Below are 72089 nucleotides of genomic sequence, written 5' to 3' on the forward strand. Positions count from 1 at the left end.
GGTGTGTGTGGGGGGAAATGCGCCTCAACCGCGGTGGCCGAATGCCCCACGCCGCGACCACACCATATTAAGGCCGGCCGCAGCACCGCGGTGCCACGTAGCACGGGGGAGGTCATCCAATTCCCTGATCGCCGGAAACCGTGAGAATTAATCCCGATAAGGGTCTCTCGGATAAAAACCGGTCGGCCAGGCGACCTCCCCTCGGAGCTCTATGGGGGGGGGGGGGAAATGAGTGCGGGTGTGTTCATGTGAGGTGAGGTGAGGGGGACGCGGGGTCGGCTCCGTTGCTTGGTGGTGGCGAGGTCGGGGATTTGGTGCCTGCCGAACGGCTTTGCGGCGGCGGCATCACATAGCCCCCCGAGGTGCCAGTCCCCGTCCCGGGTTGACTGGAGCACCTTGCTTGGGCCGCGCCCACGAGGAAACGTTGCGGGGTCCGGGGGATCCGTCCGGACCTGGTGGCTGGCCTCGGGGCGGGTGGTTCCGTCCTCTGTAGCTCCTGCGGCGGTCTCCTCCTCCACTCCAGCAGCTCTCCCCGTCCTCCGGCACCTGTGGGCTGGGGCACAAACTCAGCCGCGGAAGGGTTTAGCGGCCGTCGTCCGCGCCGTCTCCAGACTGGATCGGGGCGTCTCGGGGGCCCGGTGGGGCCCATGTAGTGTGCGAGGCCCCCCAACACGAGGGGTGCGGGTACTCCGGGATTTCGGGGCCTTCGGGTGACGGGGTTCTCTCTCGCCGGGGCCGCTTTCCACGGTTTTAAGCGGCGGACATTGACCACCGTCTCTCGACCCCTCTCCCCGCCATCAATTAGTACCGTCCAGGGGGAGATCTGTCGCACCACGGTCCAGGGTCCCGCCAGTAGGTCGTCAGTTTCCCCACCTGCCCGGCCCCGACGCGAGGGGTGTGTAGCCACACCTTAGCGCCTGTCAGGAATAAGGGGGGTTCCATGCGGGGTCGGGTGCCCTGTTCCTGCCGCCGATGCGCGGCTTCCCCTTGCGGGTATGCTCAGCCTCGGGCTTCTCGTAGGGTCTCCAACAGGTGTTCCACGGGGCGGCTTCCCTCCTCCGGCTGGGGGGAAGGGACGCCGAATAGCAGATCTGCGGGTAAACGAGACTCACGGCCGAACATCATTAAAAACGGGGTTTGTCCCGTCGACGTGTGTACGGTGGTGGCGTAGGTGAAAAGGGCGTAGGGGAGGTGTTCATCCCAATCCCGTTGATTTGCGGCCACCATACGTTTGAGTTTTCCCGCTAAGGTCTGATTCATGCGCTCCACCATACCGTTCGCCTGGGGGTGGTACGCTGTGGTTCGGTCCTTCTGGATTCCGAACTCTCAGCACAGTGCCTGGAACAACTCGGCCTCGAACTCGCTACCCTGGTCGGTGAGGACTCGTTCTGGGATCCCGTGCTTAAGTACGTAGTGTTCCACAAATGCCCGGGCCACCACCAAGGCTGTTTTATCAGGGATGGCCACTGCCACGGGGTAGCGGGTGAAATACTCTACTGCGACTAGGATATATCGGTTGCCTCGATGGGATCGCGGGAATGGCCCCTGTAGGTCGATCCCGACCAGCTGATTCGTGCGGCTGACGCGGAACGGCCTTAGGGGTACCTGGTATCGTGCCGGTTTCGGCCCGCACTGCTGACAGGCGCGGCAGCCCTGTACCCAGGCCGCCACGTCTTGTGCCAATTTGGGCCAGAGATACTGGCGATGCAGGTTCTCTCGAGTACGTCGTTCCCCATCGTGGCCCCCGAGTGGGTGGTCATGCACCAGCCGTAGCAGCTGGGGTCGCACCTGGGCAGGAACACAGATGCACCCCGGCTGGCCGGCCTCGGTTAACTCCCGTACCACTCCGTTCTGCACACACAACCGGGCATACAAACCGCTCCAGGGTCCTGGTAGGGCGCTCTTTTCCTCCCGCAGTGCCGCCTCCACTGCCGCCAGATCCGGATCTCGCTGCTGGGTCTGTCTCAGCTGCTCGTCGTTTAGGCCCGGGAAGGCGCAGCCGACGTCCTCCTGGATCCGTCCGATCGGGTCCCGAGCCGCGGGTCCCGCGCTTGCCGGGCGGTCGACGGGATCCTCAGTGCCACCTGTGAGGGTCTCTGTGGCGCACACTGCACTCTCTCTCGCTGGGGGGGGGTCAGTGGCCGCGGCCTCTCGGGGGTCCGTTGCCTGCCGGCAGCGTCCCCCCGTGAAACACGGGCAGGCCTCCTCCGCCCGCGTCTTGGCGTACACCGTGGGTCGCCTCGACAAGGCGTCCGCGTTTGCATGCGTCCGGCCAGCCCGATACTCGATTTGCAGGTTGTACTCCTGCAACTGCGCCAACCACCGGGCCATCTGCCCCCGCGGCTCCTTGAATGTAAGAAGAAACTGCAGAGCATAATGGTCAGTGCGGACGCGACATCTCCTGTCGTACAAATACGGCCGGAACTGTTTGCATGCGAAAATCACGGCGTACAACTCTTGGCGGGTCACGCAATAGTTCAGCTCGGCCCCACTCAAGGTCCGGCTGGCGTACGCGATGACTCGTTCCGTCCCATCCTGTACCTGTGACAACACCGCGCCCAGCTGCAGGCGTCGGTGTCCAAAATAAAATCGGTGGTAAAATCGGGGAAAGCGAGGGTCGGGGCGTGGGTGAGGTGATCTTTGAGAGTGGTGAAGGCCGTCTGGCAGGCCCCCGTCCACTGGTAGGGGTGCTTGGGGGAGGTGAGTTGGGTGAGAGGGCGTGCAATCTCGCTGAATCCCTTTACAAATCGACGATAATAGGTGGCAAGCCCCAAAAATGATCTGATCTCCGTCAGATTCCTTGGCCGTGGCCACTCCACTACGGCGCGTACCTTCTCCGGATCGGTGTGCACGCCTGCCTCGCTGACGCGATGCCCGAGGTACCCCACCTCGCGTTGTGCGATGTAACACTTACGTGGCTTGAGCTTGAGATGAGCCGCTCGCAGTCGCTGGAACACCTCTCGAAGCCTGGACCAATGCTCAGACAAAGATCTACTGAACACTATCACATCGTCCAAGTAAATCAGGCACTGTTCCCACTGCAAGCCCCGCATCACCAACTCCATCAACCGCTGGAACGTCGCGGGCGCGTTAGTGAGTCCGAACGGCAACACTCGAAACTCAAACAGGCCCATCGGGGTGGTGAATGCTATTTTTGGCCGATCCTCCTCCGTCATCTCCACCTGCCAGTAACCGGACGCCAGATCGAGGGTGGAAAAATACCGCGCTCCTGCGAGACTGTCGAAGGTGTCGTCGATGCGGGGTATGGGGAAGGCATCGCCGAGCGTGACTGCATTTAGTTTACGGTAATCGACGCAGAACCGTGTTGACCCATCCTTTTTCGTTACTAGTACCACCGGGGCTGACCAGGGGCTCGCCGAGGGCTGAATTATGTTATCGCGAAGCATGTCCCCAACTGCCTCTTTGATTTGGGCGCGTTCGGGTGCGCCCACTCGGTATGCAGGGAGTTTGATGGGTCGGGCTGCACCGGTGTCAATTTGGTGCTTAACAAGATCGGTCCGACCCACGTCCGAGTCGTGTTCACTGAATACGTCGGCATACTCCCGCAGTAACTCGCGCAGCCGATCGGCCTCTCCCTTAGATAAATCCGCCCATGGTACATGTAACGCGTCGAGCAGGGGAACGACCTCGGCTCGGGGAGTCGGGCCGACTCGCCAGGCCAGGTCCTGGTCACCCTCCGAACGACCGGGGTCCTCAGCCCAGAGTGCGAACACCGATTCTAATTCACCTTCTTACTCACTGTTAAGTGTCCACGGCGGTCCGCTGATCCTTGTGCTAACCGCGTGCCTCGGTGCGTCGCACGGACGTCCGGGTCGCTGGCTCGAGCTGCGTCTGGTCGCCTGGCGCTGGAGTAAGAGAGCGATTTCCCCTCTGCGCCCCTCTATTTATCCTCCCTACCTCAAAGGGGATGCTGCGCTGAACAATGGGCTCGCGCACCCCGAGCCCGCGCACGGCGGTTCCGGGCGCTGTTGATATGCTAATCAGTGAGCGACGTTGGCGGCGTACATCCTAATTAACCCCTTACCCTCCCTAACAATGGGGCCTGTGCGCTCAAGCGCAATTATCCCAACCCTCCATGACTATGCGCAACAGCCCCTGTGATCCCGCTATTCATGCTGTCCCGTGCCTCCCCTGCTTGCCCCGTCGACTCGTGGGGGTGTGTGTGGGGGGAAATGCGCCTCAACCGCGGTGGCCGAATGCCCCACGCCGCGACCACACCATATTAAGGCCGGCCGCAGCGCCGCGGTGCCACGTAGCACGGGGGAGGTCATCCAATTCCCTGATCGCCGGAAACCGTGAGAATTAATCCCGATAAGGGTCTCTCGGATAAAAACCGGTCGGCCAGGCGACCTCCCCTCGGAGCTCTATGGGGGGGGGGGGGGGAAATGAGTGCGGGTGTGTTCATGTGAGGTGAGGTGAGGGGGACGCGGGGTCGGCTCCGTTGCTTGGTGGTGGCGAGGTCGGGGATTTGGTGCCTGCCGAACGGCTTCGCGGCGGCGGCATCACACATCACCTCCGTCCTACTCACAGATGTGATGTTGCCGTGTGGTTTTACCCAATAAAGTAAATGACGAGTCATTTGCAAATTTGGAAATTCGGACCGTGGCACCGGAACACTTGGCTTACTCTTGTTTGGTTAATGTCACAGGATTGCTTGGTTAATGTCACCAGGCGAGGTAGTTAACATCTGGCCACCATGATGCCCTGTTAATACAGTCCGTAATAACTGATTACAAAACGTATCTTCAGTTGATGCTGATGTCAAAAAACCACGTGCCACTCAGAGTACAGTATTGGATCACCGACACAACTATCTGGCTCTTGGGACACAATAGCACAAATTATGTTTAATGACAACTAAATTATATGTAATTCAAGTATGTCATTGCATTACATAATTTGAAATTGGTATCTAAGTTACACCTCACAGTAATTGTTAATGTCATTTGAATGCATTTTTCTTGAACCTGTATTGGTGGGAAGATATATAAGTGGGATGTATGGTTGCGGTGATATAATTTTCCGCGATATCAAATTTCATGACATAACAGTTCTCCGTAACTTTGCAATTGTATTTTTGTCTGCTTTGCTGTGCAGTCTCTTCCTCCTATAATGCGGTAGCAGTTGTTGCGTTCCTGAAGAACACCGGGTTGGGGGGAAAAAATCGCGTGATCATGAATAATGCAGGGTAAAGCATAGTCCGCGATAACGCGTGAGATGCCTACGCAGGCTTAACAAACACTCGGTTGCATCTGGAAGCATCCCGCCTTGCGCGATGCTACGCCAAGGCAGCCGTTACAACCGCTTATTCCTACTCGATCGCGTTATATTCAATTCGCATTTGCGTTGTAAAGAACAAAATGTGTTCCCTAATACATTCATCGCGTTATGAATACAACGCACGTTCCAGAACAGACTATTCTTCCAGTTTGCATGTTACGTAAAAGATGTTCAACTGCTTTTCATGCTGCACAAGGCTGTCATAAGTCGTCTCATGATTGCAACGTTACAATGTCGTCTTATTGCTGATGTTAATATTATTGGTAAGTAAAATTGTTGTTGGTGTTCATGTTCATACGCTATGTTATTTTGCTCATGTTGGTTTGGTGTTGTTCTTGTGTCATATTGTTGTTGATTGAAAGTGAGCCAGCGAGTGTCTTTGACAAATGAATATGCAGGGTGCTTAAAGAATTTTGTTACACTTATACGGAACTATCGTTTTCGATGGAATAAGAACGGATAATACACTGTAACATGATAACAAATGTATGTTAATGGCTTCATAAAGTCAAAGAGTCTTCACTTGTTCGCCATCATTGTCCACTCATGCCTGGAATCTTCTCTCCAGGTGGTCTCCAGAGCCCGGAGGCACATTTCTTGTGATATTGTTGTAAATTCTCAGAAGTGTAAAAAAAAAATTCTAGGCACCCTGGATATCCATATCGCGCGCGATTCACTTAAGTTACACCCTGCGCAAATACACGGGCAGTGTTCGTTAAAATACAAGCTGTGGAGTTATATTTCTCCTTTATCCGAGTGTTCCTCAACAATGCAGGTGCAGTAGCACTTCTCGATTGGTGTGGCAGGGTCCAAGGTCCAGTGGCTGCACATTTATTAAACACATTCCTCCTGCGGAGGGAGCTGGTAGGAACGTTGGGTTGCTCGGTCAATGGCCAGGGTCACCGGCGGCGTGGTGTATTCCGCAAATATGGCACAAGCCGGCGTGAGTAGGTTAAACGTTGAGTTTTATAAGGGCACCACGGGGTGACCAGCCCCTCCCCACCCAGTCCCACCCCTCCCACCCCCCACCCTCCCCACCCAGCCCCTCCCCACCCTCCCCACCCAGCCCCACCCCTCCCATTTTTTGATGCACGACGGACGGACATAATAATCCCCTGTGGGCTGGTGGAACCAGATGGTTCCTACCAGTAATCTATTTTAGAATGTTCCCGGATGGCGCTGGAGAAAGCACTGTGACGGCACGTGATGACGTCCACAGGAGTGGGGAATCTGTATTCGTGACCTTCAGCACGAGCCCTACGAAGTATGTTGAACTTTTTTCGCACCGTACGTAGCCAACCATGCTAATCGGAGGTGCATTGGTGGAAATGGGCTGGAATACCCTGGAACATCCTGGAACGCCGTGGTAGGAGTGGGAATGTGAACCCAACTGTGTTCCGGAAGGAATTAAGGTTTCATCTTTGTTTTTATTTGACTCACAGATAGACCCCGAGGCGAACAGAGAGACTCACAGACACACACAATTACCCACATACACACACAGTTACCCACAGACACGCTCAGAGATCCACAGACACACAGATACCCACATATGAGCACAGAGCCCCACGCACGGAGTGATGCTCCTGTTCCCTCCTCCGATCGAGTGGGGGGGGGGGGTCATTTAGGAGTTCCCCGGTATTGTCTTCCCATTGCCAGGCCAGTGGTGCGCACAGCCAATGAACACGGACAGACGAGCCTCCCAGTGTGCACCACGCCGCCACACACGTGATATCTCCATCACACGCCAATCAGCTCCAATGCACCACACCCAGTGTCACGCGGGCTGCCACTATTTAACATGAACGTCATCGACGTTTGAGTTTTCCCACCAAAACACGGCTACGGGCGATTACTTCGAAACGCACACACGTGCACACCGCAGCTATTGCTAACACGGGGCGCGCACGCGCTTGCACCTGCGGGCGATTACCTCTTTACGTGCGCACACACTGCGGCTCCCCGCGTTCACTCTCGCCGCACATTCCCCCACGCAGTCGCTCCACACAGAAATCACAGACACCACACCGATTCTCTGTGCTAAAAATGCTTAGCCTATCACTGCCGTGTGGCGGCACTCGCTGGCGTCACACGGATGCTGCGAGCGGCTCGAGAAGGCAGGACGGCAGGGAGTGGGTCTTGGTGGGTCTTGTGGGTCTTGGCGGCCAAGCGGTTAAAGAAAACCAACCACCATCGTGTTGGCTGCCCACCACTTACATTATCTCTTTCACACGATGGCTGCCTGCTTTGAGTTTTACCTACCCAGCAACACAGCAAGGGGCTGCTTTGTCCTGACTTGCTTTTCTGCTTCTGCCATCTACATAACAAAGGCTCAGTCCCAGCAGCAGCCGTACTAACCTTATCATAACAACTCCTAATTTTAGAACTTTCGTGACTGCAGTAAATGATTATTTGGTTCTTTCGGTTAAGTCACGTCTAAAGATAAAATAATAAATTAAATTAAATAATAGCATACGACGTTTCGATTGCAACACAAGCAATCATCATCAGGTATAATGAAATATCTTGGTGATATTTGTCTGCTAATATGTCTGTCTATAGTTTTCTGGTTAGATTTTATGTCGCAATTTCATTATACCTGATGATGATTGCTTGTGTTGCAATCGAAACGTCGTATGCTATTATTTAATTTAATTTATTATTTTATCTTTAGACGTGACTTAACCGAAAGAACCAAATAATCATAACAACTCCTCTCCCGCGGCCCATCCTGGCTCCTCCCCCCTCAACCAGTATATATACGGGGTAGTATATCTTGGAATTTCTCATTTACTTGATACAGCAATCGTGCTGTGACGGTTCCACCTGAAGACGGAAGCTTGTGTTGCCCCCGAAACGTGATTTATTATTTTATTTCTATTATTTCTTCTATTATTTTTATTATTTATTTTTATTATTTACTTTTTACCTACGTGACTTTACCGAACAAACCTAAGAATATACTTAGATTATCATTGGCTGCTGACATTTGGGCTACGCACATTTAAAACCCTTAGAAACAGTTTGCCTTGGAAGCTAACCCCCCTTTTTCTGAAGACGACCGCTTGTGTTGCGATCGAAACGTCGTAGTTTTTTCTTATTTTTTGTTATTTTCTTTGAACCTGTCTACGTGACTTTACAGAAAGACCCAATAATATAACCGTTTTAATATTTATACATGATTAATAATGTTTATATTTCATCCCATTAAATCAATCTTTTTTAAAATTTTACCAGGTAAAGGCCCACTGAGCAATGGTATATAGCTATTTTTCAGAAGCGACCTGGCCACAGGTGATAGCTCAACCAACACAGAAAGTCAAGAACAAAGAACACGTTTAAACAATTTATTGAAAACAGTGCAACATCAATCAAACACCAATATTTTGACCACATCAATTTGCAGTGGCGATTAATCAAATATTAAAGAGAAGTACACCTGGAAATGAGGCACTTCTCATAAATGTACTACTGATTTTGGTCCATGGAAGTTACATTAAAAAGCAAAGCGAATCACGTGACTTGGTGGCCTGTGGTCGAACCTGGTGCCAACGTCTTTTCGATGCCGAGACGCGTACAAGAGAAGCATTTTGAAACAATGTCCCCTGTAAACCGGAGTACATTCGCAGTCGGATATTGTCAAGAAATTCTCCGCATTTAATTCAAGCTAAATTCCCAACTCTGAAAGTTTGACGCTCATGCAATGAACATTAAGTCTCACGTGGCAGAGCGGGTGGGAAAATTCCTCCCTCTGACGTGTGGAGCCAGAGGTCACTTCCAGCTGTCTCAGAGGTAGCGCTGCCATATCCTCTTCAGTGAGCCATACCATAACACAAGGGGGGGTTGGCTGCACTGCTGAATGAGACATCCCAATGGATACTTCGTCTCAGACATGATGCAAACAGGGCGATTGGGATAAAATTGTGTAAAGTTTAAAAGCCATATAAAACTATTCTTCACATTAATCTAAATCATTATTGCCACGGCCAATTAGAGTGATGCACACTCGTTACATGTTTTTCTAATTTAAACTTTTCTTATCCAATGAAAAACTGGGTGCCAGAGTTAAGTTGATCCTAGGGGCTCTAGTTATCCTTCGATCTCAAAGGACTCGCAAGTAAATTGGGGGATGAATAGGCCTGCATAGGCATGAACATCATACCAGCCACAGTTTTCTTAAATGCCTTTCCCTACACAATGTTTGCAATGATTAGGCAAAAGTCTGCAGCAAGAGTTACTTGGCTTAGATAACACCCTTAGACAAGCCTACTATTTATTTTAAGTCATTAAGAGCTGGCACGAGTTACCTGCCTGAAATAATCAAATCACCATACATGATTACAGCCTGGATGAATACTCACAAGACAGTTGCCTGAATTGAGCCCAAAATCTCATGCTTCTTTCCACTGCAACCAGCTGAGCAAGCTATGCCGGGGGTTGTGCCAAGCCAGCCCTGGTGGGACTCGGGAGGTGCTGGGTTGCTTTTCCACTGCACACACAACAGCCAGTAGGAAAACCAACCACCTGTACCATGCGGGCCTCGCACTGGCTTGGCTCGGACGAGCCAGCGGAGGACGGGCCATCGGCACGACGTGGGCTGTCGTCTTCACGCCCAGGGGCTTGACGGGTCTCACAGGGGGCCCACGTCCCACCAGCGGACGCCGGCGAAGGGTGAGCGGCGAGTGTTGGAGCCGCAGTGCACCTCGCCCAGATTGAGGTGGTAGGTCTTCAGGTCGTCGACGAAGTGGCAGGCGAGGCCCAGGGGCTCGAGCAGGGAGCGCACGTGGCTCTCCAGTGGGCACTGCCCGTCCACGTGCGGCCAGAACGGCTTTGGGATGCCCAGCTGCTTGTTGAGCACCACCATGTTCACCTGGGCCACGGGATGGCACGGGGGACGCGAGGAACACGGCGGGGAGAAATTAATAAGCCTGCGTTTTAACGATGATATAAGGAATAATATACTATTTTGCAGAGGTATTCGGCAGTCAGTTGTAGAGCATTCCAAGTTGATCGTAGAGAAGGAGTGGGGCAGTTTAGGGTACAGTATACAAAGTATGTATGTACGGTCAACTTCTTTCGCACCGTACGTAGCCAACAGTGCTAATGGGAGGTGCGGGGTAAGGACGACAAACTAAACACAACAACGAGCAGTTCTAAGGACATGAGTTTCCAGTGGCTAAAGTTATCATAACAACTCCTCTCCCGCAGCCCATCCTGGCTCCTCCCCCCTCAACCAGTATATATACAAGGTCGGGTCTCTTGGGATTTCTCTTTACTTGATACAGCTGTCGTGGCTGTGACGGTTCCACCTGAAGACGGAAGCTTGTGATACAGCGCAAGCACAATGCGATCACAGTGGTGGATGGTGAATGTTTACAACTGAGACTGCCACTAGTGTGACCACTTGGCAGCGTCCTGAAACAAACAGATCTAAGAGAAGGACACGGCAAGATACTGGATGGCTATCGTAAACACACTTCGGATATGCAAAGGAAGATTTATATCGCCATTTATAACAGATGCCGGTTTAATAGAGCATTCCGGATGGTAAAGTGCCAGATAAATAATAATAAAAAATGAAGCTTCAAATTTCAATGGTCCTCAAACTATCTGTGATGGACAGGTCGCTCCTGAAAAAGAGCTATATAGATCAGTGGGCCTTACCTGGTAAAATAAAAAAAATAGTTAAACAATTAAAGAGTGGAGCTTTTGTAACAGAGCGGCCACACGCACCACGTCGGGGAAGTAGGCCTCGGCCTTGCTCTTGTTGAGGAGGAAGAGCACGGGGAGGTCGATGATGTCCGCCTCCTCCAGGCCCAGCTCCCTCTTGAGCACGTCGCGGTTCCAGTCGATGCAGCGCTGCCACCACAGTCGTTGCCATTAATACGCGCGTGTATGTGTGTGTGCGCGCGCGTGTGTGTGCATTTCTTCACAGGTGCTCGCTAACAGCACTTGTCCCAAAAGTCTGTCAAGGCTATACAGGGGATCTGTGTCTTTGTACCTTACAAAATTGGCCCGTGATTTTTGGCGATTTAAGTGGCGATTTACGTAAAAACAAAATTATATGCATGTAGTATTAAGAATAACGAACGATTAAAAAAAAGTAACATTCAAAGCCATCAATTGGGGCTGCCTTTGGCCTTAAGGAAACAATAGGCTTTTGCTCATGAAACGGATATACGGTGAAGTCCTCGCTTAACGCGTGTTCACACAGCACGCGTTCCTCGCTACGAGACTTTCTTCTGCGAGTGAACAATCTCACACACAAGCGGAACGTGCCATGCAACAATGCTGGACGCACCCCAATATAAGGTGGTTCCTGAGCGGTCGACGACGAACTACTTTCTTGAGCCACGCGACTAAGCGGTATGATACAGTAACGCGGAATGATACAGTAACGCGACGGCGTGCCCTCATATCAGTTGTATGTCCTACCATCGGATGAATTCATTCAGCAAACGTGATTCAGTCTGTTAATTCCTCGCTTAATGCATTTACACTGAACGCAGCACTTTTCAGGAACGCATCTACCGTGTAATTCCTGAACACGAATGAATCCCACCCCCTGCATGAAGGAGGTGTTTGGAGGACACCCTCAAATCGTGTGTGTGTGGTTATCTATGGGTATCAGTGTGTGTGTGTGTGTGGTTATCTATGGTTATCATTGTGTGTGTGTGGTTATCTATGGGTATCAGTGTGTGTGTGTGTGGTTATCTCTGGTTATCATTGTGTGTGTGTGGTTATCTCTGGGTATCAGTGTGTGTGTGTGTGTGTGGTTATCTCTGGGTACCAGTGTGTGTGTGTGTGGTTATATCTGGGTCTCAGTGTGTGTGTGGTTATCTCTGGGTATCAGTGTGTGTGTGGTTATCTCTGGGTAGCAGTGTGTGTGTGGTTATCTCTGGGTACCAGTGTGTGTGTGTGTGGTTATCTCTGGTTATCATTGTGTGTGTGTGGTTATCTCTGGGTATCAGTGTGTGTGTGTGTGTGTGTGGTTATCTCTGGGTACCAGTGTGTGTGTGTGTGGTTATATCTGGGTCTCAGTGTGTGTGTGGTTATGTCTGGTTATCATTGTGTGTGTGTGTGGTTATCTCTGGGTACCAGTGTGTGTGTGTGTGGTTATCTCTGGGTATCAGTGTGTGTGTGGTTATCTCTGGGTATCAGTGTGTGTGTGGTTATCTCTGGGTAGCAGTGTGTGTGTGGTTATCTCTGGGTGCCAGTGTGTGTGTGTGTGGTTATCTCTGGGTACCAGTGTGTGTGTGTGTGGTTATCTCTGGATATCAGTGTGTGTGTGTGGTTATCTCTGGGTACAAGTGTGTGTGGTTATCTCTGGGTATAAGTGTGTGTGTGTGTGGTTATCTCTGGGTATCAGTGTGTGTGTGTGTGGTTATATCTGGGTTTCAGTATGTGTGTGGTTATCTCTGGGTATCAGTGTGTGTGTGGTTATCTCTGAGTATCAGTGTGTGGTTATCTCTGGGTATCGGTGAGAACAGGTCCACCTCTGGGTGAGTACTGTACCTGTACATATGCATTTTCAGTCGTGATGTTTTTGTCATCGACGATGTCCTGAATCTTCAGCTTGCGCTTCAAGGATGAGACAACTGTGGGGGGATCATGGATGGGAAGAGGGCGATCGCGATAGAGGAGATGTGGGAGGACAGAGGATAGGTTTTATTGCTTACAGCATTGACTGCAACTAGAATTACTGCCTGTTGTAATTACAACAGGTAGTAACTACAACTAGCAGTACTTACTCTCCGCCTGATGAAGCTAGTTGTAATTACAAGTGAAACGTCATACTCAGATTGTAAATGTTGTGGATTGGCTCTCCAACACACCGGTGTGCTGCGCTAGTAACAAATTGGCATGTTCTGTTTACGTGACAAACCTCACTAATTGGCTATCGAACCCAAAAACCCCGTATTATGGATTCTGTGATAATGTTCAATGCAAAACCGGTACCAGTTCTTGGCACAAATCAATCCCTGCCACCCGAAGAGAGATGCCAATTTCCTGGCTGTCCAACTGAAACCCAAGACAGGTGGCAGCCCTGACTTTATAATGCCATCCAATGTTTGGTGCTTTACAGTTATATTTCTTGGAAAGGCAAGGATATTTTCCCAAAACGTATTTTTTCTTTCTTTGCAACTCACCAAATGGAAGTCTTTACAAAAGGGTCCGTGCCTCATTTTTCTCTTCTAGTCAATCATGACCCAGAGCTTTTATCAGTATTAGAATACAGCCTAGAAAAAGCCTAAGGCCCAATCCACCACGTTTCCATTTTGTCTGCTTTCAGATGCCCTCAACCAGCAGAAGACGAATATGTAGCTGCACATTAAAGCTGAACACTAAAACGTAGTCGTCCAATGTGCGGGACACCGCTTCATTTAATACCTAGGATCTTGCGCTGTCAACTGCAGCTTCAGCGTCGATGTTTATAAATCTGCAACCTGCACATTTAGTGACGAGCTCACCGTCTGGGCAGCTCTCAAAGAGGCGCTTCTGGCCGTGTCCCTGCTGGAGCAGCTCCTTGAGGAGACGGAGACACGCGTCGGGACTCGCGAGCAGCAGCCGGAACCCCTGTGTGTCGCACGCCACCACAAGCACATCGCACACAACAATACAAACACGTAGAACACAACGACAATAAAAACACCACGCAAAGCACAACAAAATTCACGGTAACACAAACACGTCGCACACAAGGAAAACAACATAAACACGTCGCACACAACGGCAACACCACACAATGCACAGCAACACAAACACATCGCACACAACGACAACAACAACAACAACAACACAAACACGATGAACAACGGCAATAACAACACCACACAAAGCACAACACAATGCACGGCAACACAAACGCATCACACACAACGACAATAACAACACCGCACAATGCACAGCAACACAAATACATCGCACACAACGACAACACCGACAACGCACAACACCGTACAACAACACAAACATCGCACACAATGACAACGACATCAACACAAACACATCGCGTACAACAACAACACAAAGAGACAAAGATTGATAGCAGCCCCGCCGTTGGGCAGGGGCCTCCCGCCCACGTCTTCCACTCTTCACGATCTCTTTGCAAACCGCATCTCATCCCACAATATAATTTTCCCATCTTGGCAAATTACATGGGCATTTATTGCAGCCGAATGCTCTCAAAGCATATTGATTTTAAACGTGAAGGGAAAAAACCGGAGGACCCAGAGACAAATCCTCGCGACCACAGGAAGAACATGCAAACTCCAAATATACAGCAGGCGTCAGGGTCAATATCAAATCCACGACCTTCTGTGCACCAGGCAAGGTAGTTAACATCTCGCCATCGTGGCGCCTCCCTGCCCCCCACCCCCCAGCTACTACCAGACCTACCCCAACCCCCCCCCCCCCTTAACCTCTGCCGCCTGTTCTCCTAACCGTCACCAAAACTACACCACCACTTTCTAAATCACAACAACCGCCATCATCTCCCGTGCAATCGGAGGTCAGTTCGCTGTCACGCCAAACCTTGCGGTCGGGCGCCGGCACGAAGCTCATGAACTCGTCGACGTGGCCCACGGAGAGCCAGTCGCTGTAGAGCTCCACGGGCGCCTGCACCTGCTGCGCGAACAGGAACTCGCGCACGGCGGTGGCCATGTTGCGCCCCGCGCGCTCCCTGCAGGCACGGGACCACACACGAGGCAAGCAGGGCGGGGCGGGTCAGGGCGGGTCGGGATGTTGCGCCGGGGCGACAACGGCGGGCGACGGGGTCGGGGGGATAAGGGGACAGGAGGTGGAGGGGGAGTGCGATCAATGGGACGTTCCTGCGAACGAGGGACCCATTTGAGCTCGAAGTGGAGCGTGGCACGTGCCTGTAGTCCCGCCACTCTTTGAGCGATTGGTGCAGCAGCGGCGTAGTTGGCTTGGGTCCTGGTGCAAATAATTAATTGGGCCCCCCCCATCCCTCCATCTTTAATTTCCCCCCACTTCGTTTCATAAATTGTTACATCTCAATTATCAAGCTGTTTCATGACCGTTCCCCTCTCGTCTGTGTGTGCGTGCGAGCTGCTTAATGAGCTAATTCTTTACGTTTTCTGACTTTCTGCCGAGTACGGTTATGATGCTGAAGCATACTGTACAGTGTTGTTGTGTTAAGGTTTGGTATTGAGCGGTATGCCACGTTCATTTAAAAATATCGCACGATATGTTGCTAGGTGTGTACAAGTTGTTTGTATGCTGGTGGTCACATGGATATATATATATATTTATTACTATCAGGAAGCCACTAGAGCTATGCCCTTTTAAATCTAAATTGAAAACTCATTCTTTAAAACTGATGTTTGTACTTAGTTGAGCCTGCAATCTGAAATGTAAATGATCCATAAACCTGAAATGTTTACATCTGAACTTCAATCTCCGATTAGCACGGCTGGCTAACGTACGGTGTGAAAGAAATTCAACGTACACACATACATACAACACCTGGACTCCTCTGGCTTATTGGCAGTGCCATCCCTTTTTTTATATGTTATGTTTCGGTTTGGGTCTAATTGTCCACGGTCAACTGACGTTGGCTGTAATTGGCCACGGTCCCTTACGTTATGGCAAGCTTCGGTGCCACTTCCTGGAGTCGTGGAGTTCTGCCATTACTAGAACATTTTATAAAAGCGTGTTTTTAAACAAGTTTTTTTTTAATATTACTTATTTTATTTGTGTAGATGGTACCTCTTTTGTATTCTTTCTTGTTTATTTCTCTGTCTCATTTGTTACACTTTTTTTCTTGACGACGGGTGTTCGAGGAATCGCCGATTCCAATACAATTATTACATTCAACGGCGAGCGCATGTCCAAATGTGCTTTCGTGTGAATTCCAGTCGTGCGCAAGGGCAAATGCGTTCGGGAGCTAAACGCCAATTTTCGACGTCCGCTCGCCACGACGAGAGTGCTTCAGGAGAGCGCAGCAGCTTTGCCATTTTCTCCCATTGAAGGGGGCGAGGGCTACAGTGGTCCACTGTATACTGGAACTGATTAAGGCTTGTGCAAATGAGAAAGCTATTTTTACAAGTGGGTTAACGGGATGGGGGGGGGTGAAGATAACCGTACAAATGAGACAGAATAAACGTGAAAAAAATTAAACCCAAAAGAAGTGGAAGTGGAGGGGGGTGGAGCTGGGGTCAGGAGGTGCATTGCGCGATGAACCCGCCGACCCGAGTTCGAATCCCGGCCACGTTAAACATCGGTAAGAGAGCGCTAACCTAAACCGGGCCTGGCCCATTCCCTCTCACCAAACGTGAAGAATGGTGGAAACAACCCCCTGTGATTGACATTGGTGTGGAGTGGCCTTAATGCGGAAGATTTTGTAAAAAAATGCAGCAAGGCAGTCGATTTTTTTCTTACTTTCTGAAAACATAACGAAAAATAATGACTTGAGAAGAATCGGCTCTTGAATCAAATCGCGACCGCCGACTCTGAATTTTCATCGAGTTATTAAAGAGGTTCGGGGGGTGAATCGTTCCACGCGGCGACCCCCAGAAGGAGAGAGGGAGTGAGAGACCCAGCAGACTCACCCGGGGAAGGCGCTGCCAATGATGATGCGCCCGAGCGGATATTTCTTGCCCTTCACGATGACGGGGGGCGACACCTCAAGGTTTCCGAACGAGTCCAGGCTGTTCACCTCCTCGCCTCTCCGTGGCTTCCGCGTCACATAGCCAAAGTCCTTGCCCTGAGACACCGGCCAGGGCAGAGAAACACCATGGTGGCGAGATATTAACTACCTCGCCTGGTATGCAGGAGGTCGTGGGTTCGATCCCGATCCTGACGCTTGCTGTATATTTGGAATTTGCATGTACTCTGTCTCCGTGGTCTTGTGGATTGTTCTGCGGGTCCTCCGGTTTTCCCCTGCACATTAGGAAACATGCGGTTCAGAGTATTTGGCTGCTACAAATCTCCACGTGATAAGCCACTTCGTTGAACTATAATTTGTGGCCAGGTCGCTTCCGAGAAAGAGTTATATAGCTCAGTGGGCCTTACCTCGTCAAATAAAATAAAAATTAGGTTCTATATTCTTGGTTCTTTCGGTAAAGTCACGTAGAAGGAAAATAATAAAATAATAAAATATTAAACAATAAAATTCTCACGACGTTTCAACTGCAACGTCGTGAGAATTTTATTGTTTTTATATTTTTCTTATTTTATTATTTCCCTTCTATGTGACTTTACCGAAAGAACCAAGAATATGAATCCCTGCAGTCACGAAAGCTTTAAATCAAAATGTTGGTTTTAGTTTTAAAACATAAAAGGCTCACAGACGGAAGGGCTATAATGTGTTGGAACTTTACGCATTGAACCAAACCATGGCTTCTTTACTTTATTACCCACAACCAGTGACGTAGGTGCATACTAAATCGAGTCCAGCCTCTGAAAAGTTCACGATTTGAAAAAGAGCTATCATAGCTCAGCGAGTCTTACCCCAGTACAATAAAAAAGGTTTCATTTTTAGGAACGCAGTGAACATGGCTCTCGCCATGTCCAATTTCCTCTACGGCAGGGGTCAGGAACCTTTTTGACTGGGAGAGCCATAAAAGCCAAATATTTCTAAATATATTTCATTGACAGCCATATAGTATTTTTAACGTATAATAAATTAAATATGTCTTACTTTTAATGCGACTTTTGGTCACGGGACCCGTGACCCGAGAAAATTTTATCTTCAAAACTAATTTCTGTTTACTTTAAAATGACACAGTATTATTAAGCAATATCACAAGTATTTTAAAATCAGTTCCAAACTGATTTTATTTTTATTTTTTTATTATATTTTTTCAACTCAAAATTGTCTGGGAGCCATATGCCGTCACCGGAAGAGCCATATATGGCTCGCGAGCCATAGGTTCCCGACCGCTGCTCTACGGCCTCAACCCGCATGCCCCGTCTCACTGCATCCTCTCTCATCATCCCCTCGGCTCCCCTCCACGCCCCCTCCTGCTGCTCCCCTCTCATCTCACTCTACTCTCCTCCGCACGACCTTCCCATGCTCCCTTTCCTTCTCTTCTCAGCATACTCCCCCCTGTTTTATTTGAATAGGAGGAGACGATGCGTTTCGCGGGTGCCAAGCAATTCCTGTGAATGGGTCACTGGATGATGTATACAGTAGTCCATCGTTAACACTGACATCGTTTAGTTATACCTATCAACCCGTTATCAGTGCCTACCTTATTTCAGACCAATTCAGACCTTATTGGTCACCGCGTGCCCTTATAAAGGGCGAAACACAAACAAATAGAAAAAAACTATTTTGCCCGCATGGAAACGGCTGTACGCCATATGAACCTGAAAACGTAATTTCTCTGTACAAGAATACGGGTAAACCGTATGTGTTGACAGCTATGTTTCATGTTTTTTTATCAGTTCATATTTCACCTCCTGTAGGACCCCCATGGTTCTGACTGACGTTAACATGACTGGTACCTTCTTCCTGTCTCAGGAGAAACCCAATTTTCTGATATACGATGACAAGTCCACCCCCGTTCGCCCGACTTAACGCCATTCGATTTCTTTTTATCTTTGCGATTTTTAAAGTAAAGTCTACAACTAGCAAACCAAGGGACTTTGAAGAGCTTAAACATCTTACTGTTGTTGATGTCGCTGTGTCATCATCCATCCCCTACAGCTGTGTTGGAAAATGTTTTCTCAGGGTTTAAACACTGATTTAGATTGATAATAGTGAATGATTGATTATAGTGAATTATTGATCATAGTAAATGATGGACGACGTGGAAGTTTATTAATAATCCCAGAATATCTAATCAATACCATAACAATTTAAACAAACAAAAAACTCCTAAGCCACATTACATTTACGTCAGTACCTCGAATAACAATAAAACTACTCAACATTCTTTTAGTTCTATTATTTTCCGGACACCCTGTATGCTTTTTAAACGGCGGATGCGTTGAGTTTTTCGCGATTCGCGAGGCATTGTGCATAGCTTTCTGCCATGGAAGCGTAGCCAGCCAGGGCTGGGTGGGGTCAACGCGGTTACCGTTAGCAGGAGCGGCACGGCCATTAGTCCGCGGTCCCGCGGGGAGTCGAACACGACCGGTATGACCTTGGTAGGACACTCGCAGTAGCCAAACTCCATCTCGTCCTGCGCGTGAACAAAAAGAGACACGTCAATTACCCCACGCCCACGAAACCTCGCTGAGTGAATGGAGCAGCGTTGGTAGCGAGTGAATCCATCGGCGGATTAAGGCCTCCCAACGTGGAGTGCAGGCTGAAGGGTAGGCCCTAGGACCAGTTCGGATATCACTCGCCACTGATGTTAGCTGTCAACAGGAATCGAACTTGGGTCGACGGGTTCATAACCCAGTGCTCTAACCACTGTTTACATCCGAACTGCAGCAGTATGAGATGCTAATCGTCTTCGACAGATGAGCTCACCCTGTGTGCTTTCCACTGTGAGCGGGAATTGAACTCAGGTCACTGGGTTAGTAGCGCAGCACGCTAACCGCTACTCCACGGCTCCCCACACACCTCAGCACTCTCTCTTACACACGGACACTCACCTGCATCCACACATCGACTGTGTTCTGTATTTCAAATGGCGTGCACCCGGCCAGGCGAGCGATGGTGGTCATCTGCTTTACGAACACCGCATTCGTGTCGACCCTGGGGTGACAAAGACAAAGATCCCCCGTGTAGCCTTAACAGACTGTAGGGGCAAGTGCTGTTAGCGAGCACCGATGAAGGCCGGCACTGCACACGGGGGTGGCGAGCACTACACCAACACACACTCTTCCTAGTGGTGACGTTTACACATCGCACCAGGTACTCCTTTGAGGCTAAGTCGACCTAGGGGAGGTCCAGGACCAGTTAAAATATTCACTATCACTGGTGTTGGCTGTGAGTGGGAATCGAACCTGGGTTGCTGGGTTCATAGCACAGCGCGCTAAACTGTTACTCTTCCACTCCCTGCTAACCCTGGGGTGAGCACGCAACCACGCAACCACGCAACCACGCAAACACACAACCACACAACCGCTCACCATGCAGTGATACACCACGCATCTCACGTCACCGTATCTAGGCCAAGTTTAATTAATTTTTGGGATTAACATAAAAATCGGGAACGTATCCCTAACTCCCCAAATACCTTGTCATGAAGATCTCCAGCGCCAGCTGGGTATTTGGAGTCATGATCCAAGGAGCCACACGGAAAACCACGCTGTCGCTGAAAATCGGCGTGCTCTGTGTGCCCTGGTAAAAGCGAGAGAGAAAAATAATAATATGCATCACATAACAATCCATAACATTCATAATTAAGGTTTTGGGTTAGATCGCGTTACAATAAATGTGTCGTAACCCTCCACCACCTGACAACCAATTGGTAAGGGATTCTTCACGTAAACAAACGCCAATTAGTTACTACTTCAGCCCACCGGTGTGTTGGAGAGTAAATCCACAACATTTTACAATTTGAGTACGACGTTTCACTGGTAATTACATCCAGCATCATGCGCCATTTGCCAGAATAGCCTATCCCACTTCACTTCCCGTAGATGGATCACTGACGTCAAGATGTGTCCAGACAGCTGGATAAAAAATTCATCGCAACGTTTTCCACGGAGTCAATCTCCAGTACTCCCACAGCCTGATCACCAAATGACCTGCACAAAATAAAATCCATGACAAGGAGTCTCTCGTTATTCACCACGAGGGCTAATGATATTGGCCGACAAAAACCTTTATATATATTTTTTTATGAATTACCTGATATAAATACATAAATAAGCTATTAAATGCATGAAAATAATAATACGAAAAAATTGATTGGTTATTTATGTAATCACTTCATCTCTCATCACTTTATCTCTCGTCGCTTTATCTCTCGTCACTTTATCTCTCGTCACTTTATCTCTCATCACTTTCTTTCTTTCCCTCTCTGTCTCGATTCAGTAGTCGTGTAGAGTTCCAGATGCGATTTGCGGACAGCCAAAATCGCGGACAGCAAGTTCGTGAATAACGAGGGAATGCTGTACATTAACTTTGGTTATTCACTTAATTTGGCTAAAGTTCAGCTCTGAGACTTGAAAATTGCAGTTTGACTGTCGTGCGACGAACTTTACTCAGCTTAGCAGGGCGAGTAGAAAAACATCGCCCCCTTCCTGTGTGTGTGGACCAAATGACATTTGGGATGTCAACAATAGCTCTGAGATATTCGTCCTTGAACACGAAGGGGTGCACTGTTCTATTAAAGACCCGCGTGGATTCCCCATCTCATGACGTCGTGATGATAACGCAGTCGGGATGAATTTGGGGAGAAACATTTAAAGATGGGGTAATACGTTTATAAATAATGATGCGAGCAAGCGCAGGGCTCTATTTGCGGTTAGAGCATTGGGCTCCATGTGTGATGCTACAGCTATATGCATGTTGAACTTCTTTCGCACCGTACGTAGCAAACAGCGCTAATCAGAGGTGCGGGGGAGGGGGGGGGAGGACAACAAACAAAACACAAAAAGCAGTTATAAAGAAATTAGTTTTCAATCGAGATGATGATTTAAAAGTGCGTAGCCCCTGGTGGTGGGCTCCTAATTTTGGAAGGGAAGAGCGTTCCAGACGACCGCCAAAGCGCATCTGAAAGCGCCACTCGATTGCCGTGACGACCACCGTCTTCGTACGATGGCCAGCCAAAAAGCCGGTGCTGCTGCGAGGATGACCGGAGTCTGCGTGATGGTTTTTGCTCCTCGACGAGAAAGATGGATGCACGGGGATAGACGCTGTCCGGCTGCTGCTGCTGCTGGTCCTGCTTCCCACTCACCGGCAGGATGACCTGCAGGAGGCTGAGGTGGAAGTGAACGAATCCGTTGAAGTCGGCGTCCGGGAAGCTGAGCCCCTCCACGAAGAAGTTCACCTCTCCGCCACGACCCGGGTACTCGAACGAGTAGCTCGACTTGCCCGGCCCCAGCGACTGCCTCTCCGTGCCTATCACCTTGCTCAGGTCTCAACACCACCGAGGCACCGACAACGCGTCAACCAGCGAGTGTCCTTCACTTGACATGTCCCCCGTCACGTTTACAAGCTTGGTCGTCCGATCTCAGAATCAAGAGCAGGATTCAGACCAGAGAGTGCAGTAAAACCCTTTATATCTGCGAGGATTACGTTCTTGAAAATGCTCACGAATGCAGAAAAACTTTTGCTCCAGTGGGGGGAAAGTGGGGTTATGTTCCTGGTACGAGTGACCATAGGGAGGAAATGGTAAATGTTTAATAACGACGCCTACAATAAATAAATAACATTCAGAAGCACGACGTGTTTTTTAAAATCCTTTATATTAAGTGCACTTGCTTGCTTGCTTGCGCGCTTACGACCGTGAAAATCTTTTGGTCGTTTTTAAACCCACTTCCCATGATCCAATCGAGCTGACATTTTGCACACAGACTTTTTAGGAAAATTTTTTAAAATTTAATTACCAATTGCTTAATGGTGGCAGGCAATCATCTGACCCATAGGTGGCAGCCATCTCAAGCCAGAAGACGAGAGGACTCTAGCCGCCCATTTCAAAGACCAATGTGGGCTGGGTTGTGGCCCATTGAACACGTACTGTAATTTATTGTCTTGCTCTTTGTAAGAAACTGAAAACACAGCAAGGTCCTCCTGTCATGGAATGTAATGTAAACCAATCGAAAGCAAACAACAATAAACGTGTGCCTATTTTATGTATTGCTGTTTTACAGTTCGTTCTCATTTGATGGATTTTGCTTCACAAAACTGTCACCATCGTAATGATGACGCAAATGTTGACTAACCACATGGCATGAAATCCCTGCCCCCACGCTGTACAATGGAGGCTATTTATAGAGCAGTTACATTGAAGCCGCCAGGTTCTTGAAAGTGGTAAAACGGGTCAACGCTAGTGCCCTCGGGAATATACGGGGCATGTCAAGAGGTGATCTAACATTTTTAAATCATTTATATTAAGTTCACTTGCTTGCTTGCTTACTCAAGAAAAACAGAAATGAATAATAAAATGAAACCGATGCCACGCATATAAAGGATTTATAGCGAAAAACTTTGTGTTTACGGGTTAATTTTTATTTACTTTGATGATGATGATGATGATTTGACGACGATAGACGTGGTGGTGGTGATCCACTCGGGAGATGCAGGAGTTTGATAACAATGTCCGCAGAGCTGTTATCCGTTCAGCACCCTGGGGAGCGCAAGCCGCAACACTCTCCCTGATTGCATTCGCATTATTTTTAATGGACCTGACAGTCGACTCGTTTATACATTTTGGTATGAGTACATATACGATGTCAAAAAATCCACAACAGTGAGTTCAGAGCGGGATTACTGCAAGACGTGAGAACTACGTGGGCAGCTGAGGGGGCATGCCAAATCTTTGCAGACAGTTTCAAATGTAGTAACATTCTGTCTTTACCTCCCTGGTGTCGATGGTCTGTAGGCACTACGCACACTCGCGAATACTGGAGTCCGGCGGGTCGCGAAGAGGGAAAAATTGATACATTTAGCAACTCGCGAATATGCGAAAATTGCAAATCCAGAACCCGTGCTTAGCGAGGATTTCCTGCATTTGGATTGAGGGCTGCCTCGTGATACCAGCTACCATAGGCTTGAGATGCCAGGTAACCAGGAGATAGCAACGCAGCTACAGAATGTATGAAGTGAAGTCGTGAGTCATAAGGAATGACCTGGCGGACCGTATCTCTCTTTAAACACACCTCGATGCTAAATGCGGAGGAAAAAAAACTGGAGGACCCGGAGAAAAATCCACGCAGCCATCGGAAGAGAGACACGCAAACTCCAAATATAGAGACGTCAGGGTCGGGATCGAACCCACGACCTCCTGTATACCAGGCAAGGTTGTTAACATCTCGCCACCGTGCAAAGTGATTATAGACAGGCGTCAGGGTTGGGTTTAAGCCCACGAACTCCTGTATACCAGGTGAAGTAGTTAACATCTCGATTTAAAGCTTTCGTGAATGCAGGGATTCATCTTCTCGGTTCTTTCGGTAAAGTCGCGTAGAAGGGAAATAATAAAATAATAAAAATTGAACATAATAAAATACAGTTCTCACAATGTTTCGGCCACAACGCAAGCAGCCGTCCTCAGGTGAAGAACAGGTCTGTCGGAAAGACAGCATCTGAAATGTCTTTCGACAGCCCTGTTCTTCACCTGAGGACGGCTGCTTGCGTTGTGGCCGAAACGTCATAAAAATTGTATTTTATTATGTTTTATTTTTATTATTTTATTATTTCCCTTCTACGTAATTTTACCGAAAGAACCAAGAAGATAGTTAACATTTCTTAGCCACCGTGGCGCAGTGCTCCGTTGGGTCGATGGGCCTCTCACCGGGTACGTGGAAGACGCCAGCGTGCTGCGACTGAAGGCTGTGCAGCTGGAGGCTGTAGCCAGGTGGCAACTTGGCGGGACCTCGGGTACGAACCAGCATCGGCGACATGTCCTGCAGGTCTGTCGGGGGACGGTCACACGTCAGTCAGCTCATTAGTGACACGGCGATCATCACCCGTCAGCTCATTAGTGACACGGCGATCATCACACGTCAGTCAGCTCATTAGTGACACGGTGATCATCACCCGTCAGTCAGCTCATTAGTGACACGGCGATCATCACACGTCAGTCAGCTCATTAGTGACACGGCGATCATCACACGTCAGTCAGCTCATTAGTGACACGGTGATCATCACCCGTCAGCTCATTAGTGACACAGCGATCATCACCCGTCAGCTCATTAGTGACACAGCGATCATCACCCGTCAGCTCATTAGTGACACAGCGATCATCACCCGTCAGCTCATTAGTGACACGGCGATCATAACCCATCGATCTCAATCCCTCTTCTCGTACCTCTCTTTCTCCACTGCATCTACCCAACCAAGTTCCTGGTCTTCCCTCCTCCCAGTTTCCCTCCACTTTTGTGGGCACCACAACGTGGCTCCCGCGTCGCTTCGTCGACACCCAAGGCCTCTCGCCCCTCTAGGGGAAGCCCTTCTAAAGCAGTGGTTCTCATACCGGGGGGTACTCGGGGGTACAAGCAGTGCCAGATTAAGCTAGTGCGGGGCCTGTAGCATACTTTATAAAGGGGCCCTAAATATGAAAATACACATTTTTTTACTTGCATAGTAAAATAATTGTATTTTTTCATTTGCTATACAGATAGATAATATGACAAATCGCTAACCTTAAACACCCAGTCGTTCATAAAAGTCGAAGGTGGTATAGTACTATAGTGATAGAGCAAGTGCAGAATCACTGAACCGGAATTGATAGCATGAAAGCATTTAGGGCGGGGCCCTTGAAAGTGCGGGGCCCGTAGCTACTACATATGTAGCTTCTTGTGCTCCTCGGATAATCCGGCACTGGGTACAGGTGGAGAAATAGTCCCTGGGGGTGCATGAGGTGATTTATAAATGAGAGTCATTGAGTAAATAATCTTAGATGAATCTGCCAATAGAAAATAACCAAGATAAAATTTAAATCCATCTGGTAACCTAAAACGATATAAAAGACCTTTCTAAACTCACCGACCGTAAACAATGTGGGTTTCCAAGATTAACCAGCGAGCGCGAACAAATGACCCCGCGCGTTGCACAGCGTCCGTTTAATTTTCTTTTTTTTATTCACTTGTAGCTACTACCTCGTGAGGATACCTCGCGAAATGGATAACTGGTTCAAATATTGATGTCCATTATTCGTACATTTATTTCTCAGAACCATGTTGAGTCAGACGAAGGGGGTTGTGCTCGTATGAACCAAACTTCAACAAGGGGGTCACAGAAGTAGCCAATCGAAGGTTGAGAACCACTGATCTAGAGGGTGTTTACACATGCCACACGTAGCACATCTTTTTTGTGCATTTCTATTATTAAAGCGTAAAAACGCTCAGCAGGTCGACAATGAGGAGCACGGAGAGAGCTGAGGCGGCGTGAGGTGGAGGTTGGAGTTTGCATGTCTCTCTCCCTCAAACATTTAGAATCAACGTCACGCGTTTAGAATGTTTGGCTGCTGTAAATGTCCACGTGATGACAGGCCACCTTTGTCGAACCGTAATTCGTGAAAGCCAGGTCGCTTCTGAAAAATAAGCTATATACAGCTCAGTGGGGTCTTGCTTGTTCAAATAAAAAATTCGTTTAGCTTATCATTTTAGTTCATGGAGTGGTGGCCGCGCACCTGCTGCCCCCTGCAGGGAGCGGTCCTCGTTGTCGGGTGACGAGGTGGAGTCCCTCTCCTTGTCGCAGTTCACCAGAAGAACGGCGCCGTGCCCGTTGGGTCCCCACTTCCACGTCGCCTTCACGCGCCACAGAGAAAAATACAAAGATCCCCCCATGTAGCCTTAACAAAACTGTCAGGGCAAGCGCTGTTGTTGTTGCGTGCAGCACCCGTGAAGGGCCGGCACGACACATGAGGTGGTGGGTGGCCAGCATCACGCCCCGGATGCCTTTGTCTCGCCCAGTGGCGATGTTTACGCGCTGCACCGGGTACTTGTTTGAGGCCGAGTCGACCTTGGGGAGGTCCAGGACCGGTTCAGATAATCGTCACTGGTGTTGGTGGCCGTCAGTGGGAATATAAACGCGGATCGCCGGGTTCAAAGCACAGCACTCTCACCATTACACTACCACTCAGCACCACAGAGATAGAGACCCCCCATATAGCCTTTAACAAATTGTTGGGGCAAGTGCTTTTCACGAGTAGCACCTATTGAGGCTGTAACGCCACACAAGGGGGTGGGTGGCCAGCACCACACCCCGGCTGCCTTTGTTGCCCCCAGTGGCAATGTTTACTACACGCCACACCAGGTACCCATTTGAGGCTTAGTCGATCTAGGGGAGGCCCAGGATCGGTTCAGATAATCGTCACCGTGAGCAACAATAAAATCCGGGTCACCGGGTTCGTCGCGAGGCACAGTGCAAAACCGCTACTGCACGCACCACTGCCCAGCGCCACGGGCACACAGCGACACCCGTCGAAGCTTCTACAACCGCCCCCCTCCGGTGAGCGAAGACCGCGGCCACGCTCTGGGGATGACGACGCGGGCCGAGCGCTCGCGCGTTTTCCGCTTGTTTCAGACGCGCGCGGTTCGAGCCCAGCGGCCGCCCTGGATGACGCCGCGAGGTGTATCAACCGGAGACACAATGGGCCGTCTGCTTCACAGTGGTGGAGATCCCGTGACGGGATTCGAAACGGAGTGGGCCACGCGTGCCAGCGTCACGGTACAAACTTACCAATTTAAATTACTCGTAAATGACCTATGAACTATAAAACTGTACAAAAAAGATCTATTTATACTGGAGGAATCCGATGAGCTAACAAACAATCCTAAAACACGATAGGAGTGTAAAGTAAAAAATATACCAATAAGTATTTTTTTTTATATTTTACCAGGTAAAACTTACCGAGGTATTTACTTCTTTTTCAGATGCGACCTGGCCACAAATGATAGCTCAACGCAGTGGCTTATCGTGTGGAAATTTACAGCAGCGAAATACTCTAAACACAAATCGATTATAAATGTGGAGGGAGAAAGCAGAGTACCCAGAGAAAAATCCAGACGACCACTGGGAGAGAGAGAGAGACACAAACTCCAAATGTACAGCAGCAGGCGTCAGGGTCGGGATCGAACCCACGACCTCCTGTATACCAGGAAAAGGAGTTAACATCTCGCCACCGATGACTGGGGCAGAAGAGGATAACGAGCGGCCGTCCACCTCGCTGGGCTTTGACAGAAAGCCACGACTACTGGGGTAGGAGCATGTGAGAGAGAGTGGACAGAGTCAGATGAAACGAGAAGGGAGTAGGCAGGAGTGAGCCCTTGCAGAGAAACTGAGGGTGACCTCTATTTTTTTATTGGTAACAACCCTGCCAAGCCACTCCCTTGCCCCTCCCCCCCAAGTTGCCAGAGCATGCTCCCTGGACAGACGCTCCCTTCTTCCTCACTCTGCTGTCCGGATATGGAACTGCCTCCCTGATGAACACATTGTCGACAAAGTCACCAATTCCGGTCTTCAGGCCTTCAAATGCCGAGCACAGACACATGGGAAATTTCCTAACGTCACCACACGCCTTGTAGGGACTGAATCTTTGAGCTGCAGCGAACCAATGATTATGGCGATTAGATGTACTAATGTTTAACATATAGGCTTTCACGACCAAAATCATCCATAATACAGGTTTTGGGGGTTAGTGGTGGTGGCGGGTTTAACGACACATTCATATCTTTACACGATCTAACTGGAAAACACCTGCATTATAGATGTACTAATGTCTGATATGGCTACCTTTCACAATTGCACCCAATGCAACAAAAAAAAACAAATCAACGCGAGCCCCATACAAAGCGCCGATCACCAAAACGCAGTCGGGGGGGGGGGGGAGTGGAACAGAAATTCTGCGAGCAGCAGCCCCGAGTTTTCGGCGCGACAGGTGCCTAGCAAAAAACTGGGCACACTACCCCACACAGGTGGGGAACGCTAGCGGGGAAGGGAGGGGGGACATGAATGTTTATACGGAAAGGGGAAGAGGGTAAGGGGGTAAAGATAACTAGCATAGTGGGGGGAAAGATAGGGACGAGGGGGGGGGATAGGAGGGGGAAGGGGGGTGGGAGGGGGGTGATCTATTTAAGTTTATTCAGGACAGAGGGTGTGCCAGTGAAGGGATCAGAGTATGAAGGGTAACGTGGGTCTATCTACGGGTGCGGAGTCCTGGCGGCGGAGGCATTTTGGATCGTCGTCATTCTCCCCATCTGGGAAAGACGAGAGGTGGTTGAGGAGGCTACAGAGGACAATGGATGAGTGTGCTCTGCAGCAGCCGGGCAGAGGGAGCGGCGATGCAGGAGATGTGCAGACAAGAGGGAGGAGGTGTGACAGAGGGGTACGTGGGGAGAAGAAAAATACAGGGGGCTCACGATCAACGAAGATGACTCAGAGGTTACGCTACGCGCACACACTCCTTGCCAGGCGCTTTACCTTGTTAGGGTGGTTTTGCTCTACGATGCCATCTCGATCAGAGTCCACATCCAGGGAGAGGCCTGTAATGGAACAACAAAAACAGTATCGTCACCATCGCACGGCCAGAGCTTAAATATCTCACTTTCGAATCCAAGTCAATGAACTTCCTCTGTTCCTCTTTTCCTCTCTATTAAAATTAAGTGAATAATTCTGTCCATGTCCGTCCCAAACTATATTGAATTGTTACGCCTTGACAACACCTTTTTGATGTAAACAATACACTTCAGTCAAATGTCCTTAAAGTAATGATATGTTTTTTTGATGTAAAAAAAAAATTTGTAAACGACATTATTCTTATGTTAATTATACTATGATTATCAAACGGTGCATCTGAATTACAAAACCACTACTTACTAACCACTGTAACGTTGCAGGAACAATTATTCTCTTTAAGTGGCACTAAAAGTTGAAACCTGTTTAGTTCTTACTGGCTTAACCAGCTCGCCTGGTATACAGGAGGTCGTGGGATTCGACTCTGACCCTGACGCCTGCTGTATATTTTGAGTTTGCGTGTTCTCCCTGTAGGTTCCGTGGAATTTTCTCGGGGTCCTCCGGTTTTTCCCTCCACATTTCGAATCAATGTCACACGTCTAGAGTATTTTGGCTGCTTTACATTTCCACGTGATGGTAAGCCACTTCGTTGAGCTACCATTTGTGGCCAGGTCATTTCTGAAAAAAAGCGATAGAGCGCAATGTGCCTTTCCTGGTAAAATAACATAAAAAGTTTCGTTTTAGTTTAAAATATAAAAGGCTCTCAGACTGACAGAGCATATTGTGTTGGTATTATACGTGGTGAAACAGACCATGGTTTATTTACTTTACATTCCACAACTAGTGACGTAGGTGCATTAATAAATTGAGTACAATCTCTGAAGTTAACGATTCGTTTAAACCACCTTCAACCACGATCAGACGCCCAATTAACTCCTGTGGACAGACACCGGAGTGCTTTGTGAACATTGCAGTTTATGGCTGTGGGGTTTCACCATGATGTCAATCACACCTAATCTAATTTTATATTTATAGAGAGCACCTTCACTCAAGGCGCTTGACAGAGCTTACAACTCAGAGACAGAATATCATGATTGAGATGGCAGGGGCGTGCAAGAGTTGAGGAATGAGTGACCACCAAAGAGGGGTACGTCGGGATCACGGACGGGTGGGGGTAGGGATGGGAAGAAGTGGAGGGGCGAGGGGAGGGATGAAGAAGATGGGCAACAGAGGAGAGGTGAGCTTGAAAAGATTCGTGCTTAAAAACCTTCGTGTGCATCTCCTCGTCAAGAAAACAAATAATTCAAAAGAAATATGTTTGCGTTACACAGCTGTTGTTCACATTCTTCCTCTTAACCACAAGTTAATTAAAATACAGGAATAGGGGATCCTTGGACAACCAGGTGAATTGCAAATTGGCTCCAAAGCAGAGATAACAGGAATAATGGCAAATAAAGTAGCGTATATGAGGCAGTTCATTATATGCTATTGTTTGAGCTGGAACGGGCAGCCAATTTAGTCAATTGATGAAAAATTGTAACCAACGATTATTTTTTTGGTACTTGATTACTCAGGCCCATTTAAAATGGTGACTGTCCCCACATCCTTAAGGGGGGAAACCCCCCCACAAGCCATGGCCACGCCCCACCCATTACCTTCTGTTCAGTGTCAACGTGTGGAAAACAGAAGTGAGAATTATTATTTTAACATCAACTATTTTTGTCTTATCCAATTGGCCGAAAAATTGCTAGAATAATCGATTGTTTAGGTAATCAGATAACGCCGCTCTAGATACTACACGTTCAATGCCTCCCCCCCCCCTCCGTCGCCATTTCATCACGGTGTGACATCACAGGAGGTGATGTCACAATTCTGTCATTACCCGATATCGCCAACAAGCTCTAGGTGACTATCAGAGTGAATCTGGGATTGAATGGGAAGAAACGCCACTGTATGACTCTACTTTATTAGTTATTAAGACGAGGAGCTCATGTTAGTTGACTTGCTTGTCAAGAATGATGTTTTGGGCTTAGGGTTTAGAATTACACAAATACATTGTGGCTCATGTCATGGATGGTGTTGGGTGTTATTGTTATTGAATCATATTTTCGTGTTCCGTAGGTCCTGAATTTTGATAATACAAAAAAAAGTATCATGCTCGTCATCACTCGCACAAGGACACAACGCAGGAGTGAAGACACTCAGCGACCGCATCTCACCAATGGCCGTCAAGTAAACTCGAGCTTTGGCCAGGGCAACGTCAGCCTTTACTCCGTAAAAGGTCACGGACATCTGCAATCAAAACCCAAAGATGATGAGTACCACGCACGGTGGGGGGGGGGGGGGGGGTGGAGACCTGAATTAACGTGATACAAAACCCTCATCTCTGGTGGAGGCCACTCAAAGACAATGTATATATTATCAGAGCATGTTTGTTTGCAAGTATGTGTGGTTAATGCAGACTTGATTTTTTGACATAGGTATCTATTGGTGTTGGAACATCTTAACACCTGTTCTATTGCCATCACATCTAATTTTTAAATCCTTTATATTAAGTTCGCTTGCTTGCGTGCTTGCTTGCTTGCTTAGGACCGTGCAAATCTTTCGGTCGTTTTTTAACCCACTTCCCGTGATCCAATCGAGCTGACATTTTCCACACAGACTCGTTGTGCCAGACAATTATTGTTCGTGAAAAAAAATTCCCAAAATTTTACACTTTTTAGGCAAAAAAAAATTATTTTACATATATTCAAATAGAACGCATTCATGGCTTTGGCTGAACGTCAGAGTGTAAGAGCCCAGAGCGTAACCCCTCCACAGGCCGTGGTGGAGTAGCGCAGTTGGTAGCGCCCTCGCTTCCCATGCCAAAGGTCGCGGGATCGATCCCCGCGTCCTCCACAGGCGAATATATTTTTAAATCCTTTATATTAAGTTCGCGTGCTTGCTTGCTTGCTTGCGTGCTTGCTTGCTTGCGTGCTTGCTTGCTTGCTTACGACCGTGCAAATCTTTCGGTCGTTTTTTAACCCACTTCCCGTGATCCAATCGAGCTGACATTTTCCACACAGACTCGTTGTGCGAGACAATTAATGTTCGTGAAAAAAAATTCCCAAAATGTTACACTGTTTAGGGAAAACAATCATCTGACCCATAGGTGGCAGCCATCTCAAGCCAGAGGACGAGAGGACTCTAGCCGCCACGCATATAAAGGATTTATAGTGAAAAACTTTGTTTTTAAATCCTTTATTAAATCCTTTATATTAAGTTCGCTTGCTTGCTTGCATGCTTGCGTGCTTGCTTGCTTGCTTACGACCGTGCAAATCGTTCGGTCGTTTTTTAACCCACTTCCCGTGATCCAATCGAGCTGACATTTTGCACACAGACTCGTTGTGCGTGACAATTAATTTTCGTGAAAAATTTTCCCAAAATTTTACACTGTTTAGGGTAAAAAAAATATTTAATTACCAATTGCTTAATGGTGGCAGACAATCATCTGACCCATAGGTGGCAGCCATCTCAAGCCAGAGGACGAGAGGACTCTAGCCGCCACGCATATAAAGGATTTATAGTGAAAAACTTTGTTTTTACGGGTTAATTTTTTCCATTGTATTTCTGATATGTTGAATAAATAGCATCCATCCCTCTTTTGAATACTCATTTTGCCTGGGAATATCCCATGAATGCAATCGTGATGATTGCGGCAGTGGCCTGTGATAGGAGTGTTGGTGGTAATGGTCATGTGCACTTCGCCGGATAAGAGTGGTGTGGCAGTGATATCAATGTCGGTCACGGTGGAGAGTAAATGGATTCAGTGGCAGATACGGTGGTGGTGTTGTTGCTCGTGGTAGCGATTAAGTGCCCTCACTGTAGTGGCAGATGAATCAGTTCTGGTGGAGGTGGTGGTAGTAATGGTTATAAAGGGTGGTGGTGGACGAATTCAGACAAAGAATCCCCATATAGGCTTTAACAGACTATTGGGGCAAGTGTTATTGACGAGCACCTATGAAGGTTAGCAAGGCGCAAGACGGGGTGGGTGGCAACACCACGCTTGGCCGCCTTTGTCTCCCCAGTGGCAATGTTTGTATATACTGCATCAGGTAATCATTTGAGGCTGAGTCGGCCTAGGGGAGGTCCATGACCAGTTCAGATCATGAATCGTCACTGGTGTTGGCCGTGAGTGAGAATCGAACTTAGGTCGCCGGGTTCGTAGCGTGGTGCATTAACTACTGCGAATTGAGAACGCACACCCACACACAACAACAACTGCCATTCACCACTAAGTGATGGTGGTGTTATCACAGCGCCAGTGCCAGGCCAGGTGCACTTTGAGGCCACGTGAAGTGTCGAAGGCTCGCTGGACAGACCCAGGTACCATGGGTTGACCGACTGAGATGACTGGCAAATGCACCAGCCGTGCCCCCATAATGTGCACGCATACAAACGCGCACGCGCACATATGCACACGTGGCGTAACGCTCTCACCTTCTTGTCACCAACCTCCTGGCTGGGCGTGAGCACCTGAGCGTGCACCTGGGTGCCCACGGCCACGCGGCCGCGCATGTCGGTGGCCGCCGACTTGAACGGCGTGCTCACCCAGCACGTGACGTCCACGCTGGCGCTCACAGAGAAACTCTTTGCCCCCGGCGGTGCCACACTAGGAATGGGCAAAGGGGGGGGGGGGATAGGGCAATTTTAATGTACAGCATCCCATTAGTTTGAACGGTAAATCCTAAACAAAATCTGCTGCATTGCCAAAATATAATACTGAACTAAACAATTTTGTTTATTTTACCAGCTAAGGCCCCACACTGAACTATATATATATATATCTTTTTCCAGAAGCGACCTGGCCATAAATGATAGCTCAACGAAGTGGATTATCGTCACGTGGATATTTATAGCAGCCAGATACCGGAGGGCCCTGAAAAAAAAAAACACACGACCACGGGGAGAGAGACACCACAAACTCTAAATATGCAGCAGGCGTCAGGGTCTAGATTTAACCCACGACCTCCCGTATACTAGGCGAGGAAGTTAACATCTCGCCACCATGGCACCCGTAAAAGAATGAGTTCTCACAAAAACAAAACAAACATCCCCTGTACTGTTTTGAATACACGTAGTCTGTCAGAATTTTCAGAAATTAAATGTCCTACACACGGGTTGTCGTTTACACTCAAAATAGCCCCTACTATATCAGTTACAACAACATGCCAAGTTGATCGTTAGACATTATCTATCCACTGCTGGATGATGGCCTCACCATCCCATTGTGGCACTGCATTGCCACATGCCCTCTTGCGCCAACATGATCTGCCACCACTGCCATCTCCACGGGAGTTGTGAAACTCATTTTTGGCAGTATGTACACTCTATTTAAGATATCTTAGCACATTTAATTCAGCCGTTTGGGTGGCCACTTTATCTCAATTATAATTTATCATCAGCTCAGACACATGCAAAGTAGTTTTGTGTGACAGCCACCAACCACTGCTAAGTCAACATAACTCTGAGCTGCATTTAGAAACATGCGTTTAGAGTATTTGACTATGATACATTTCCACGTGATTGACACTTTGTTGATCTATAATTTGTGGTCAGGTCGCTTCTGTAAAAAGAGCTATGCAGCTCAGTGGGCCTGATCTGGTAAAATAAAATAAAAACTAATAGTTAACTCTAGTGTGCCATGATGGTCTTCATGAGGTGCTTACTAACAGCACTTGCCTCCAACAATTTGGTAAAGGCTACAGAGGGCATATTTGTCTTTGTATATATGTGTATGCATGCATGTGTAGGTTGTGTGCATCTGAGGTTAGTACTTGTGGTTGACTGCCTAGTTGGTTATGGTTTAAGGCTAGGACTCGCATTCGATCGGTTAATTTGTTCTGCTTGCAAACTGATTGCCCCCCATCTCCCCATTGCAACGTGACCTCTTTTTTTGGCAACGCTTCTGTGACAGCAGCGTGAATCAGACACCAAAGTACACCCCCACCCCAAGTCCCAGTCTATATTAATCAATGCTGCATGTGCCATGGGTCGTCCTTCCCCCGCACCTCCGATTAGCACGGAAGGCTACGTACAGCGCGAAAGATGTTCAACATACAGTACACAAACATAGAACATAGCAATGAATGGGCCTCGGGAAACAGCACCACTCTGCGTAGCTGTGGGGCAAATCAATCGCATCTGGAGAGGGAGCCCTGGGCACCGAACCATAGGCACGGGTAAACTTGCACAGTTATTGGGTTGTGTCTCTCATGTGGCGACCACTGCGTTCTGAATCCTTTAGCAAAGGGCACTTCGTCGCCGTTCCCTTCCTCACTGTTGCACACGCGCACGAGAGAGACAAGATAATGAAACGAGCCACAGATTGTTCGGTTGTAACCACGCCGGTTGTTGGTGGGCACTTCTGAACCAGAATATTCTCTGTGAGTCGCTACATCTACAGCGTGTACAAATCGCTGGGGATATGCGAATGATTGGAATAAGAGCAGATGGCCAAACGCCATGGGTTATACGAAATGCATTTATGCAAAGTTGGTGCTGCCCTGCATTTTTATTTCCTCACACAAGCATTTACTTTATACTGAACATCTGTGAAAAAGAGCTTTATTGCTCATCGGATTCCTCCAGTATGATAAAGATTCCAATTCTGACCGATGCTGGCGACAAAGAAAATTCCGGTTCAGAAGTGCCCACCGACAACCCAAACAAATCTGCGGCGCGGCCGATGGCGGGCACCTCTGAACCAGAATGTTCTCTGTGAGTTGCTACATCTACAGCGTGTACAAATCACTGGGGATGTGCGAACGGTTGGAATCATTGCAGATTGCCAAGCGCCATGGGTTATACCAGGGGGGTCAGCAACCTGCGGCTCCAGAGTCGCATGCGGTGGCTCTTTGGCTCCCCCCTTGCGGGCAGCCGTAAAATAAAAAGTAGGCCTTAAACGTAATTAAACGTAAAGATAATTGATTAAATATGGCAGGGAATGGGTCACTTTGTAATATCTTGGCGATGGCAAAATGTACAGCAGTCAAACTGTATTGTTAAAGTGTCACTAAGGGGGACAAAAACTAAATAGACGCAGTTTATTCCATCACCTATTTTAGTTAAGTCACAATGTGGTTGTCATCTGCTTTATACCTGCTGCTGTGTTTGTGTGTAACAAGGAGCTCAGAGTGCGAACGGCTCTCAAACTATATTGGTCAAAGACAAAACAAAAATGTCTCTTCTTTTTTTAACAGTTGCCGAGCCCTGGGTACACACGAATTGCGTTCGTGCAAAGTTGATGCTGCCCTGCATTTGCTTTACTCGCACCGCATTTTCTTTCTCCTGGATATCTGTGAAAAAAAATGGGTTGTAGCTCATCGGATTCCTCCAGGGTAATAAAGTTTCTGATTCTGACCGCTGCTGACGATAGGACCCCCCCCCCCCCCCACTCGAGGGCACGTGGGCTTCTCTTCCACAATGGGCAGCCATCTTGGAAACGCACGGGAGTACCCACACTTTAGAGGCCGTCCGTAAATGACGTCACGCGATTTTGGACGATTTTGACCCCCCCCCCCCCTCACATGGCGTCACAAAAAGTCAGACCCCCCCCCCCCTCAAATATGACGTCACAAAGCTCTGCCCCCCCCCCCCCAAAAAATAAAACATGCTTCAAATCGCTTTAAACTATTGCCATTGTAGTGCGTATTTAATGTGGCGCTGCACTCTGATGTTGTAGGAGTGTTGTTATAACAATTAGTGTTGTTATAACAATTCTATATTTATTCAAAGTTGTGCATTTTGATGTGACGTCACATTTCTCAACCCCCTCCCCCCCCTGTCACATATCGTCACAAATGTCTGATCCCCCCCCCCCCCCTAGGTGCGTGACGGCATATTTATGGACGGCCCCTTGCCCCACCCATTTATGGCTGTTGAGTGGACAGAAGTGGGGGGGTTTGGTAGGTGGGGCGGGGGGGAGATTTCAACTGCCGTGACCTCACTAGTCCAGTGTGTTGGCAATAATCACAAGGCGGCATCCGTGGGCGTGCAAGAGGATGTACAATGTTTACCCACATTGGTGTATTTGTTATAATGGTTACGGGGTGGTGGTGGGGGAGATTTATTATGGGAGAGCTTTGGTGGTTCTCAGAGTGTGGTCTCCGGTCCCACCGGTGGTCCATGGCGGTCCTCCAGGTGGTCTGTGGTGGTTGTTGATGCAAATGCACAGATAGATCCGGACAATAATGACGATGTATTATACCTTTTCTTTCGTACATTAATTGAATTACCCCAAACCCTGAGATCTAAATGCCACCCTTAACAAATACACTTTAAGCTGCGTTAAAGAAAGAAGTTTTTTTTTCCCCCAGTAATATTAGTAATTTGGTATTAGTGATATTTAGAGAGAGGAGTGAATGCGTTTCGTCACCAGCGGTGGTTCGTGGAAATGTTTGCATCCGCTGAGTGGTCCGTGGGCATAAGACGATTGAGAAATACTGCGCTATGAACGATTCAGTGCTTTGGGCGCCTTGTATAGTCACCGGGAAATGATTAAGATGTTCAGCAGGGAAACCCCTGCCAGGGCCATCGAGGGGAACTGGGGAGTGGTGGTGGTGGTTAGGGCGGTGGCACAGTGATTAGCGCGCTGCACTATGAACCCGCGGGATCCGAGTTCGATTCCCGCTCACGGCCAACAACCAGCGATGATTATCTGAAACGGGTCCTGGGTCTCCCCTAGGTCGACTCAACCTCAAGTGAGTATGAGGTGCAGTGTGTAAAAATCAGCACTCATCTGGCATTTTACTCTGGGCATCCAAGAACGCAATCGGTGACCCTACTTAAAATCGGTTACTCCCGATAAACAGTGCAACAAAATTCCACTTGGATTAACAAAGCGTATCAATGTGACCATGGCTCAAGGTGTTGTATAAGTGTGGGGACGACAAGCACGTCCACAGAGCTTTTGCGGGGGGGGGGGGGGGGTTATAAAGAAAAACATGTTGGCAGGCAGAGGGGTTAAATTCTACAGGTCACAAATGATCTTATGGTAGATGGTCAAATTAACACTTTTTTTGGGAGAGAGAGATATTCGTTTCGGCAAATGACGAAGGCCTCTAGCCCTGACTTAAATCCGGGCAACGGTGACGGCGGTTTGGATGGGCAAAATAAAATAATTCCAAATCACGGGCGCTCATGTTGTTGCTCTGGAGACCTGGAGATCGATGATCATCGATGTTCGGTCGCCTTGTTGATGCCACTCGTCGTGAATTCTCACTCAACAGGGTGGGCCACGTGAAGGCTGCCACGGGGAGGCGGGGGGCAGCAGCAGAGTAAACGAGTGCCCTCCCATTCGATGAAAGTTTATTTAGGGGTTCGGACAGAAGGCCCTCGTTTCTGGAGCAGAGAGCACTCGAGGGGGAGTAAAGTGGGCTGAGAGAGGGGCGAGGTAGGCGAGTCCGCGGAGTATCTTAGAGGTGTCGAGTACGATGCCGGGAATCGATCCGAATTGGGGGTGAGATGTGGCATTGTTTACAGGGTGCTGTGGATGAAGTCCGGTGGAGTTTGTAGATTTAGCGACGTCATATGCCTCCGATTAGCATGGTTTGGCTTTTGTGCGTTGTGAAAGAAGCTCGACATACATGTGTACGTACTACGAGAAGAGAGTTTCAGTAGTTACGTTGAGAGGTGATGATGGTCTCAAGCAGCAGCAGCAGCTATGGCGAGGAGATGGCAGGTGCCAGTGCAGGTACAAAGGTAAGACCTACTTTACATGCGATACCTCACCGAATGTTACCCGTGTCTTCCATAAATCATTGTTAGAATCACGTTCACATTCCTTGGTTATCAGTGACTGATTTGGCTGTGATTGTAAAAATCTTTACAGCAAATCCCATAGTACAAGCCCTTACTGGCTACATAAGCAAACAATAGTTATCTTAAGATAATAGTACAGTAGTCCCTTGACTAACTTTTCATCCGTTCCATGAAAACTACTGACAATCGAAATAACTGTGCATTGAATTCACTTATAAGTTGAAAAATAAGTCTGCAAGAGAGACGTTTCCACTGCCAAAACAGAAAACGTCATGTAAACAAAGCCAGTCGAGGTCTCAAAGCTCATAAATGGGCGTCGCTGATAGGCTGAGGCACGCTCTGCCCACTTACGAGCGCTCCGATTAGCTGAAATTGGCGCCCCGCGTGCATAACGTAAACGTTACCGTTAATCAAAATGTTAACATCAGTGGAAACCACGGGGGTCCTATGGGAGAGAAAACGTCAATCAATAAAAAACGTTAACCGAGGGACTACTGTATTAGTTCAGGGACACCAAAACAAAGCCCCCGACAGAAATCTAGACGCCCCCCCACCACCGCCCTATCATAGACTGGCTGGAAGAGCCAAGGCCCACATATAGACTCTCCGGAGGCTTACCGTTTGCTGGGCAAGGAAGGTGCTGGAACCAGATCAGCAATTCGGAAACTATGTAACAGAAGAAACCTTCTCTCCCCAGACATCACACTGCTGAAGTTGTCCCAAACCTGGAAAGCCCCGAGAATCCGGCCCAAGATCAATACCGCCCAAAACTCTTACAGTTTAATTTCATGCATGGCACATACATGACAAAAGAAAGGGCAAAATTCACGGCAAACCCCTCCCGACTATCCAGCATGTACCCCAGGCACAATACAAAACCACTTACGCGCGGTTTTGGTCATGCCCGGGCATCCCAAATTTCTACCAGAAGATGACATTTGACAAATGAGGCAACAACCTCTCTCCATCGATTGAAACTACCCTGTGGGGGGGGGGGGGGGGCTTGAAAGCGAGTAACCCTTTCAAAACACCAGCACGCCCTACTCCAAGCGTTCACCATCGTAGCCCAGGAAAACCATCCTTGGCAAACTGGAAAGACCATAACCCCGCCCCCCATGGGGGCAATGGCGTTACATCCTGCTCGCTCACGCGGGCAATGAACACCTTGTCCCACAAGGCAATGAAAGGGTATTTTAGGTCAGGGCATCCCCCCTCCTACCTCCGAAGTTTAAAATTAGAGTAAAGTGTCCCCATGCCCCCCTCGTTGACCGGGACGCGTTGGGCACATGGGGCCTGGCGAATATTCGTGAGCGGTTGTTGTTTTTGTCGCCCCCAACTTTCTGCAGCGGGCCTTTGTTCTTGCGTACAGCAAGACTCTCGTGAAACATATTTTTAAATGAGAGGAAATGTGGAGAGGCCCCGGGAGGGTGGGAGACGGGAACGGGCAAGGGAGAGGGGGAACCCCCCACCGCCACCAGTTGAGATAAGAAGGTCCCAGAATAGAGGAGAGGTTGTCATCCCAAAACGCAAAGCCACGTGGATGTTAGTATGATTTATCGGGCGCATTCCTTCCTCATCCACCTTCACCGATACACCTGATCTCCCCCCTAGAATGCTGATTACTTCCTCCCCGCCCCCTCTTGCCCCCACCCCCCCTCCATATATACAATCTCCCACTCTCCCCCGTTGGAAGACCCCCTCAGGGTGGTCACCGAACATTCCTTCCACACACCTCTACATGTTCAAGCGCCAAAAGTCCCCACACCCACCCAAACCCACCCATCCATTCACCCAAACCCACCCAAATCCACCCATCCAAACCCACCCACCCACGTTTTCTATTGTGTTGTGCACATCTATAACCTCTGCTTTCCCGCGAGAGAGACTTCTGCTACAACTCGTTAAATTAATCCACTACCAAATGAGGGCCTGCCCCAGGCCCTGTCAGTCATGGTGATTGTTTGACCACATCTCGCCACACTTGTGAATGGAGGTAAAAAAAAAATAAATGCGGGAACCAGGATCGGTAGAGTTATGATCACTCACCACTGACGTTAACTATCGCTGGGAATCAAACTCAGGTAAGCGGTTTAATTTATGCGGTAAAACAAACCACTGCGTCACTAGTCCCCACAATGAGCTCCTACCCAAGTCAAGAGCGCTGTGAAGGTGAACTCCACCACCATAATTCTCAACAACACATCTGTAAATTAGCGCTCAGCAGGAAGGAAGCATCCAACGCACATCCGATTAACGCGGCTGGCTACGTACGGTGCGAAAGAAGTCCAACGCACGTATGTCCAGGGCACCTACCCATGACCACACACTCGCAACTCGCGTCTCTCGAGCTCTAGGATCGGACTTTGAGTCCGATTCGTGAAATATGTTTTGCGTATTAAATAAGTGTTTATTTTAGATGTTATTATTTAGTGATGTAGCGTGGTTGGTACGGCAGCTGGTGAACGGAATGTCTGATCTTAACGTATCTAGATTTATATAGCGCCGCTTATTATAGCAATCATTTAACACGCAGGAGGCTTTCGCGACCAATATCCATAATCTTTTTTTCTGGGTTAAATCGCGTAAATATATAAATGTGTCGTTAAAACCCGCCACCACCCGACACAGCCAACTAGTAAGGGTTGTCACATAAACAGAACGTGGCCAATTCGTCACTAGTACAGCACACCGGTGTGTTGGAGAGCCAAGCCACAACATTTACAATCGGAGTACGACGTTTCGCCAGTAATTACAACCAGCTTCATCAGGCGACAGCCAGAAACTAGCTACTACTCACGAAGACTAATTACGAACCCCCGACTTACAAACACCCCGCACTTACATGAAATATATTTTTGAAAATAGCTTTGACTTAAAAAAAACGCGAACTCGCAATTGCAAACTGAACCGCGGAACGATGCTGTTCAGAGTTGCGATAGACCGCGAGGTGCAACGAGTTGGCCCCACGCTGGCATTCAGCGTTTGCGTTATGTGTGTGTGTGCGCGTGGCCGTGTGTGTGTGCATGTGGACGTGTGTGTGTGTGCGTGTGGACGTGTGTGTGTGCGCGTGTGTGCGCGTGTGTGTGAAAGTGAGTGGGGAGCGGTAGTGTAGCGGTTAGCGCGCTTCGCTATGAACCCGGCGACCCGAGTTCGATTCCCGCTCACGGCCAACACCACCAGTGACGATTATCTGAGCCGGTCCTGGGCCTCCCCTAGGTCGACTCAGCCTCAAATGAGTACCCGGTGCGATGTGTAAACATCGCCACTTGGGAGACAAAGGCGGTCGAGCGTGGTGCTGGCCACCCACCCCCTCGTGTACCGTTCCGGCCTTCGTAGGTGCTCGCTAACAGCACTTGCCCCTACAGTCTGTTACAGGCTATACGGGGGAACTTTGTTTGGAGTGGTGGTGTAGCGGTTAGCGCTACGCTGCGCTGGGGGCCATCCATTGAGTAAGTTCGCATGGAGGGGGGAGGGGGGGTTAACCTAAATGCGTACGCTTGCGTATGGAGGGGTCTACTGACAATGTACGTACGCATAGGAAACGGAGAAAATCCACACGACCACGGAAACAGAGGACATGCAAACTCCAAATATACAGCAGGCGTCAGGGTCGGGATTGAACCCACGACCTCCAGCATATTTAACGAGATCGGTGGCCACTAGGGGGAGGCAGTCTTTATGAAAATACCTGATCAGCTACACTCCCCTTGAAGGCCGGGTGGTGTGGCGTGCCCACTCATGTCTTTACGATAACAATCAGAGGTCAACATGTAAACGTAAAAAGTTCCAGCATGAGACCACTTTGTCACACAAGAGCCCTCACACCGTTAACTGTCAGTTTCCCCTCTGCGGAAATCATCGTAGCATCGGAGTGGGAACAGTTCTATGTATGTTGAACTTCTTTTCACCGTACGTAGCCAACCGCGCTAATCAGAGGTGCGCTTGAACGACACCAACACAGTGTTATCGGTGTACACCGGCTCTGTTCGACCACTTTACGACTGCTCAACACATAGCTCAAATATATCACTAGGTAACACACATACAGATCCATGCGTCACTCACTGGTACACACACACACAGCTCTATGTATCACTCACTGGTACACACACAAAGCTCCATGTATCACTCACTGGTACACACACACAGCTCCATGTGTCACTCACTGGTACACACACACACAGCTCCATGTGTCACTCACTGGTACACACACACACAGCTCCATGTGTCACTCACTGGTACACACACAAAGCTCCATGTGTCACTCACTGGTACACACACACACAGCTCCATGTGTCACTCACTGGTACACACAAACACAGCTCCATGTGTCACTCACTGGTACACACACACACAGCTCCATGTGTCACTCACTGGTACACACACACACAGCTCCATGTGTCACTCACTGGTACACACACACAGCTCCATGTGTCACTCACTGGTACACACACACACAGCTCCATGTGTCACTCACTGGTACACACACACACAGCTCCATGTGTCACTCACTGTTACACACACAGCTCCATGTGTCACTCACTGTTATACACACACAGCTCCATGTGTCACTCACTGGTACACACACACAGCTCCATGCGTCACTCACTGGTACACACACACACAGCTCCATGTGTCACTCACTGGTACACACACACAGCTCCATGTGTCACTCACTGTTACACACACACAGCTCCATGTGTCACTCACTGGTACACACACACAGCTCCATGCGTCACTCACTGGTACACACACACACAGCTCCATGTGTCACTCACTGGTACACACACACACAGCTCCATGTGTCACTCACTGGTACACACACACAGCTCCATGTGTCACTCACTGGTACACACACAGCTCCATGTGTCACTCACTGGTACACACACACAGCTCCATGTGTCACTCACTGGTAAATGTCCATGACCAGCTCAGTGCCCAAGACGAAGACCTCCTCCAGGACCTTGTCCAGCTGCAGGTGGATTGTCCGAGTCGTGGCCATGTTGTCCTCCGCGCGCCTCCCTTCCTACTGCACCTGCGAAACACCACGGGGCACCTCGAGGTAACAAGAGCAGCTGCTTGATAAAGCTCCTTAAATAGCCAGGCGTCTTGTGGGGGCAGTGAGTCACGACTGTTTGTCGGCGCGAGAGATAAGGAAGGGCGCCCTGGTGCTGATTGGGTCATGGCGATGTAATTGTACCTGGGAGGGGTGGGAGGGGTGGTGGGTGGAAGAGTGGGGGAGGGGGTAGGGATGGAGGGGAGGGGGTAGGGATGGAGGGGAGGGGAGGGGGCAGGGATGGAGGGGAGGGGTAGGAATGGAGGGGAGGGGGTAGAGGTCGCAACCGGGTACCCGATACCCGTACCCTACCCGGTACCCGGCTACCCGTACCCGGCCGGGTACGGGTACCCGTTTACGACCCTGGTGCGGCCGGGTACGGGTAGGCCGTGAGTCACTGGTGAGTAACTGTTTGTCACTCATTTCCAAACGTCTTGTCTCTTCTCACAATTCAAGTTCCTAGAATCAACCCACCCGCGCCTGCAACATTGCTTCATCCCATACGGGTACGGCCGGGTACCTGGTACCCGTTTGCGACCCTGGTGCGGCCAGGTACGGGTAAGGAATCAAACCCCGTTTGCGACCTCTGGGAGGGGGTAGGGATGGAGGGGAGGGGGGTAGGGATGGAGGGGAGGGGAGGGGGTAGGGATGGAGGGAGGGTAGGGATGAGGGGAGGGTAGGGATGGAGGGGGAGGGTAGGGATGGAGGGGAGGGGTAGGGATGGAGGGAGGGGTAGGGATGGAGGGGAGGGGGAGGGATGGAGGGGAGGGGTAGGGATGGGGGGAGGGGTAGGGATGGAGGGGAGGGGAGGGATGGAGGGGAGGGGGGAGGGATGGAGGGGAGGGGGGAGGGATGGAGGGGAGGGGTAGGATGAGGGGAGGGGTAGGATGGAGGGGAGGGGTGAGGGATGGAGGGGAGGGGTAGGGATGGAGGGGAGGGGGTAGGGATGGAGGGGAGGGGTAGGGATGGAGGGAGGGGGTAGGGATGGAGGGGAGGGGTAGGGATGGAGGGGAGGGGGTAGGGATGGAGGGGAGGGGGTAGGGAGGGAGGGGTAGGGATGGAGGGGATGGAGGGGAGGGATGGAGGGGAGGGGGTAGGGATGGAGGGGAGGGGTAGGGATGGAGGGGAGGGGTAGGGATGGAGGGGAGGGGTAGGGATGGAGGGGAGGGGGTAGGGATGGAGGGGAGGGGGTAGGGATGGAGGGGAGGGGGTAGGGATGGAGGGGAGGGGGTAGGGATGGAGGGGAGGGGGGAGGGATGGAGGGGAGGGGGAGGGATGGAGGGGAGGGGTAGGGATGGAGGGGAGGGGGAGGGATGGAGGGGAGGGGGAGGGATGGAGGGGAGGGGGAGGGATGGAGGGGAGGGGGGAGGGATGGAGGGGAGGGGTAGGGATGGAGGGAGGGGTAGGGATGGAGGGGAGGGGTAGGGATGGAGGGGAGGGGGGAGGGATGGAGGGGAGGGGGGAGGGATGGAGGGGAGGGGGGAGGGATGGAGGGGAGGGGGGAGGGATGGAGGGGAGGGGGGAGGGATGCAGAGCTTCCTCACCCACGACTGTTTGTAAACATCTCGATCCCCTCACAACAACAACACATCGCCACCGCCTTTGTTCCACTCACCTCGCACGGGTACAATTCGTTACATTATGTCCGAGTCGTCGGGTGAGGCACGGCATGGGCCAGATGCCGTTAGCAGCCAGACGGTGACAGGATTCGAACCCGCCGCATCCTCCTCAGCTTATCACCATCACCACACGCCTTTAAACACGACCACAAAATATCCGCCCGTGTAGCCTGTAACAGCCTGTAACAGACTGCTGCGGCAAGGACTGTAATGTGAGCGAGCAGCAGCACCTATGAAGGCCGGAACGGTACACGACGGGGTGGGCGGCCAGCACCACGCCCGGCCGCCTTTGTCTCCCCTAGTGACGATGTTTACTACACACCGCTACACCACAGGTACTTATTGGAGGCTGAGTCTCCCTAGGGCAGGCATAGGACCAGTTCGGATAATCGTCACTGGGTGTTGGTGGCCGTGAGCGGGAATCGAACTCGGGTGGCCCGGTTTGTAGCGCAGTGCGCTCTAACCGCTGCACCACCGCTCTCCACACAACCCGCAATGCCAACAACCGTCATTCACGAAGTGACAGTAACGTTACCACGGCGCCCGTGCCAGGCTAGGTGCACTGAGGCCACGTGAAGTGTCGAAGGCCACCTGACAGTAGGTCACGGGACAGACCCAGGTGGCATGGGTTGAATGAGGTGACTGGTAAATGCACTAACTGTGTCCCCTACTGTGCCAACTTTGCTACATTTTAGCCGCTCGTTGTTGTGAGCGTCGCTCCTCTGCCTTCCGTTGTTGTTGGAGGGGCGACTGCCTCCGACTGCCCAGCAGCAGCGTCCTTCACGAGCCTCCTCCATAGAGGCCGATCTTGACACCGCTGGTACCAGCCATTGGCAAGTCCACTCAGCTCCACGTCCTCCCGTACCGCATCAGTCCATCTCTTCTCCAGACCGTGTCGTGCCTGTTTAGCCCAGTCTATGCGGCCAAACAGAAGCTGATTGGGCATGCGGTGGCTGGCCATGCGGGCTACATGACTCATCCAACGTACCCTTGCCTGTCGGAAGAGCTCACTGATGGGAATGTCTCCAAATCTTTCAAGGATTTGTGAGCTTCTCACACAATCCAGCCTGATTAAACCCAGAATGGATCGTAGGTATGCCAGCCTGAATGTTTCTAACCGGCACAGATGTTCCATTAGAGGGGTCCACGTTTAACAATCATAGTGAAGGGAGGGCATGGCTGTGGCCGAGAAGACCTGATGCTTCGTGCGGAGCGACAAGCCAGGTAGCTTCCACACAGCGTTACGCGGCCGATGAAAAGATAATGCCGCCCGACTGATTCAAAGTGAGACCTCTGCTGTCAAACCGGAGCTGTTCATTAAGCACACTGCCCAGGCATGGGAAACGCTCCCCTGAAACTCACCACCAAGCGCATTCTCTTCCACAATCGATCGATCAATCTTTATTCGTCGTGCCAACATCTCGCCCTCAATACAGGGTGCTTAAAAATGAACACTTATATGGGACTATCGTTTTTAATGGAAAAATAACAGATAATACACTGTGACATGATAACAAATGTAATGTTAATAACTTCAAAAAGTCAAAGAGTCTCCACTTGTTCGCCATCATTGTCCACATGTGCCTGCAATCTTCTCCATGTGGTTTCCTGAGCCCGGAGGCACATGTCTCGTGGTATCGTTGCAAATTCTCAGAAGTGGTCAGAATTTTTTTAAGCTCCCTGTAAAGTGAGGGCATCGGTGCCCATTATAACGGGACGGGGGCGGTGAACAGGGGGCACGCAGCAACAAGGAATTGAAAATAGAAAACCAATCACGACCTCAGCGGGCTCACACCGACTGAACAGATACATTTGCAACGAATAGCGTAAATAATGTATAAAAATATAAGAATAGCTTTTACCCTTTCTGGCAATAAAACAGGAGGCGTTAAGCTGTTCAAACGCCATATAGAAACCTTCTGCAAGGAATATATGGGACAATGCATATAATGTCAGAGCATATTTCCATGTTCACCACTAGTACGTGTGGTTAATGCGAATTTGATTCCTTGCAAAAATGTTTCTATTTGGCGTTTGAACATCTTAACACCTATATTCTTGGTTCTTTCGGTAAAGTCACGTAGGTATGAAATAAAGTGAAAAATAAAAAATATATCACGACGTTTCGATTGCAACACAAGCAATCATCATCCGCTGGGAAATTATGTTCTTGCTGTGGTTTTCCCACCTGATGATTGCTTGTGTTGCAATCGAAACGTCGTGATTTATTTGTATTTTATACCTACGTGACGTTACCGAACGAACCAGAGAGTATTAATGGTAAGTAGTGCAATAAAAAAAAGTTGAGAGTTATTTAAAATGTTTCGCAAGTCATAACAACCAACGTGTACCGCTTATCGCGCTGCACAAATACTACAACCGCCACCATTGACCAACAACCCTCGCTCTCCTTGGTGCTTTCGGTAAAGTCACGTAGAAAGAAAATCAATTACCTAATAGCATACGACGTTTCGATTGCAACACAAGCAATCATCATTAGGTACAAATAAAAGAGAAAACAAACTGAGTAAACTTAGAAATATAATGCAATACAACACAGAGAGTCGGCTAACATAACAGTCAACGCCCTACCTGGTTGATTACGTTCTTGCAAAGATTGTAAATTTTAGAGACAAAACACAGACACGGAGAGACACACAGAGAGAGACACACACATATACACGGAGAAACAACGCCTCTGTGTCTCGGCCTTAAATAGAGAGAGAGGGGGCAGAGAGATTAGCATGTCAATGAGGGATTTGGAGCTTTCTTGACTGCAGAAAATACGACAACACGAGGACACACACAGACAGAGAAAACACACCTAATCAAACAAACTTGGCAAAATTGAATGCAGTTTTTTTTCAAGTTAACGTTGTGGCATATTTATTAAATGATTGATATTTAGGGATCCACACCTTCCCTTCCGTGGGAGGTGTCAAGTTCTGCGTGCAAATAACAGATGTATTTTTTTACGGTATTTTAAATAAACTTTTACTTGGACAAGTTCCTATTTCATCATGGGACCTCTTTTGCCAGTACCAAAATATACTAATAGGGGTTTTCCCCTTTTTTCTGGCAACAAAACGGACACCTTTTGCAAGGAATCATGTTTACATTAACCACAATACTTGCAGTCAAATGCAAACAAAAAACAATACTCTGGTAATTTTTTTAAACTGATTGGTCCACACCAGAGACAGCTTTCTTTGGAGCCTCTTTTACCAGGTAAGGCCCACTGAGCTATGTAGCTCTTATTCTTTGGGTCTTTCGGTAAAGTCACGTAGATCATCCTCCTGATGATGATTGCTTGTGTTGTGATAGAAACGTCGTAGTTTTTTGTTATTTTCTTTGAACCATCTACATACCTTTACCGAAAGACCCAAAGAATATTAATTCCTGCACTCACGAACGCTTGGAGTCAAGATCTATGTAGCTCTATTTCAGACGCGACTTGGCCACCAATGATAGCTCAACGAAGTGGCTTATCGTGTGTACGTTTATAGCAGCCAAATACTCTAAACGCGTGGTGATGTTGATTCCAAAAGTGGAGGGAAAACCCTGAGGACCCGGATAAAATCCACGCGACCACGGAGAGAAAGAGAGAGAGACGCACATTCCAAATATACAGCAGCAGGCGGTCAGGGTCGGGATCGAGATCGAACCCACGACTTCCTGCATACCAGGCGAGTGAGTTAACATCTCCTAGCCACCGTGGCGCCCCAAAAGAACCCGGGGCCTAAGCAAAAACCACTGTCCTGCACCTTTTTGCATGGGAAAACATTTGCCTTTTCAAAACGTCAGTGCAAGGCACTGATGTCACGCCTTTGTTGACACATCGAGCCCTAATGTCATCGCCACACACACCGCACTGTTAATACCACTGATGCCGTGTGTGTTACTTTGTAGCCGAAATCTCCAGAACCAATATTCAAAGGAGCAAAGCAAAAGTCTGAAAAACACACGCTTTCCACAACACAAGTACTGTTTTATTTTAGATGACGTGATCTGGAGAGCAGTTCTAAAAACGTTTCATGGGGTCATTATTTGTGTATGCACTGTATGTATGTATATGCACCTCCGATTCGTACGATTGGAAACGTACCGTGGGAAAGAAATGCAACATATGTATGTATTTTTGTTATCATTGCTCGTTATAGACACCTACTGAGGGTGATTGAATTAAAAGATACTTTTTTATTACTCACCAAACTTCTCTTGTGCATTGATGTGAATCAGTTTTCATAATCTTCACAAATATTTTGTAGCCATCAGCCTGTGGACTATCCAAAATAAATCTGGCTGGGAATTGAGCAGCATTGATTCTAGCAAGTCTGGCACTGCCGATGAGACACACTACGTCGAAGCCGGTCCAGAGTTTGCTTTACTGTATTTTGGCTCAATGCTTGCTAAAGATATGCAACCCCAGAAGACCGTGAGGCCGTTGCATTTGTTTCTAAAACACATTCCTGCGGAGGGAGCTGGTAGGAACGTTGGGTTGCTCGGTCAATGGCTAGGGTCAACGGCGGCGTGGTGTATTCCGCAAATATGCCCGGCTGTGAGGGCGGGCACAAGCCGGCGTGAGTAGGTTAAGCATTGAGTTTTATAAGGGCACCACGGGGTGACCAGCCCTCCCCACCCAGCCCCACCCCTCCCACCCTCCCCACCCAGTCCCTCCCCACCCTCCCCACCCAGCCCCTCCCCACCCTCCCCCCTCCCCACCCAGCCCCTCCCCACCTTCCCCCCTCCCCACCCAGCCCCTCCCCACCCTCCCCACCCAGCCCCTCCCCACCCAGCCCCTCCCTGCACGACGGACGGACACAATAATCCCGCTGGTGTAACCAGGAGGTTCCTACCAGTAAAAATATACTTTTAGATGTTTTATATGTCGAGAGACAGACATATGGAGGGGGCATTGTCTGCTGATCTGTTTTGTTACTTATATTCTCAACAACGGTGCTCATGAGTCGTTTGTGTGTTTGCGCCACCCAGACCATTGAATCATGCTTGTCCATCATTCCGCTTGTAACCAGAGAGCGAACAGAAGTGCCACCATACACAAAACACAGCCTTAAACGACCACACACACAGGTACTCCCTACACAAAGGCAAATATCCCCCGTGTAGCCTGTAACAGACTGCTGGGGCAAGTGCTGTTAGCGAGCACCTCTGAAGACCAGTACGGTACACGAGGGGATGGGTGGCCAACACCACACCCGGCCGCCTTTGTCTCCCTAGTGGTGATGTTTTACACACCGGGTGCTCATTTGAGGCTGAGTCGACCTAGGGGAGGTCCAGGGCCTGTTCAGATAATCTTCACTGTGGCCGTGAACGGGAATCGAACTCGCGACACTCAAAACGACAAGGACAAAGATCCCCCGTCGACCTTAGCAGAGTATTGGGGCAAGTGCTTTTAGCAAGCACCTATGCAGGTCAGAACGGCACGCGAACAAGCAAACTCCAAATATATAGCAGCAGGCGTCAGGGTCGGGATGAAACCCACGACCTCCTGTATACCAGGCGAGGTAGTTAACATCTCGCCACCGTGGTACCCATACATCTGCACATCCTCAAGATATATCTCTCACACACACCTCTACGCACCGTGCAATATTTAGACACAACAGAATCGCCATTCGACACTGAACAAATAAATGCTGCAGGTGTACCTCTCACGTGGAGTCGAGAAGACTCATCGGGTTACAGGGCTGGCAGGCCTCGTCAAATTCAATGAGCGTACAAGTCAGCGCTTACATTGATCACGCGATATTTTCACGAACGCTGCTGCTGCTATAGGTTGGCTTGGAGTAGGGATCACGTCTATCCGTAAAATACCCTTCGTTATGGGTACCCTATATTCCCATAATCCTATGAGCAGATCGATCAAACATGGAACGCATGGACTGATCGTTGTTGGTCACATATGGATGTTGAGTTTAACACATAGGCTTTAACACGTAGGTTTTCGCGACCAATATCCATAATAGAGGGTTTCTTGTTGGGTGAGATCGCGTAAACATAAATGCGTGATTAAACCCGCCACCACCCGACACAGTCAATGAGTAAGGTTTGTCACGTAAAGAAAAATGCCAACCCGTTACTAGTACATCACACCGGTGTGTTGGAGAGTAAAACCCACAACATTTACAATTCGAGTACGACGTTTCGCCGGCAAAATTATTCCCGGAACAGCTTTTCTGGACTCTTTTGGCTGAAATGCAGCACGGATTACATCAATAATTGGCGACTGACTACTGGAATCCTTTGTGAACAGATAAAAGTAGTCAAGTCAGGGCGTTATTTTAGAAACATTTGCAGAATGCAGTACTTACCAGTGTAGCAATCTGTGTTTATATGTGGGACAATACGTCGCTGTGCAAATTTTCAAGGGATTTGAATGTGGACTCTGAATCATGTATTTGCCTTCCAAACACAGCGTCAACAATGTTCGGTTATTGATTAGAACACAGAAGACAAGTGGGATTCTGAGCCTGCCTGCATAGTACTGTACTTGAATGGGAGACAACTGAATGCACAAAAAAGGTTGACATCGGCTTCTAAGTTTCAGGTTTCAGTTTTATTTATTAAGTATAGCCCTGTGAGCCATGCGGCTCTTGACTCGGGTGCAACTGTGGGGGCCGTTGGCCCCCGGGGTCCCTCCCGCCTGCATCCCCCTATTCGTTTACGTTACCCCACCTCCCTATTACCCGCTACGGTTTCGCCGGCATTCGAACGCGACACCCCTACTATTTACAGCCTCGCGCCGCGCTCCCACGCTGCGAGCATACGTGCGCACATCATCATCAATCAAACGCCGTGCTCGCAGTATAGCCCTGTGCGGCACGTTACCAATGCGCATCCGTATCCGACACGTAACGAACGTATGCGCACTCCCACACACACAGCTCTGCACGGCACTCACTCTTGCGCCGCTCTGCGCCGCGCTGGCCGCTCACGTTACGATCGCGCACCTGGGGTACGCCGATTTCGCACGACGAGAGCTTACGCATACCCCGTACCACACGCGTTCACACTTATAACACGGGATCACACGAGCACACGCAAGCGGGGCACGCGCCGACACAACGACTCAAGTTGCCACCGCCGTGCGCGCGAGATAAACCGTACAACAATGCGCAGCTGATTACGCGCTCGAGCACACGCAAGCTCGCACAAAGCTAACAGCTCCACTGCGCACCGCGGTTTCGCACACGCGAGCGGGGTGCACGCCGACACGACGACTCGTCCCCTCCCGCACTCGCGCGTGCACGTCAACACAAGTATCGTGCAAGGACGATTCTCCTCTCACACGGCTGCGTAGGCACGCCAACACACAAAAGTGCTCTCCCCGGGCGTTAACACACACACCTCCGTACCCGCACCATCGTACCGAGACCACGGCCTTTACGCATACAACGACCACACACCCGCGAATGCAGTGCACGCTAATACCACGTTCAAAAACACCCAACAACACAGTTTTGTTACTACGCTCGAGATTGTATTAACCCTTGTTAACTCACCGAGCCACCCGTGTGTGTGTACGAGCCAGCAAGGCGCTTCCAACCCACTCTCTAGTGGCGTGCAGCCCTATTCTATGCTGCGCTCTCTGTTACACCGCTTTCCTACTCGTCCTTACCCCGAACTAACCTTCTCCTACGGATCCTACTCTCCGCTCTGAGGTGTTGTAAGGCGCGTAATACGATACCGTCTGTAGTCCTAGGTGACCTTGCGGCGCTCAGGTCGTCCTGCAGACGATCCTGCGGCTCGCCCGATGACTCCCTCGTCGTCGAGCCCGTGTCACTACTCAAGAAGAAGAAAGTTCCCTACTGCCCCTGCGTTTTCTTTTAAACTATCCACATCAAAGCTAGGCGCCCCCGTCCCGACCGCCTTGGTCTCTCGACCAATCCTGAGCCTACGATTTCCCGCCCTTTTGCGATCCCGCCGGCCTTTTGACCTTTTTGCTAAGCAGCAGCCCCGGGTCCTGATCCTAGCTATCTGCCTTGCTGACCCGTGTTTGTGTTTGTATGCGTTTCTAACTGCGGGGCTCTCTGAGCTCGCCGTGGTCGTGCGATCTCAAATCCGCCCACGGCGCCGCAGTGTTACTTAGCCTGGGAAGGGTCCTGTCCAATTCCCTGGCCCTGAGAAACCGTGGGGTAACCCCCTGAGGGGGCCCTCGGGTGAAAACTCAGGGTAGGTGACCCGACCACAAGGCCCTACGTGGGTGCGGGTGCGTGCTTATGTGGGGGGGGTGATGGGGGGCAGTGCAGTGGTGGAAGCCGGGCGGCTCCCTGGCTCGGCAGAGCGGCCCCGTCGTTGTGGCACCACATAGCCCCCCGGGGTGCCAGTCCCCGTCCCGGGTTGACTGGAGCACCTCGCCTGGGTTGCCCCCACGAGGTATCGCCGCGGGGTCCGCGGGATTCGCCCGGCCCTTGTGGCTGGCCTCGGGGGTGGCGGCTCCGTCTCCTGGGGCTCCGGCGGTGGTCTCCTCCTCCATTCCAACGGCTCCCCTCGGCCTCTGGCACCTGCGGGCTGGGGAACAAACTCAGAGGCGGTGGGGTTTAAGGGTCGCCGTCCTCGTCGCCCCCGGCCCCGCCCGGGGCCCCTCGGAGCCCAGGGCTCCGTGGGGCCCATATACTGTGCGAGGCCCCCGGGCACGGGGGGTGGGGGGACCCCGGGGTTTCGGGGTACTTGGACGGCGGGGCTCCCCCCCTCGGGGGCTGCTCGCCACGGCTTCAGTCGGCGGATGTTGACCACCATCTCCCGGCCCCTCTCTCCTCCCTGAATCAGCACCGTCCATGGTGAGATCTGCCGTCTCACAATCCAGGGTCCTCGCCAGTAGGTGGTCAGCTTCCCCACCTGTCCGGCACCGACGCGGGGAGTGTACAGCCACACCTCGGAGCCCGCAGTGTAGAAGGGGGGCTCCATACGGGGTCGGGCGCCCTGCTCTTGCCGCTGGTGCGCGGCCTCTCCGTGCGGGTAGGCTCGGCCCCTGGCCCCTCGCAGGGTCTCCAGCAAGTGCTCCACGGGGTGGCTCCCTTCCTCCCGTTGCGGCGGAGGGACACCGAACAGCAGATCTGCGGGCAGGCGAGACTCGCGACCAAACATCATTAGGAACGGGGTCTGTCCTGTAGAGGTGTGAACGGCGGTGGTGTAGGCGAACAGGGCATAGGGAAGGTGTTCGTCCCAGTCCTGTTGATTCGCGGCCGCCATGCGTTTAAGCTTCCCGGCCAGAGTCTGGTTCATCCTCTCTACCATCCCGTTCGCCTGGGGGTGATACGCCGTGGTTCGGTCCTTCTGGATCCCGAACTCTCGGCACAGCGCCTGAAATAGTTCGGCCTCAAATTCACTACCCTGGTCGGTAATGACTCGTTCGGGGATCCCGCACTTAAGTACGTAGTTTTCCACGAAGGCCCGGGCCACTACGAGGGCTGTTTTATCTGGGATAGCCACCGCCACGGGGGTAGCGGGTGAAGTACTCCACCGCTACGAGAATATATCGGTTGCCCCGGTGGGATCGTGGAAAGGGCCCCTGCAGGTCGATTCCGACCAACTGATTCGTCCGACTGACTCGGAACGGCCTCAGGGGTACCTGGTACCTCGCCGGCTTTTGCCCACACTGCTGACAGGCCCGGCAGCCCTGCACCCAGGCGGCCACATCTTGCGCCAATTTAGGCCAGAGATACTGGCGACGCAGAGTCTCCCGGGTGCGCCGTTCCCCATCATGGCCCCCGAGCGGGTGGTCGTGTACCAGTCGTAGTAGTTGGGGTCGCACATGGGCGGGAACGCAGATGCACCCCGGCTGCCCAGCGTCGGCCAGTTCCCTCACCACCCCGTTTTCTACACACAACCGGGCATACAAACTGCTCCAGGGTCCTGGTAGGGTGCTCTTTTCCTCCCGCAGTGCCGCCTCCACTGCCGCCAGATCCGGATCTCGCTGCTGGGTCTGTCTCAGCTGCTCGTCGTTTAGGCCCGGGAAGGCGCAGCCGACGTCCTCCTGGATCCGTCCGATCGGGTCCCGAGCCGCGGGTCCCGCGCTTGCCGGGCGGTCGACGGGATCCTCAGTGCCACCTGTGAGGGTCTCTGTGGCGCACACTGCACTCTCTCTCGCTGGGGGGGGTCAGTGGCCGCGGCCTCTCGGGGGTCCGTTGCCTGCCGGCAGCGTCCCCCCGTGAAACACGGGCAGGCCTCCTCCGCCCTCGTCTCGGCGTACACCGGGGGCCGCCTCGACAAGGCGTCCGCGTTTGCATGCGTCCGGCCAGCCCGATACTCGATTTGCAGGTTGTACTCCTGCAACTGCGCCAACCACCGGGCCATCTGCCCCCGCGGCTCCTTGAATGTAAGAAGAAACTGCAGAGCATAATGGTCAGTGCGTACGCGACATCTCCTGCCGTACAAATACGGCCGGAACTGTTTGCATGCGAAAATCACGGCGTACAACTCTTGGCGGGTCACGCAATAGTTCAGCTCGGCCCCACTCAAGGTCCGGCTGGCGTACGCGATGACTCGTTCTGTCCCATCCTGTACCTGTGACAACACCGCGCCCAGCCCGCTGCTGCAGGCGTCGGTGTCCAAAATAAAATCGGTGGTAAAATCGGGGAAAGCGAGGGTGGGGGCGTGGGTGAGGTGGTCTTTGAGAGTGGTGAAGGCCGTCTGGCAGGCCCCCGTCCACTGATAGGGGTGCTTAGGGGAGGTGAGTTGGGTGAGGGGGCGTGCAATCTCGCTGAATCCCTTTACAAATCGACGATAATAGGTGGCGAGCCCCAAAAATGATCTGATCTCCGTCAGATTCCTTGGCCGTGGCCACTCCACTACGGCGCGTACCTTCTCCGGATCGGTGTGCACGCCTGCCTCGCTGACGCGATGCCCGAGGTACCCCACCTCGCGTTGTGCGATGTAACACTTACGTGGCTTGAGTTTGAGATGAGCCGCTCGCAGTCGCTGGAACACCTCTCGAAGCCTGGACCAATGCTCAGACAAAGATCTACTGAACACTATCACATCGTCCAAGTAAATCAGGCACTGTTCCCACTGCAAGCCCCGCATCACCAACTCCATCAACCGCTGGAACGTCGCGGGCGCGTTAGTGAGTCCGAACGGCAACACTCGAAACTCAAACAGGCCCATCGGGGTGGTGAATGCTGTTTTTGGCCGATCCTCCTCCGTCATCTCCACCTGCCAGTAACCGGACGCCAGATCGAGGGTGGAAAAATACCGCGCTCCTGCGAGACTGTCGAAGGTGTCGTCGATGCGTGGGATGGGAAAAGCGTCGCCGAGGGTGACTGCGTTCAATTTTCGGTAATCAACGCAGAACCGAGTCGATCCGTCCTTTTTCGTTACCAGTACCACCGGGGCAGACCAAGGGCTCGCGGAGGGCTGGATTATGTTATCGCGTAGCATATCCGTGACTGCCTCTTTGATCTGGGTCCGTTCCGGCGCGCCCACTCGGTATGCGGGGAGTTTGATGGGTCGGGCTGCACCTGTGTCAATTTGGTGTTTGACCAGGTCGGTCCGGCCCACGTCCGAATCGTGCTCACTGAACACGTCGGCGTACTCCCGCAATAACCCGCGCAGCTGATCGGCCTCCCCCTTAGGTAAGGCTGCCCAAGGCACATGTAATGCATCCTGCAGTGGAACAATCTCGGCTCGGGGGGTCGGGCCGACCCGCCAGGCCAGATCCTGGCTGTCCTCGGGGCGGCCAGGGTCCTCCGCCCAGAGTGCGAACACCGAGTCGTTCGAGTGGCGAGTGTGCAGGGGGTGTACGGTGGCTACCGGGGTGCGTCGTCGTATCATTGCCGGGGTACTGTGTGGGTTAAACACACGTATAAACAGCTGGCCCCCATCTGCGTTTACCAGTGTGGCTGACCCTACCACCCCGTATCGCGATGCCAACTCCGGGTGAGGAGTCAGCATTACCTCGCCCGATGGTCGGTGGGTTGGGTCGGTGGAGAGGGTTGCCACTGGCACCAGCATCTCGGTGAGAGGTCCGATGGTGACGGCCGACACCAGCGTAGCGGCCACGGGTGTGAAGCGTGGGCGATTCGGCTCCCGTCCTAGGAACGGAATCCGCTCCCCGCTGCCCTCCACCGTAGCGCATCGTTGCCGGGGCTGTACGTTAAGTCCCAACTTTTCCAGGAGGTCCGTTCCTGCAATGCACTCGTGGCACAACACACTCGACACGTAGAATTCCTGTGTGCACACCTGGTTTCCTAGACGGACCTCGAGGGAGACCTTCCCCAGCAACCCCATCCCGGCTCCGCTTGCCGTGTGCAGCGCGCGGTCCGGGGCCTGCAGGTGGCGCACGTCGACCCCGATCGCGCTGCAGTGCGCTGCACTCACGAGCGAGGCCACCGCCCCCGTGTCCAGCAGAATTCGGGTACGCACTCTGTTTACCTCCCCTTCCACCAGCGACGTGGCCCCCGTGATCCCCGCCACCAGCTCCCGTAGCCAGTCGCCAGGAGTCACCGTTTCTGTGGGCGTTGTTGCTGGAACCTGTGTGGCGATCACTCGCTCGCAATTATTCTCACAGCTTGTTTGTGTCGGGGCTACGTGGATTTCACCCCCCGGTGGTCCCCTCTCTAGGGGGGCCTTAGTGTTTGACCTTAGCTCTTGTCTAGCTCGGGCGACCTGAGGACAGTCCCTCCTGAGATGCCCTCGCCGATCGCACACATAACACGCCCGGGGAGGGGTGGCGGCTCCGTAGTGGGCTCTCTGCCCACTCCCTCCTCCCCCAGTGCGCTGCTGCTCATACTCTGCTTCTAGTCGCGCTATCCTTCCAGTTAGCCCTCCTACCGTGGAGTCTAGTTCCCCCATCTCGGATCGGATGGTCTCAACGGAGGATTGCAGTTTGGTCATATTTTTATTTGCTTCCTCGCGTACCTGAGTTACCCTCTCACCTACTTGGGTTATCATATCTCCCATGCCGGCCTGTAACCCGGCTACCCACCCCGGGGTCGTCTCGCTGGGTCTCTGTGGCTCTCTTTCCCGGCCCCTTACCGTCCTCGCGAGCTCCTGTTCCTCCTCCTCGTCTTCCGAGAGCAGGCTCGCAATGGCGCGCTCTCGTCCCAGCCCCCGGAGCTGCGCGCGTTCGCTGTGAATTCTTTCACACTTACGTGCGCGCTCGACAAGGGTGTTAAAGGGAAGACGTGGGCAGCTCATGTCTGGCTGCCACCACGCCGTGCGAGACAGGTACCGCTGGATTTTCTCAGCGGCCAGTTCCTCAATAACATCAGTTGCGTACCCCGGGCGTGCGATCTTTGTTAACTCGCGCACATCCTCGGCGTAATCACGTAGATCTTCGCCAGGTTGGCGCCGGCGCGCCTCTAAGGCCGATTTTGCTTCCTCCTCGTCACGCGTGCCAAAACGCTGATCGAGTCGGCGCATCAGCTCCTCTAGCTGTGTCTGTGCGCTCGCGGGTAACGCTTCTACAAAATCGGCTGCCCGCCCCTCAAGATTCATATTAAGTTGACGTACTGCCTGCGCGTCCGTCCATCCATTAATTTCCTTGGCCCCTAAGAGATTGCGGGCGAGTGCCTTCCACGAAGGGGCCCCCCGGCCGGTAAATATTAGTCTTATTTTAGCGTGAGGTAACGCGGGGGTCCGTACCGCTTCCGACACCAATTTGTGGGGGCCGTTGGCCCCCGGGGTCCCTCCCGCCTGCATCCCCCTATTCGTTTACGTTACCCCACCTCCCTATTACCCGCTACGGTTTCGCTGGCATTCGAACGCGACACCCCTACTATTTACAGCCTCGCGCCGCGCTCCCACGCTGCGAGCATACGTGCGCACATCATCATCAATCAAACGCCGTGCTCGCAGTATAGCCCTGTGCGGCACGTTACCAATGCGCATCCGTATCCGACACGTAACGAACGTATGCGCACTCCCACACACACAGCTCTGCACGGCACTCACTCTTGCGCCGCTCTGCGCCGCGCTGGCCGCTCACGTTACGATCGCGCACCTGGGGTACGCCGATTTCGCACGACGAGAGCTTACGCATACCCCGTACCACACGCGTTCACACTTATAACACGGGATCACACGAGCACACGCAAGCGGGGCACGCGCCGACACAACGACTCAAGTTGCCACCGCCGTGCGCGCGAGATAAACCGTACAACAATGCGCAGCTGATTACGCGCTCGAGCACACGCAAGCTCGCACAAAGCTAACAGCTCCACTGCGCACCGCGGTTTCGCACACGCGAGCGGGGTGCACGCCGACACGACGACTCGTCCCCTCCCGCACTCGCGCGTGCACGTCAACACAAGTATCGTGCAAGGACGATTCTCCTCTCACACGGCTGCGTAGGCACGCCAACACACAAAAGTGCTCTCCCCGGGCGTTAACACACACACCTCCGTACCCGCACCATCGTACCGAGACCACGGCCTTTACGCATACAACGACCACACACCCGCGAATGCAGTGCACGCTAATACCACGTTCAAAAACACCCAACAACACAGTTTTGTTACTACGCTCGAGATTTTATTAACCCTTGTTAACTCACCGAGCCACCCGTGTGTGTGTACGAGCCAGCAAGGCGCTTCCAACCCACTCTCTAGTGGCGTGCAGCCCTATTCTATGCTGCGCTCTCTGTTACACCGCTTTCCTACTCGTCCTTACCCCGAACTAACCTTCTCCTACGGATCCTACTCTCCGCTCTGAGGTGTTGTAAGGCGCGTAATACGATACCGTCTGTAGTCCTAGGTGACCTTGCGGCGCTCAGGTCGTCCTGCAGACGATCCTGCGGCTCGCCCGATGACTCCCTCGTCGTCGAGCCCGTGTCACTACTCAAGAAGAAGAGAGTTCCCTACTGCCCCTGCGTTTTCTTTTAAACTATCCACATCAAAGCTAGGCGCCCCCGTCCCGACCGCCTTGGTCTCTCGACCAATCCTGAGCCTACGATTTCCCGCCCTTTTGCGATCCCGCCGGCCTTTTGACCTTTTTGCTAAGCAGCAGCCCCGGGTCCTGATCCTAGCTATCTGCCTTGCTGACCCGTGTTTGTGTTTGTATGCGTTTCTAACTGCGGGGCTCTCTGAGCTCGCTGTGGTCGTGCGATCTCAAATCCGCCCACGGCGCCGCAGTGTTACTTAGCCTGGGAAGGGTCCTGTCCAATTCCCTGGCCCTGAGAAACCGTGGGGTAACCCCCTGAGGGGGCCCTCGGGTGAAAACTCAGGGTAGGTGACCCGACCACAAGGCCCTACGTGGGTGCGGGTGCGTGCTTATGTGGGGGGGGTGATGGGGGGCAGTGCAGTGGTGGAAGCCGGGCGGCTCCCTGGCTCGGCAGAGCGGCCCCGTCGTTGTGGCACCACACAACCGCAACAAACAAAAACATGAACAAGAAACATCTTAAAGTGACGACACGCAAACATAAAAATCCAGGAAAAAACAGCAAAGTCTTCCAGAAAAAACACCGTATATCAATGCTGTGTGCAAAAATCCCAGTGGGATGCAAGTCAAACAATAACAACCATAAGAAAATTCAGATTCAAGTTATCAGGCTAACTCTGTACTACAACAAACAAACATGGCTAAACCAAAACGTTTTCGAAATCACCAAAATAAAGCTATAAAAACAATGTAACAGTGATCATAGGAACTGTGGTGGGCAACAGCAGAGGGCAATGCAGTGAAATCCACTGTAAACCCCACACACGTGTGTGTATGTGCGTTCCGCCATCACCAACCTCGCATTGACACACCATCGTGGTGCAAGTGTAATGCGAGCGTAAACGGGGTTCGCTGCTGGGCTCTGGCCCAATCATACGGCCCGGGGTATTGGGGGGCGGAGCCCAGTATGGGGGCATATGGGAGGGCCCGCCGTTCACCTCGGGTCCAATCGGAAGCGAGGTGAACGGGGGTGGAGCCAGCAGGGCGCTATGGGAAGGCCGGATCTGACGGTCCGGAAGGGGAGAGGACAGGATCACGTGGTAAAGGGAATACAGGTGGGAGCCCGGAAGGGCTCCGGGTCAGTTGCTGGAGTGAAGAAGCTGGACCACGTTGGGTGGCCGGAGGGGATCCGCTCCATCAGCCACGTGGCTGGAGGAGCTTCGGCACACCGTCGGCCAGCGGTGTGCGGAGTGGGGGGGCGGAAGGACTGACGAGGGAGCGCGTGCGGGGCGCGCGCGAGGAGACGCTGGTCCGCTGTCAGGACCAGCGGGGTGCGAGCAAGAAGCTAAATAAAGAGCAACGGAGACCAGCAGTGTGTGACGAATTCAATTATTACACAAGTATGGTCAACTACTCCCCCACGTCCCACGCGGCGTTAGGAGGCCCACATCCAGTAGTGGAATGACTGAAGGGTCTGGGACGGTACGTGTCTACTTTTAGAATTCCATAATGATCAGTGGGATTGTGTAGAGTTCCAATGCAATTGTGGATGAATAAGGTGATATGTCTGGGATCAAATGTCCTGCCCAACACAAAGATCCCCCGTATAGCCTTACCAGACTGTTGGGGCAAGTGTTGTTGGCGAGCAGCTATGAAGGCCGGAACGGCACACGGGGTGGGTCGCGAGCACCATGCTCAGCCGCATTTGTCTCCCTAGTGACGATGTTTATACACCGCAACAGGTACTTATTTGAGGCCGAGTCGACCTAGGGGAGGCCCAGGACAAGTTCAAATAATCGTCACTGGTGTTGGCTGTGAGCGGGAATCGAACTCAGATCCCCGGTGTTCGAAGCATAGTGCGCTAACCGCTACAACACACTCCAAGACACCTGTGTATGATCAATCAACTACACACACCCATCAACCAGCACAATACTGTTATTATTTAAACACGACTTCGGTATTACCACAGACTCGGTGCGCTCATCGCTACCCCACCGCTCCCCACAACAACCGCCATTGGCCACTAAGCGGCGGTGACGTCACCACGACGCTTGTGCCAGGCCATGTGCACCTTGAGGCCACGTGAAGTGTCGAACGCCCGCTGACAGGAGGTCACTGGGCAGACCCAGGTGCCACGGGTCCACTGACTGAGATGACTGAGATAACTGGCTGATGCACCACCTGTGCCCCCTACTGTGCCAACTTGCTGTGCTTTAGCCATCCAGCACTCTGCTCGTTGTTGTGAGCGTCGCTCCTCCGCCCTCCGTTGTTGTTGGAGGGCGACTGCCTCCAACTGCCCAGTAGCAGCGTCCTTCACGAGCCTACTCCACTGAGGCCGATCTTGACACCGCTGGTACCAGTCATCGGCAAGTCCACTCAGCTCCACATCCTCCTGTACCACATCACTCCATCTCCCCATTCACACACACACGCACTCCCTCCTCCAACACCACCCCCAATGTGCAGGAGAGGACTTTGAAGCCCCATGGATGGGATGAGTGCAGAGTGAAGAGGGATCCCATTTCTCGTTTTGAAAGGACAAATGGCCGAACAAAGGCACTGAATTCTTCAGTTACCTGCTCTGACTTCCTCACCTGTTGTGGGAATTAACTGTGTGAAACGCGGAGCTGTGAACAAAGTGTTGAAAGGAAAAAAAATCACCAGGTGTACGGTGTCTTGGTGAAGCGTTGGTAATAAAACAACACATTATTTATTCATAATACAATAGTAAAAACCGGTTAGGTAGCTCAGCGGTTGAGAGGCGAGACGGTTCAAATCCTATTTGGGGGTTGACTCGTCATACATGGAAACCCCTTATCAGTGCTCTACCTTATTACAGACTAATTCAGACCTTATTGGTCATCCCGTGCCCATATAAATTTCATCATTCATCCTACAAAGTTCCATCACAACGGAGAAACACAAACAAATACTGTAGACGTTTTTTTTTTGCTCGTATTGAAACGGCTGTACGGCGTGTGGACTTGAAAACTCACTGTACAAAACTAAACCGTATGGGTTAACAGGTATGTTGACTCAGCCCATCATCCATCCCTCCAAGGTCGATACAATATATACTTTGATAATATATATACTTTGTGGGAAAGTCAAAAGTGTTGCCCTATGGGTACCCCCCCCCCCCCCCCCATAGAAATGTGGAATTTTCATAACTGACTCAGGGCTGTAAACGGGAGATGAGTACTGCATAGGGGCCGTCCATAAATGACGTCACGCACGTAGGCGGGGGGGGGGGGGTCAGACATTTGTGACCATGTGTGACGGGGGAGGGGGGGTTTGAGAAATGTGACGTCACACCAAAATGCGCAACTTTAAATAAATGTAGACAACACGTTCTACTTATGATAATTCGTTTTTTACCCTTTTATCTGGCAATAAAACTGACACCTTTTTTACAAGGAGTCATGTTTGCATTGGCCACAATACCTGCAGTCGGAATGCAAACAAAAAACATAACTCTGATCATGTATGCACTGTCCTTGAAATTGATTGGTCCACACACGAGACAGCTTTCTTTAGAGCCTCGTCACACATGGTGTTGGACCATGTGAGACGAGGCTCTAAAGAAAGCTGTCTCGGGTGTGGACCAATCAATTTCAAGGACAGTGCAAACATTATCAGAGTTGTGTTTTTTGTTTGCATTCCGACTGCAGGTATTGTGGTCAATGCAAACATGACTCCTTGTAAAAAAAAGGTGCCAGTTTTGTTGCCAGATAAAAGGGTAAAAAACCAATTATCATATTTTGTTACTGGCAAATGAGGTTCCAATGACGTTCTACTTCATTAAAAAGACTTTTTAATAAATGTTTTCTCCTACAACATCAGAGTGCAGCGCCACCTTAAACACGCACTACAATGACAATAGTTTAAAGCGATTTGAAGCATGTTTTATTTTTTTTTGGGGGGGGGTAGAGCTTTGTGACGTCATATTTGAGGGGGGGGTCTGACTGTTTGTGACGCCGTGTGACGAAGGGGGGGGGGTCAAAAATCGTCCAAAATCGCGTGACGTCATTTATGGACGGCCCCATACTGCATCTGGGCAGGAGAAAACTTCAGACTTTTAAAATATATATTTAAATAATATAATCGCTGTAGTCATTTTCATTAAAAAAAAATAACAATTCAGTCTCATTAGCTAATGGAATTTTTTTACCAATATGTTTCAAGTAACAATTTGTTTAAGCAGGTAACACGCCAGGCTGGTTTTAGCTACCCTAAGTATCATCTCAGTCTATTGGATAATTGGCTGATGAACTTAATGTTATTCTTTTTACAACGGCCAATCTCTCGGGAAATAGTGTGTGTTGTTAATTTTACCTTTTTGCCAGTATTCAAAACGATGTAGAATAAGAATAGGCTTTAACTTTTCTGACAATATTGGCAGAAAGGATGAAACCTATTCTTAGTTCTATTCTTTGGGTATTTCAGTAACGTAACGTAGATAGAAAAAAATAATAACAATAAAATAATAAATAATAAAATAAAATGAATAAGGACTGAATGCTGATGTAATGCGGGCGTAAATGGGCGGGGCGGATATGACGATCCGAGAGGGAGGAGTCAGGGTGACGTGGGGGAGAAGTTATAGCGGGGAGACAGGAAGCTATCTGGGTCAGTCGGGGGAGTGAAGGGTGGTGAACACGTTGGGTGGTTGCCGTGCCTCAGCCTGGTGGCTGAGGGGCTCATGACGGCGCCAGCCAGCGGGGTGGAAGAGAGAGTGGAGGATTGAGGTTGGAGATGGCGAGATAGCCACAGAGGCCACGAAGGGCTGAGGTAGGAAGTGGCGAGATAGCCACAGAGGCCACGAAGGGCTGAGGTAGGAAGTGGCGAGATAGCCACAGAGGCCACGAAGGGCTGAGGTAGGAAATGGCGAGATAGCCATAGAGGCCACGAAGGGCTGACATTGGGAGGTGGCGAGATCGCCACGCACGGAGGAACAGGGAGCAGCGATGGAGCTGCTGTGGGGGCAGCCGGAGGGCTGCACCAAGAGCCTGCAGCGGAGCTGCAGGAGCGTGGAAGGCTACGGGAGCGAAGGCAGATGTGGGGCTGCCAGGGAGAGAGTCTCAGGAGGAGTGCCGTGTGGGAAGGAGAACGCGAACCCCAAATAAAGGACACGGAGTCAGAGAGAAGTGTCTGAGTCCTTTTATTACACTGGAGTCAGAAGTGAAACGGCATCTCAAAACAACTGAGAGAAAGAAGAAAAAAAATAATATTCCTGCTACATCATCCGACGACGACGACCTTCCTCAGACGGTGGACCTGCCTGCGATGGAAGAGGAGATCCGTTCTGGAACGAGTACGGGTCCGGGTGAGCAAGGTGTCGCCGCGTCGGTGGACCTGTCTGTGCCGGAGGACGCCAACTTACGATGGAGACAGATGGCGATGCAGATGGGGACCTTGAAAATCGTGCTGGCGCAACTGTGTGAGTTCACCACGCCGAGGACGACGTCGGGGAGGCCCGGTGGTGATCCGCAGGCCTCTGCCTTTCCTGCGCTGCCAGCGCCATTGCCACGTGGCACGAAGACGCCATCTTGAGCGTGGCAGGGGAGAAACGGCGGGAAGCCGCCATCTTGTCTTCACCGCGGCGGGAGGACGCCGCCATCTTCAACATCGCGGCGGAGAGGCAGCCTTGCGCTGCCATCTGGAGGTGCCGCGGGGTGAGCAGCCTGCTGGGAGCTGCTGTTTTTCGAGGGGGTGCTGCGAGGAGAAGACGCCGATGCTGCAGCTGCTGGGGCGGGAGCTTCCCGTCCTGGCTCGGGTGCGTGACAACGGAGCCGTCAAGTCGCCGAACGAGTTCTGCGAGGCGTCTCAAGTTGCCACCCTGCCGTCCTCTTCTTGCTGCAGCCCCGGGCGAGTCATAACGATACGCACCCGGCCTTAACACACACCTCACTCATCTTTCGAGGGCCGGGGGGGGCTATTTTGGTTTTCTCTTATGACTCGATTGTGCGGAGCGCGGTTCGGACTGTGTGTATATGTGTGTAATAACGATGAACGCGCTATCTGCTTGTTGCTTGGTGTCAATATAAGTGTGTGCGTGTGTTGAGAATGGACGGAGAGTCTGCTGTATTTGCTGAGTGTCAAATTGTGTGTGTGCGCTGCTGCGTGGAGTTGTTATCTTGATGGTGAAGTTAATTGTTAACTTGGGAGCGTCAGGTATCTTGCGCTGTATTATTTGTGGGTTACCTTGTGTGATGGGCTTAATTGGAAAAAAATATATTTTTTTTTTTTGGTGTATTGTGCTGCGAGGTGCTGTGTGCGATGCGATTGTTGCAAGAGAGAGAATAATTGTGTTGTTGCTGCAAAGTTACGACAGGATTAATGGTGTGTTGGTTGCCTGCAGATCTGCTTGCTATTGTGCTTAAATGTACGCGTGTGATCGCGATATGCTGATTGCATGTGCTGTTATACCGTTCTGTATGGTTATGGGGTGCGATGCAGTGGTTGACTATTGGAATTGAGATTGTTATTATATTGTGCGTACCTGTTGGAAATTGGTAACAAATTCGAGGGGGACCCAAATATTTGGTTGTATGGTTGTTGTGCACACGAGATTGCGTGTATATTATAGGGGTAATTGAGCTTTTTGAAAATGAGGGTGCGCGATGACGCCGTTGTGGGTGGCTTAGTTGTTAATGCTAATGGGATCGTAAATTGGCGCCAAGTGGCGTCGCGTATTCGGTTGATCGCATGCAACCACGAGTTGCTTGGCGAGTTGGGTTGTGTAACCAATGTGGTTGGTAAAATATTGGTTAAAAATTCCACGATATGACAGCTGTGCGCAGCAAGCTGGGGCTGTGCGTCTATCGTTGGTGGGGTTGTTATAACGTGACGGGGGATGCGTCTTGTGACCCCCAGTTAAGGGAAGCTGGGGTGCACGAATGGAGAAAACTGGCCACGTGTTCGCACGTTGGGCCGCCATTTTGCGCGCACGCGGGGTATGGTGACGATGCGCTTTGCGGAAAGGGCCGCCATTTTGAGTGCGCGCGAGATATTGCGCGAACGCGCTGGGCGAAGGGGGACGCCATTTTGAGCGCGCGGGAAAAACCGCGGTGGGGCAAATATTCCATCTGTTATGCCTACCATTGTTGAGTGGGTGATGCACGAGTTGTGGTCACTTCGGCCTATGGCTGATGGCTGACCTGACAGCCCGGAGGCGAAACCTCCGTGGTATGTCTTAAACTAATGGGCCATGTGCTCATATGGCTCGGGGAGTCATGGTTCAGTTGTGCGGTGGCAGACTGAACCTGGTGTGCCGGGGGCTCACGGGATCTGGGTTAGGGTGTTATTGTCTCTATAAGAGAACATTGCCCCGTGGGGGGAGTACAGGGGGTCTGGCATTGCTGGGGGATGAACCTTCCCTGGGCTATAAAGCATCGGACTATACGAGGCTGGTGTGTGTCCATCTCTGATGGGATAGTAAGGGAGGAGCGTGGCCGAGTTGCTGCTCATCCCCGAAATTGCACTAGCTGAGAGTATGGTCAGTGGATGTTGCTGTGGGTTGACGACCACGGTGGGGGTTAGGGCGAGTTAAACATTACCGCTGGGGAGCGTGGCTCTCTCCACGCGAGGGTGTGCGATTAGGCGTTTTGTTGGGTTGCTGAGAGTGACCGTGGGTACATGCTGTGTACGTGCGATGTCTGTGCTGGTCCTCAAGGGAGGACTGCTGGTGGGTAAGAGCAGAAAATGTTGTTGTTGTTGTTGTCACGTGTAAATAATATTGTTGTTAAAATGTAAATACGGGGGCATCCATTGCGTTATTTTGGGTATTTATGGGGAGTTTTTTTTTTAAGCGGGCTGGATTTACATCATCTCCACTACCCTGAGGCCGGGTGGCTGTCGTGTACGACATGCGGATGTGCGTTGTTGTGCTGTGCCTCAGGGGATTGGATTCTCCTTCTCGTCACAGATTCTTCAGCTCCCGTCGCACTGGGTGATACCTGGTGTGCTAGCTGGATGAGGACTTGAAGGAGCAATTGAGCGCCGTTCGTCGTTCTGCTCTACCACTTGCTCTTTGACGTTGGACTTGAGCCGAGCGGATGGAACTGCAACATGGACACGCACTAAAACATCACATTTCTGGGTTGTGCGCGTTGGCCGTTCTTGCGTGTCAGTTGCCTTTTTTGTTCATTGTGCCATTCTTATTCTTGTTGATGTTGCGCGGAGGACAGGCCGGTGTTCTGTTCCAGTTCCTGATACCTCCCCTTTCGTTGCTTGTGTTGTTGTTGTTATAATCTCCGTTGTGTCTGGGGGACTCCTGATTGTGATGCCTTCGCCCGCATTATTTTGTTCTGTTTCAGCCGAGGACGGCTGGGATTTTCTCTACGGGGGAGGGTAGTGTAATGCGGGCGTAAATGGGCGGGGCGGATATGACGATCCGAGAGGGAGGAGTCAGGGTGACGTGGGGGAGAAGTTATAGCGGGGAGACAGGAAGCTATCTGGGTCAGTCGGGGGAGTGAAGGGTGGTGAACACGTTGGGTGGTCGCCGTGCCTCAGCCTGGTGGCTGAGGGGCTCATGACGGCGCCAGCCAGCGGGGTGGAAGAGAGAGTGGAGGATTGAGGTTGGAGATGGCGAGATAGCCACAGAGGCCACGAAGGGCTGAGGTAGGAAGTGGCGAGATAGCCACAGAGGCCACGAAGGGCTGAGGTAGGAAGTGGCGAGATAGCCACAGAGGCCACGAAGGGCTGAGGTAAGAAATGGCGAGATAGCCATAGAGGCCACGAAGGGCTGACATTGGGAGGTGGCGAGATCGCCACGCACGGAGGAACAGGGAGCAGCGATGGAGCTGCTGTGGGGGCAGCCGGAGGGCTGCACCAAGAGCCTGCAGCGGAGCTGCAGGAGCGTGGAAGGCTACGGGAGCGAAGGCAGATGTGGGGCTGCCAGGGAGAGAGTCTCAGGAGGAGTGCCGTGTGGGAAGGAGAACGCGAACCCCAAATAAAGGACACGGAGTCAGAGAGAAGTGTCTGAGTCCTTTTATTACACTGATGTACCGGCCCTGGTTAGACACTGCCTCACCAATACTTACTTCACCTGGAATGGAACATTTTACAAGCAAGTTGAAGGTACCCCAATGGGTTCTCCCTTATCTCCAGTTGTATCCAATGTTTTCATGGAAAATTTTGAGACAGATGCTATCCAGGCATCCACTCTACGTCCGTCCTTGTGGAAGAGATACGTAGATGATACGTTTGTCATCTGGCCACATGGCCTACCAGCTCTGAACCAATTCCTCAACCACATCAATTCCATACACCCAGCCATCAAATTCACCATGGAGGTGGAAAAGGATGGCAAGTTACCATTCTTGGATGTTTTAATCGAAAAGAGATCAGATGGCTCAATGCGACACTGTCTACAGGAAAGCCACCCATACGGATGCCTACCTAAAACCTGACTCCCACCACCATCCATCCCAGAAGAATGCCCTCATCAAAACTCTACACGATAGAGCTCGATGTATTTCCGACCATCACCACCTAGCCAGTGAACCAGAACACATACACCAGGCATGTCCAAAGTCCGGCCCGTGGGCCAATCACGGCCCGCGGGCAGATTTCATACGGGCCGCAGCTTCGGTCTTATAATGTGTTATTTATGGCTCGCCAGCTCTGTCAGAATAAATACATCATAAAACTCATGGAAAGTTAAGGTATTCTATACAGTTTGTTCAATGTTACGTGACTGAATGAAAGGCAGAATTGCGTTTTTAGAGTTGTTCACGTCTGCCTGGGTGGCTTATATTTGATTACATTGTCATTTGAAAAATAAAAGTAATTGTGACAATGAAAATTTTTTATAACAGTGTGTATTCCCACGTAACTTTTGTGGTTAAAAAAATGTCAAAATGAACTATTGGCCCCCGGGCATCTTCATTTTATCAAATGTGGCCCTCTTTGCAAACAGTTTGGACACCCCTGACATACACCAAGCCCTCAAGATGAATGGATATTCAGACTACACAATCCGTAAAGCTATCACCCCAACCGTTGGGAAAGAACCATCTGAGGACCCAATCAAAACCATCACCTTGCCATACATAGCAGGGGTTACCAAAAATATTTCCAAAATCATGAGCAAACACAAGATCCAGGTTCGATTCAACACAGTACATAAAATTCGTGATCTGATCCCAACTGTGAAGGATGTGATCCCTGACATGCAATACCCCGGTGTCTACAAACTAAGCTGTGTCTGCGGCAGTAGTTACATTAGGGAAACTAAGCGGCGTGTCCCGGACCGTGTTCGTGAACATAAGAAAGATCTGAAACACAGTAGGAGCAACGAAGGTACTCTGCAAACCCACTGGCTATCAACAGAGATACGTTCATGAAGCCATCCAGATATATAGACAGAGACACAATTGCAACCGAGATGATGGGTACACACTGAGCAATCATCGAAAGGACGTTGTTAACCAGTTTAAGTCATAACTGGCTGTGATGTTTCCATCCTATCTTCCGATGTTAGCAGTTATTTTCGACTCTCTGGTTTTACATTAACAGGTTAAATGTCTCACACTAACGTAGCCGCCATTGTTCGTGTCCTCGAGGTGGCGGCGGCTCTTCGATCTTACATTGACATGCTAATCTCTCAATACAATGGCCATCTCCGCGCCCTCGTCCTGGAGGTAGCTCTCCGATCTTACATTTACATGCAAATATCTCACTTTAACATCACTAGTCCCACCCACTTCGTTTATGACCCTTGGGCTACACCCATTTCAAACCTTAAAAACAGCCGGCCTCAGCAGCTTTCCACCTCCTTTTTCTCCTAATGACGATTGCTTGTATTCCGATTGAAACATCGTGATATTTTTTACTTTTTTATTCACTTTATTTTCATTTTTTATTTGTATTAATTTATTGTTATTTTTTTGTATCTACGTGACTTTACCGAAAGACCCAAAGAATATGAATTCCTGCAGTCATGAAAGCTTTAAGTCAATATCTATTCTTATTTTTCATCGTTTAGTGTATGTTATTGATTATGTGTTACGTTGAATATTAATTTCACACATCCGTCCTATTTTATCATTTTCGTTAGATATATGTATTATAACATCACCTTTACGAATGTTTTTCAATTCGTTTTGTAGGCCTTAACTTTCAGGTTTTTATTTTTTTAACCCAACGTCTCTTCCTCTTGCTAAAGTACACGACAGTGGTTCGTGACACGGTACGTTGGCATACGCGTTTCTGGGTGTGGCAGAAGTGCCAGGTGGAAAGTCTACAAGAAAACATAAAAATACTACCAGGTACCAAACGTGACAGCATCGTAAAAGATAATGCAATAAAGTGTTTAAAAATAAAATCCCGTTTACATTTCAAAAATAATATTTAACCACGTTCTGGAGAATTACGAAAGCAATGTCTCCTTCACATAGCCGTTGCTCCGCATAAAAAAAAT

The 72089-nt window shown here is 50.7% G+C and overlaps 1 protein-coding gene across 1 annotated transcript; it reads right to left on the reverse strand.

Annotated features, from left to right (window-relative positions):
• Positions 1–8634: 8634 nt before the first annotated feature.
• Positions 8635–44323, reverse strand: LOC133356432 (protein-arginine deiminase type-2-like). The gene is made up of 16 exons (XM_061573960.1): positions 44059–44323; positions 33827–33998; positions 31567–31639; positions 29315–29376; positions 26523–26640; positions 24684–24803; positions 22128–22309; positions 20460–20563; positions 19873–19975; positions 19350–19454; positions 16875–17029; positions 14836–14983; positions 13773–13878; positions 12817–12899; positions 11035–11160; positions 8635–10171 (listed from the first exon to the last, which is right to left on the reverse strand). The coding sequence occupies exons 1-16, from the start codon at positions 44148–44150 to the stop codon at positions 9932–9934; spliced, it is 1989 nt and encodes a 662-aa protein (XP_061429944.1). The 5' UTR covers positions 44151–44323; the 3' UTR covers positions 8635–9931.
• Between the last annotated feature and the right edge of the window lie 27766 nt (positions 44324–72089).

This window comes from Lethenteron reissneri, chromosome 54, assembly GCF_015708825.2.
Source record: "Lethenteron reissneri isolate LAM-NWPU_2019-01 chromosome 54, ASM1570882v1, whole genome shotgun sequence".
Lineage (NCBI taxonomy): Eukaryota > Metazoa > Chordata > Hyperoartia > Petromyzontiformes > Petromyzontidae > Lethenteron > Lethenteron reissneri.

Excerpts from the sequence above, each read along its gene's own strand:
- LOC133356432 (XM_061573960.1), bottom strand. The coding sequence starts at position 44,150 with ATGGCCACGACTCGGACAATCCACCTGCAGCTGGACAAGGTCCTGGAG. Across the intron at positions 24,804-26,522 it reads CTCCCTGCAGGGGGCAGCAG|ACCTGCAGGACATGTCGCCG; the intron begins GTGCGCGGCCAC and ends GTCCCCCGACAG. Across the intron at positions 20,564-22,127 it reads TCCTGCAGGTCATCCTGCCG|GGCACACAGAGCACGCCGAT; the intron begins GTGAGTGGGAAG and ends CGCTTTTACCAG.